Here is a 72,089-nt window from a genome sequence, read left to right on the forward strand (position 1 = left end):
CTGACTTCTTTCACTGTCTTTGGTTCAGGCCAATCTATGACTTCTTGGACTTGTGGAATCTAGAGAAATCCCATCTTTGGATACCAGAAAGCCCAAGTATTCAACATGGTCGACATAGAAAGTGCATTTGCTCTTTTTAGCAAACAAAGAGTTGGTGCTTCCTTAGAATCTCAAGAACTTTTTGGACGTGAGCTTCATGGTCAGCTGCATTCTTTGAGTAAATCAGAATATCATCAAAGAAAATAAGATCAAAATCATCCAAGTATTCTTTGAGAATGTCCTACATTAGGTGATTGAATGTAGCTGGGGCATTTGTCAAACCAAACGGCATGACTGAAAATTCATAGTGTCCATAACGAGTATTGATGGCTGTCTTTGGGATATCTTGCTCATTAAATTAATCCTGATGATCTAATAATACCCTGATTTGAGATCTATCTGTGTGAAGATCTCGGCTCCACTTAGCCTGTCCAGAAGCTCATCAATTCTGGGGATAGGATACTTATTCTTAACTGTCAGCTGATTGAGACCTCTATAATCCACACAGAGTCTTAGCATTCCATCTTTCTTTTTCTGAAAGAGAACTGGCACTCCCCAAGGTGAAACACTAGGTCTTACATACCCTTATTCTAACAGCTACCTAAGCTGTTCCTTGAGTTTAATGGCTTCAGGGGGACAGGCATCCTGTACGTGCGCTGGGCTACTCTGGCTGAGCTCTGGGAGTCAATTCTATCACATGATCTACTTCTCCAATTGGAGGCATATCTGTAAACTCTGCTGGGAATAAATCATCATATTCACTTAACCATTTTGGTTCTTTAGCTTTTAACTTTGTGTCTACTATTGGATTCATTTTGACAACGTAAATGAGTTGCTTCTTTCTAAGTCCTTTTAGTAACTTAGAAGCTTTTACTAATTGCAGACTTGGGGATCCTGAAATTTCGGTTCCTTGAACTTTGTTTCCGTGAAGGTCACGGAAGGAAATGGTTCCATTATGACAGTGAATGTCATCTTGATTTTTGTGGAGCCAATCCATTCCAAGGATCCGGTAAAAAACTCCCAAAGGTAGGACTCTGAACTGACAGTCACTTATATTCCCATCTAGATTGAACTGAATACGATCTGTCTCAAGGTGAGTGAAAAGGATCTTCCCACTGGCCAATTGAACTTGCATAGGTTTCCCTGATTTCTGATCTAAGACTAGCTTACGCAAGCATCCAGGTTATATATGGACTTTCTGTGTGCCAACGAAACTCTTTGAATGCATGGTTGATTGTCTAAGCATGAAGAGAAATATATGGTATCACTCTTGCACACACTTGGTGTACAAAATAGTTTACGCCATGAACTGGTACAAAACAATTCACGCCGTGAACTGATACAAAACAGTTCACGTCGCGAAACATTCTAAGTAGTTTATGGCATGAACTGGACTAAAAGATTCATGCTGTGAATTGGTCCGAAAGGGTTCACATCCTGAAATGGTTACTTTTTCTCGACCAATCATGGAAAGACATGTGGCATTCTTCATTAATCCTCTGACACCTGCACCATAAAATCAGAATTCTTTCCTTTTTTATCATTTTGCATTCATCATTCATCATGTGCACAATGCAACCATCGATCTATGCTCTCATCGATTTCCTTCTTCCTTCATCGAACTCGTACAAAATCGACATTTACGGGTTTGAGGTGGGAGCTTGTGCCTTGCTTTTGCATTTTCTTTCTTTTCATGTTTTCAAATATTTTCTTCGTAAGCATAAAATCACGTGATTAGAAATCATCGATTGCCCCCTTGTCTTCAATTTCATTCATTATCATCACCTCACAAACCCCACGCTCAACGAGTATATCACATCTACATTCCTGAAAACAAGTTACTTTAACACAATCAAATTTCACTATTTAAAAACAAGTTACTTTAACACAATCAAATTTCACTATTCAAAAACAAGGTAAAAAAACTTGCAAGTTCATGGTTCAAGCCAAAACCTGCAATTTTAGGGCCTTAGGTCATTTCACAGAATTCCCTTTCACGGCCTTAAACCATTTCATGGAACTAATTTTTACAGGTTTATCCCATTTTACGGAATTCCCTTTCATAGCTTGCACTTTCATGGCCTTAGACCATTTCATGAAAGACCCTTTCAACGGAACTAACTTTCACGGGTTTACCCCATTTCACGTAACTAACTTTCATAGGTTTACCCCATTTCACGGAATTTCCTTTTCATGGCCTTAGACCATTTCACGGAATTCCCTTTTCATGGCCTTAGAACATTTCATGGAAATTTCATAGGTTTACCCCATTTCACAGAATTCCCTCTCACGGCGGCTTACACTTTCATGGCCTTAGACCATTTCATGGAATTCCCTCACGGAACTAACTTTCACGGGTTTACCCCATTTCACGGAAATTCCTTTCACGACCTACACTTTCACAGTGTTTCACCAACTCATGACTTTTTAACCCTATCATGTCACAGTTGTGGTACCCCCTCAATCGCTCTCACCACTAACACTTCCCATCACAATTAACCTTGACACTTCTCCACCAAAAAAAACAAAAGGTGTGGCACATGCCCTCACTAGTCTATGGACTAACCTTCTTCTCAATATACAGATGTCAAGCTCAGCAACACCACCTGACACAGAAGCCGCATAGACCCCGACGGTGACACAAGCCAGTGCAACGGGATCTCTAGTGATGAGCAAAAAGAGAAGACCCAGATGGGGTCCGAAGCTGAGCTACCTGGGTCAGTATGCGCAGGGATTCTATGGCATGATCATCAGCAGGGATTTCCACACTATGCATGGAAATGTAGCTCTACAGTACCATAGTCCTATGTGCCTGTAAATTTTGAAAGATGCCAAAGTCAAAGAAAAGTCGGAGAAAGTGTGGGCCTAGGGTAGATGGCACATAGTCTCCCTCAAAACATTGATACAGAGCAAAACATGGATAGTAACTAAAGCAAATGGCACCACAGAGCAAGTTTTGATCACAGAGGGCTTGATACGTGAGGCTCTTCAACTACCACCACCAGTGAAAATACATACACATAATTATGAAAAGATGCCCCTAGATGCAATGCTGAAGAAGAGTTCGTATAACTCTAATGGAGAAAAATATGACAATATCAAGGATGAAGTAACAGAAAAGGCATGTAGGGCAATGTCACTAATTATGCAAGTGAAGCCAGTGGACAGGTACAACAAGGTGCCACTAAACACGATAGCCAAGGTACATGAGGAAAAGGAGGATGACTCGGCCTACTACATCCACAGAGAGATGGAAAATTATCTAAAGGCCCATCAGTCAAAGATCTGCAACCCTTACCTAATAACACAGGTGCTAAATCATGCAGCTCAAAGGCCTCTTCTAGATCCGGAACCATAAGAAAGAATGCAATTAGCACTCTTAATAGAACAACTAACACCACTAACTACTAAAGAAATGCAAGAAGGACAATGTGAGATCCCTGTTCCCACCGAGCAATAGATTCGGGGTACTAACAACGGAAGTAGCACTTCTCGCGCGGGACAGGGGTCCCACACTCGAGGCCTTGCCCACGGATATCCGGACAAGAGACCAAACCGTCGATTTATCCAAAACCGAACCCGAAACGCCTTCCTTTACCCGAAAAGCACGGGTGATTCCACCAGGATAATTTTTACTCTAACGTAGTCAAACCATTTCTGATTCAGATCAAGGAAGAAACTTGCACTTGGATCATTGGGATCAACGCTTTTTTCCCCATTCAAGAGGCACAGCCGTTGATTCCTATCCATAGAACAATTACTGTCCGGGATTTACTTTATCTACCGTAATAACAAAAATTGAGTCTCGATTTACGGATCCATCAGTCCAGCCTAACCCCATCCAATCCCATGGGTTAGCCAACCGCCCAACCACTGTAGTGATGGGATCCAATTAAGAATTTGGTTAGGTTTTGTCCCGGGTACCAAGGAAAAGAGTTCCAAGGCCCCCTAGCCGGATGTTCATGCAAAAATAAAACTAGTCATACCACTTACACACCCAATATGAAATTGCCTTTTTACAGATTCAACCAAAAACAATCCTTTAATAAAACCATAGTATCACTGATCACAATCTTCCAATTTATCCGATTGATTCAATTTCCCATCATTCCTTCATCAGAGTATCTATGGCATCATTGGCAACTAGAACGCTCACTGCCTGTCCACTCAGGGGCCTTTTCAATAGTTCCTAGCCCATAATACTCGGCAATATAATCACTTATCAAGATGGACTCTCGTGAAGATCAGCAAGATCAACCAACAGATCCATATAAAGAGCCATGAACTCATCCGTTGACCAGCAAGATCAGTCAACCAGATCCATGCCCGGTTTCAGAAAACAACTCTTACTCCTTGTTCCAATATCTTCCTCGACGCACGCGTGGGTATCCTAGGCGACCCAGAGCCCGAGCACCGTATGGTCAACACCCTCTAGGATCCTTGCAGGTGACCTAGCGCTTCACTCATAGGCCGCTTCCTTGGTCCCTCATCCACCGTACCGGAAGCTCACCATTTTAATCGAACCGAGGCTGGTCAAGACCTCGGCCAACCTTGCTACGCGAGACGTCCACCATCGACTCTCCATCAGCAGTTGCAACTTTATCAGTTAGGTCTCCACCACGACCTTAATCACAAGACGGTTAAAATGCTTCCCCAGCATTCTTGACATAAAACAGCCATTTACAAACAGTTTACAAATACAGTTTCTATATAAACTCTCATTTTTCCATATTATCCCTCATCAATCCACATTACTTATTCCACATTCCATTTATATGTGTACTCATCCCATCACATCATTTTCCATCTCATCACTTTAGATTCCTTCACATCACATATCATATATTCACATCCATACATATATCCACATCCACATCCATACATCCACATCCATACATCCACATCCACATCCACATCCATATATCCACATCCACATCCACATTCACATCCATACATCCACATCTACATCCATGCATCTATTTTCACATCTACATCTACATGCACATTCATGCATCCTCACCCATACATCCACATCTACATGCTCATTCACATCTATACATCTACATCTACATGCATACATCCACATCTACATCCATGCATCTACATCCACATCCATGCATCTACATCCACATCCTCATTTACATCCATACATCCACATTCACATTCACATCTACATGCATACATCCATACATACACATCCACATTTACATCCATGCAGCTACATCCACATCCTCATTCACATTCATGCATCCACATCTACATGCATACATCTATACATACCCATCCACATTCACATCCATATTCTCACCCTATCACAACCCATATACATCTTATCCCATCACATACATATATATCTTATCCCATCACATTCACATCCATATACATCTTATCCCATCACATACAGTTCTTACCTCATCCCATACACATCCTATCACTTCTTAACTCATCTTATCACATCCTAACTCATCTCATATGTGTCTTATCACATCTTATCACTTCCCATATCTTTTATGCATACCTCTATGCATGAAATTCAATTATGCTAAAAGTAACACTTTTATAATAAAATAATCATCTTTTATGCATACCTCTATGCATGAAATTCAATTATGCTAAAAGTAACTCTTTTATAATAAAATATTCATCTCTTATGCATACCTCTATGCATGAAATTTAATTATGCTAAAAGTAACACTTTTATAGTAAAATATTAATCTCTTATGCATACCTCTATGCATGAAATTCAATTATGCTAAAAGTAACACTTTTATAATAAAATATTCATCTCTTATGCATACCTCTATGCATGAATTTCAATTATGCTAAAAGTAACTCTTTTATAATAAAATATTCATCTCTTATGCATACCTCTATGCATTAAATTCAATTATGCTAAAAGTAACTCTTTTATAATAAAATATTCATCTCTTATGCATACCTCTATGCATGAAATTCAATTATGCTAAAAGTAACTCTTTTATAATAAAATATTCATCTCTTATGCATACCTCTATGCATGAAATTCAATTATGCTAAAAGTAACACTTTTATAATAAAATATTCATCTCTTATGCATACCTCTATGCATGAAATTCAATTATGCTAATATAAAAATCAATTTCTCTAGGATTACAATGAATATCTTTCAATTATTCTAGGATGATAATTCCTAGAATATGGTAGGAAGTCCTCTTTTCATGCTTTGAATGAAATTATTTTATGCGTAATTTTTATAAAAATTTTGCCATAGCTCCGCTGCTATGACTGATAAATCTCAATTTTTCTAAGGGATAAAGCTTATCATTAAGGAAATAATTAGAATGATCCCTAATTGGATCATTAAACCATAATGGATTGAATCATCAATATTCATGAAATACATAAACTAAAAGCATAGGGAAAGCCATTAATTTGGTCTTAAGCATAGATTAATCTTAGATTAAGAAAAAGCTTTATGAAAAGCTTCATTTGGATTGAGAATAGGTCATGAGTATAACCATTTCTTGAGTGATAGAGGGATATAACATAAAAACCATTAGAATTAAGCATAAATAAAAATTTATGTAATTCTTTACTATCATTCATTAATTACTTCAATAGCATTAAAAAAAAACCATTTCAATTAAGCTTCTCAAACTTGAGAGGGGTTGAGAAGAGAGAAACATTGAGAAATTATAGAAAAGATCAAAATTCACCACACTTACCTTACAAATTGCTTGATTCTTTGTTCACGGTAGAGGCCCCCAACCAATCAATTGCTTTAGTATGTTGATGGAGCCACCAATGGAGATTGAAGAAAGAGGGAAGCTCCAATTTCTTACAAATTGGAGAGAATTTTAGAGAATAGTAAATATTAGCATTATTTCAACATAGTTCTAGAATAGTAAAATTCTCCTCCTTTTTTTCAAAGGACTCATGTTCTATTTATAGGAGAGGGAAGCTCTAACCAAAGCTAACTGAATTCTAGAATTTTCCAAATTCAGTTTGGTTGAATTTGGACTAGATCTGGACCTAGTTTGGTTACTTTTTGATTCGGTTTGGTTCCATTTTGATTCGGTTTGGTTCCATTTTGATTTGGTTTGGTTCAAGAGAGAGGAGAGATAAAAATATCACATTATTTTTGAGTTTAAAACTCATTCAAGAATGTGAAATATGCACCTCCTTTAAAGAACTCCCCTTCCTTACATATGTGTCAAAATGGAATGATTATACCCAAAATATCTCATATTTTTAATATTGCTCATAGTTTTTTACTAATAAAACTTGTACATTTTCAACTCTTCATATTATGTGAGCATTTACTCATTTTTGGATACTCAATTTATCTCATTTTTTTGGATATTACTCATAGTTTTTTACTAATAAACCTTATACATATTCAACTCTTCATCTTACGTGAGCATTTACTCATTTTTGGATACTCAATTTATCTAATTTTTTTGATATTACTCATAGTTTTTTACTAATAAACCTTGTACATATTCAACTCTTCATCTTATGGAGCATTTACTCATTTTTGGGTATCTTCTCTTACAAATAGGATTTATCTCCTCCCTACACATGGATTGATACTATTGGCCCATAGGAACCTTAATTGGACCATAATCCAAAGATTTCTGAAAATCTAGACCCTTAGACTAAGGTTCTTTATACCTATTTCCAATTAATTTCAATTGACAGTTCTTTTTGAATTTCTGTTTCAGGGGAACTTATTTTAATAAGATGAGATAATTTTCTATCCAAAAATATTAAAAATCTGAATATTCTCTCTCTAGAATATTTTCTCTCTCTATGTCAAAACAGGCAGAGACGAGATCTCTTATAATTCTGAAGAGGGAATTGATTATAGGAAAAGATGCTGGATATCTTGAGAGGCTGGGGATGAATCTTACATTCTACCCCACTTAAAAAATGCGAGATGTCCTCATCTCGCAAACTTAGGATAATTTCGCAAGATGCACGAATATGAGACTTAGAGAAAAATTTAATTAAGATTAACTACAAAAATCTCAAAGAGAGTAAGATTCAAGACAAGAACAAGATTTAAACTTTATTCATTCTTTGGAACATATACAGTAAGATAGAAGAACTCTTTACACTTCCATAAGCCCGTCCATCATATGATCACAAAAGCAGCACTCACAAGCTACGCATGTATAAGGTAACTCATTTATGGGAATAATTCTGTTGGTTATTGCCGCACCTATCTCAGTGGTATGAGGTGATCTAACAAAAGGACCTCTGAGAGACAAGCCAAAAATGGGATAAAGGCATATCTTCTGATGAGGAAGAAAACACGCCAGTAAGAAGACCCGCTCAGAAAACCCAAGATGTCTTGATCTCATGATGCAGTAGTATCGGGGACCCAAGGCTTCAATAACCATGGCCAAGCGGACATTGTTACAAAAGTGCTGCTGACCCCAGGGTGTTACCCTAGTTATGTCTTGATAGGTCTGCCATTTAGTTTGAGCTACAGAAGTTCCCAATTGAGGAAAAAGTGAGCGCTCATACTGTTCTATAAAATCTTTCTTCACAGACTCGCTTGCGTCTTGAAGGTGAGAAATCATCATGGATAAAACTAATTCCTGTTGCCAAGCCATGAAGGAGATTAAGAAGAAGGGAGATCGATGGAAGTTAGATTACTGAGCGCGACAGGTAAAAGTTACGACTTATATAAAGGAAGGAGCTAGCGTAACTTAGAAGCCAACGGTATCTTGCCACTGAAGTTTTACCGTCTTTCCTTGATTTGGGTTTGGCACATATTTCTATGAAATACATTAAGAACTTTGAGATGAGGAGGTAAAAGAAGCTTGTAGGCTAAGTCACCTACTTTTATTGAATTCAGATATAAGGCCCACAATATTTGGGGGATAACTTCGTATACTCCCCAAGAGATAAAGAACTTCTTTTGGGCCGTACTCGAATGAAAACCAAAACCTTGGTATCCAAAACACCGATTTTCACTTCTGAACTCATTGTTCTGAATCCTTAAAATAGGCGTGACTCCTGATGAGAAGTATTCTAGGAAGAGGGTCTTCCTTTTTTAAATAGAATCTTTCTTTTATTTTAGAGAGGGAATAATTATAAGATCAAAAAGGGAGATTCTTACTCCTGTATACCTCGAAGGCTGGAGGAGAATCTTACATTCTACTCCACTTAAAAATGCGAGATGTCCTCATCTCGCAAAGTAGAGGACAACTCTTTTTCTTAAGATCCAATTTATTATGGGGTTCCTTATATTCTGTCAACCCAACAGAATACTGGGATAAATATCCCTTATATAAAACTCATCATTAAATATAATTCATTCAGATCATAACATTCATATTTTTAACGCGATAATGGTCCATTAGACCAAAAATTTCTTTCTGAACATTCCTCCACGGAAATTTCAGTCAAGTAAGTTCTCAATTTGTCATCCCTTAACTTGATCTACCGGTCAAGTGTTAATAGTAGCAATCTGACGGCACAATCCACTAATCTCATAGCGATTTGCCGAATTCATTATCATCATTCCAGTTATGAATATCATCACACAGGGACTCGTCCCATTCATCCTCATTGTGGTTTTGTTCAGGTTATTATATTTCAACTAAATTTCAGAAATCATCATTTTTCAATCAGCATCCAAATCAATTCATCAATTCTCAAACAGAATTAAAAATCATATCAACCACATTCGAAATCATCATCTGGATAGCATTAACGCTTATAATTTCAAGTCTTAGATTTACTCGTATATACTGTCAGTAAAGAGCTACAGTTATACTCTCGGTATATACGGGTAGTCACGGCCCTTGGAATTACCATCATGTCTAGGCCTCAAGCAAGTCAGGGATTCTATATAATTGCGGTACTTCCATCTGAAGACCCAATTATCAAATTACGAATTTCAGTTTGAATATCAAATTGTATGACTTATATCACACAATTACAACCTTTTTGTGCTTCTTGATAAATTTTTGACATAATTGGTTGATCTTTATTAGCCAAAGGCTCTGATACCAACTGTGAGATCCCTGTTTCCACCGAGCAACAGATTCGGGGTACTAGTAGCGAAAGTAGCACTTCTCGCGTGGGACAGGGGTCCCACACTCGAGGCCTCGCCCATGGATATCCGGACAAGAGACTAATCCGTCGATTTATCCAAAACCGAACCCGAAAAAACTTCCTTTACCCGGAAAGCACGGGTGATTCCACCAGGATAATTTTTACTCTAACGTAGTCAAACCATTTCTGATTCAGATCAAGGAAGAAACTTGCAATTAGATCATTGGGATCAACGCTTTTTTTCCCATTCAAGAGGCACGGCCGTTGATTCCTATCCATAGAACAATTACTGTCCGAGATTTACTTTATCTACCATAATAACAAAAATTGAGTCTCGATTTATGGATCCACCAGTCCAGCCTAACCCCATCCAATCCCATGGGTTAGCCAACCGCCCAACCACTGTAGTGATGGGATCCAATTAAGAATTTGGTTAGGTTTTGTCCTGGGTACCAAGGAAAAGAGTTCCAAGGCCCCCTAGCCGGATGTTCATGCAAAAATAAAACTAGTCATACCACTTACACACCCAATATGAAATTGCCTTTTTACAGATTCAACCAAAAACAATCCGTTAATAAAACCATAGTATCACTGATCACAAAATTCCAATTTATCCGATTGATTTAATTTCCCATCATTCCTTCATCAGAGTATCTATGGCATCATTGGCAACTAGAACCCTCACCACTTGTCCACTTAGGGGCCTTTTCAATAGTTCCTAGCCCATAATACTCGGCAATATAATCACTTATCAAGATGGACTCTCGTTGAAGATCAGCAAGATCAACCAACAGATCCATATAAAGAGCCATGGACTCATCCGTTGTTGAGGACCCGCAAGGTCAGTCAACCAGATCCATGCCCGATTTCAGAAAACAACTCTTACTCCTTGTTCCAATATCTTCCTCGATGTATGCGTGGGTATCCTAGGCGACCCAGAGCCCGAGCACCGTATGGTCAGCACCCTCTAGGATCCTTCGTAGGTGACACTCATAGGCCGCTTCCTTGGTCTCTCATCCACCGTACCAGAAGCTCACCATTTTAATCAAACCGAGGCTGGTCAAGACCTCGGTCGAGACCTTGCTACGCGAGACGTCCACCATTGACTCTCCGTCAGCAATTGCAACTTTATCAGTTAGGTCTCCACGACCTTAATCACAAGACGGTCAAAATGCTTCCCCAGCATTCTTGACATAAAACAGCCATTTACAAACAGTATTTATAAACAGTTTACAAATACAGTTTCTATATAAACTCTTATTTTTCCACATTATCCCTCATCAATCCACATTACTTATTCCACATTCCATTTATATGTGTACTCATCCCATCACATCATTTTCCATCTCATCACTTCAGATTCCTTCACATCACATATCATATATTCACATCCATACATATATCCACATCCACATCCACATTCACATCCATACATCTACATCTACATTCATGCATCTATTTTCACATCTACATCTACATGCACATTCATGCATCCTCATCCATAAATCCACATCTACATGCTCATTCACATCTATACATCTACATCTACGTGCATACATCCACATCTACATCCATGCATCTACATCCACATCCTCATTTACATCCATACATCCACATTCACATTCACATCTACATGCATACATCCATACATACACATCTACATTTACATCCATGCATCTACATCCACATCCTCATTCACATCCATACATCCACATTCATGCATCCACATCTACATGCATACATCCATACATACCTATCCACATTCACATCCATATTCTCACCCTATCACAACCCATATATATCTTATCCCATCACATACACTTCTTACCTTATCCCATACACATCCTATCACTTCTTAACTCATCTTATCACATCCTAACTCATCTCATATGCGTCTTATCACGTCTTATCACTTCCCATATCTTTTATGCATACCTCTATGCATGAAATTCAATTATGCTAAAAGTAACATTTTTATAATAAAATAATCATCTTTTATGCATACCTCTATGCATGAAATTTAATTATGCTAAAAGTAACTCTTTTATAATAAAATATTCATCTCTTATGCATACCTCTATGCATGAAATTCAATTATGCTAAAAGTAACACTTTTATAATAAAATATTCGTCTCTTATGCATATCTTGAGTGAGAGAGGGATATTACATAAAAACCATTCGAATTAAGCATAAATGAAAATTTATATAATTCTTTACTATCATTCATTAATTACTTCAATAGCATTAAAAAAACCATTTCAATTAAGCTTCTCAAGCTTGAGAGGGGTTGAGAAGAGAGATGAGAAATTATAGAAAAGATCAAAATTCACCACACTTACCTTACAAATTGCTTGATTCTTTGTTCACGGTAGAGGCCCCCAACCAATCAATTGGTTTAGTATGTTGATGGAGCCACCAATGGAGATTGAAGAAAGAGGGAAGCTCCAATTTCTTACAAATTGGAGAGAATTTTAGAGAATAGTAAATATTAGTATTATTTCAACATAGTTCTAGAATAGTAAAATTCTCCTCCTTTTTTTCAAAGGACTCATGTTCTATTCATGGGAGAGGGAAGCTCTAACCAAAGCTAACTGAATTCTAGAATTTTTCAAATTCAGTTTGGTTGAATTTGGACTAGATTTGGACCTAGTTTGGTTACTTTTTGATTCGGTTTGGTTCCATTTTGATTTGGTTTGGTTCAAGAGAGAGGAGAGATAAAAATATCACATTATTTTTGAGTGTAAAACTCATTCAAGCATGTGAAATATGCACCTCCTTTAAAGAACTCCCCTTCCTTACATATGTGTCAAAATGGAATGATTATACCCAAAATATCTCATATTTTTAATATTGCTCATAGTTTTTTACTAATAAACCTTGTACATTTTCAACTCTTCATCTTATGTGAGAATTTACTCATTTTTGGATACTCAATTTATCTCATTTTTTGATATTACTCATAGTTTTTTTACTAATAAACCTTGTATATATTCTACTCTTCATCTTATGTGAGCATTTACTCATTTTTTATCTCATTTTTTTGATATTACTCATAGTTTTTTACTAATAAACCTTGTACATATTCAACTCTTCATCTTATGTGAGCATTTACTCATTTTTGGGTATCTTCTTTTACAAATAGGATTTATCTCCTCCCTACACATGGATTGATGCTATTGGCCCATAGGAACCTTAATTGGACCATAATCCAAAGATTTCTGAAAATCTAGACCCTTAGACTAAGGTTCTTTATACCTATTTCCAATTAATTTCAATTGCACATTGGAAAGTTCTTTTTGAATTTCTGTTTCAGGGGAACTTATTTTAATAAGATGAGATAATTTTCTATCCAAAAATATTAAAAATCTGAATATTCTCTCTCTAGAATATTTTCTCTCTCTATGTCAAAACAGGCAGAGACGAGATCTCTTATAATTCTGAAGAGGGAATTGAATTATAGGGAAAGATGCTGGATATCTTGAGAGACTGGGGATGAATCTTACAGACAAGCCCGTGCTCATGGAGACTAAAGAGATCATGAAGGAGATCAAGAGAGGGAGAAAAAAGAAGACTGAGAAAAAGATGAGGAACATTACACCGGATGTCACTCTGAAGAGACACAAAGGATCGCGGCCGAGCTAGCTCAAGAAATAAAGTCATACCAAGAAGTACTGGGGCAACATGAAGTGAGTATCAGCTTAACAACACCTCAAGAGAGAACGGACGTACAACATAGTAACTCCTCCTCAAAGTCTGACACAATTAATATTCAAGAATCTTTCTCTCCTAAAGAATTCCACAATGTCAGACACACCTACTAGGTTGCGAAAAGAGCCTAAACTAGAAGAAGAGCCCCAAGGACATTAAGAAGCTACATCACTCCCAATACAGCTCACAGAAGAGCCACTAGATACAGGAAAATGACCACGGACTGAAGATACACCAAGTCCTAGTAAAAGGTGACATCTGGAGGATGAGGAGGTGATACCAGAAACATCCTTCCTCCATAATTTTGATTATGAAAGTTTCTTTCAAGAGACTATGGAGGGACTTGACGAACTCTTGAATTTGCCACATGCTAGACTGGAAGGGGTCACAGCAACAAGTACTTCCCTTTGGGAATAAGAGCAACGTGTATGGTGGTGCCATTTCCTCACAACCCACATGCTCCATGACCGCAATGCAACATTATGGAAGTAGGTTCAAGAGACTACCAACCAAGTACAGACATTTCAAGAGCACCTCACAGCAGTAGAAGCAACCCATAAGGATTTTATTCTAAAGAGCTTAAAGGCAGGACTGAGGAGCTCAGGAAGCGAGATACCAAGCACTAGAAGACAACAATCTAGTTTTGAGCCAAACCATTGTGCAAAAGATCAAAGAGAATACAAATTTGAAAGTGCAGCTGAAGCAAGCCAAAGAGCAACTTCAAAAGGAAGTCACACATAACCAGGAGCAAGCAGCTATCCATGCTCAACCGCTACTACATGAGCTAAAGCACACCTCCCTAGCCAAGGAAGAAGAGCTACAAGGACAACTCCATACACTATCCTTAACTCTGAGGGAAGCTAAAAAAAAGAGTGCTCCAACTACAATAAGAAAGAGAATAGAACAACAAAACAAATGCTGAGAAGATTAGAGCACTCAATGAGACCATCAGCACACCAATAAGTCCGAAATGCAGATAATGATGGCTACACACCAAGATGCTATGGTGCAAGTCACACAACAACACCAAGAAAGTCAAAATTTGGTTGCAGAAAGACTTCAAAGGATTGCATAGGCTCAGGGAAGGGAGGCTACCCCCCAGACGAGCATAAGAAGAAGCAACAAGACGTTTTGAAGAGTTGAATGTTGCTAGGATGGTAAGAGAAACAGCTATTTCAAACCTTCTCACCACCAAGGACTCGTGCATCCAAGAGTTGGAATGTTAGCTGGCCATCCAAGAACACAATCGGGCCCCTCCTCAAACTTTGACTCTCTATGATCTAGTTAACCCTCCGATCCTAAAAATGCATTTTTAGGCATTTTTGGTTCTCGAAGGATGACTTCCTTCCTATGTTTCCCTTCAAGAGATATCTTACTCAATTCCTCACCCCAATCCTTAGAAAACGCGTCGTGTACCTTAGTAGCTTCGAGGTATCTCTACCACTGGGCATCTATGGGTTTTCTTTGTAGTAGTAGTAGGGAATTTCGTCGAGCGATATATCTTTTCTACTTTCACCATCTTCTAAGGCGTTGGGTGCTGGTATAGCCTTATGATCCAATCCCTTCTATGCTAGAGACCTCCTCTTCTGATTCATTATCAATGGTTTGCCAATTGACCATACAGACAGAGATAGTGGGAATAGTTCAAGATTCCACATATTGGGTTCCTCGGGGTTGCATCACATATATGGCAGCTAGCACATGCATCCAGTTTTCGATAAATTTTGCGATTTCCAGCTCGCTCAAAAAGCGCTCGCTCAAAAATGCTCGCCAAATCCTCCCCCATGTCTGTGGTTGCTATATGACCTTGCACTATAATCAATGCTGGCTGGATGAGGTATTCCTCTTCATGATTTCACTATGGCTTCCTTTGCAAACGGTCCAATGGACTACTTTGTATGGTGTATTTCTCTTATATGTTTCGCTACATGATTGCTCCTTCATCGTGCTGCTCCAAAAACAAATCGGTGCAATCCTTTGTTCGACTTAAACAACATATCCACAAGGACTACTACAACATAGGTCTCTTGCATGCCACTCCTTGCACTCCTTATTGAGTGCTCTTTATGCATAAACAATAAAAACACAGATCTGCATTTTTGAGCCTTGCATGCAGTTGAAACGATCGTAAACAAATTATTGCATGCTGCATTAGGAACGTTCTTCTGGTTGTGATGGTTTTCTTATATTTGCATTTCTGAATCAACATAGCTGTTATGGGGTACTGTTTCTGCCATAGCGAATTATCCATGGCCGGATGAGGTATTGCTCTTCACGATTTCACTATGCTCTCCTTTGCAAAATTTGTAATGGCCTTTTAATGGTGTATTTTTCCTATGCATTTCATTGCATGATTACTCCTCCTTTGTGCTGCTGCTCCAAAAAAAGTCGATGTAATCCTTTATTTGACTTAAACAACCCATGCATAGGGACTACTACAATGTAGGTCTCTTGCATGCCATTCCTCACACTCCTTTCTAAGTAATTACTCTTGGTGGGCGAACCAATCTTGTAACCACTAATTGTCTTCTGCTCTTTATGCATGTACAATAAAAATGCAAATCTGCACTTTTGGGCCTTGCATGCAATTGAAACGATCTCAAACATATTATTGCATGTCGCACCAGGAACGTTCCGCTGGTTGGGATGGTTTTCTTATATTTGCATTTCTAAATCAACATGGTTGATTGCTATGGCTTATTGTTTTTGCCACAACTAATTATCCATGGTAAATTTTCCTAAAAGCATGCCCATGCATAAAATAGATACATTCTAATTTTCTATTTTGGTTCTTCCCTAAATGTTGATGGTTCCATCCTTATTGTAACAGATTAATTTCAAAGCCATGTCATTTCTCAATCCTTTCTTGTTCTTCAATTCACCAGCCTGTAGATTGAATCCTAGGCCCCCTCAAGTACAAGAGGTGACCGGTGGCCACTAATATATATCGATGAATAAAAACCATTTTGTGTTCACTTATTCCTATTATATTTTCAAGTTTTACTATCGTACTATGTTTGTATTTTAATTAAAAACTTGGGAAAGACTAGGGAGTTCTATAATGACCTCCCAGTTTGCCCCGGCTTTTTAAATGGAGTGGCTGCACTTGAAGGTTCAGCTCCTCCCTTTGGCCTCTTTTCTTCATCAAGACAAGATTGAATGACTCCTTCAAGGGTGGGATTAGGTATGTTCTTCAGGGTGGTGACTAAGGTGGGGTACACCTTCTTGACTGCTTTTAACAAAACAACCCACTGCATCATCTTCATCCATTCTCGCATTCACTGATGCAAGTTGAGCCTTAAGGCCCTTCAAATGAGAGATCTTTGCTCCAATGCCATCTCCCTCTTTGAGCTCCAAGCCGAAAAATTTAATTTTAAGTGAGATCTTGGATTTATTACCACGAGCTCCATAGAGCTTGTCAAGCTCATCCCATTTCTCCTTTGCAGTCAGAAGCTGGTCCACATGATGAATAAGAGCCTCATCAAGATGGAGCATGATGATGGCTTGTGCTCTCTCATCATCTTCAATATCTTCAGCCTTAGTTTGATCAATAACCTTAGTGCTGGAAATGAATGGCCAAAAACATTTGGACATCATCTTATACTGGACAAGAACTTGCCAAGTGTGAAAGAACTCTCCTGAGAACTTTTTTTCTTTTCTCACTCATATTTTGTAGATAAAAAACCAGGTTTATTTGGCAAGCTAAGCCCTACCAACACATAGTAGGCATGTGGAAGAGCTTGAAGATGAACTGAGTATATGGGAAAATAGCCTCTGTTTTGATGCACGTGAGGGGCAAGAGTTTCAGGATCGAGGTGAAGGTAATGACAAGATTTCAAGTCAACAAGGAGATGGAGATCAACATGAAGTAAATGTCACAAGAGGGGCAAAAAATGAAGACATTATAACAATTTTAGATTAGATGACATGCTTGTAAGTTTGTATAGCAGGCTGAAATCTTAATATTTTTGCAGGCTGTATTTTTTTTGTCTAGCGGTCTAGTGTGAAAAGGCGAAACTTGAAATTTTTTTGTCTAGCGGTCTAGTGTGAAAAGGCCAAACTTTAAATTTTAACTATAAATAGCCAAAGGTGCCTTCTTTCTCATTTTCACGCGATAGAAACCAAGCACGAGCTCACACTATCTCTTTGCATTCACACGACTACCCACTTTGGCAACTTCTGTGAGTTCCTCTCCACCACTCCGTGGGCGGGCAAGAGCGAGCTCTTTGTCATGTTCTCTCGTGAAGTCGAATTTGAAAAGTCGCTCGCCCTTGTGTCCCAACATTATGAGATGCAGATTGCATACATGGAGGAGCAATACTTGGCTCCCCACTCCATCTCCTTTCCTCATTGCCCCAATGATCAATGGGTGCCTGTTGAGCTGCTTAAGTACATTCAACAATATGCCCGCCCCCCTACATCCAATGCCTTGAATGCTTCATCGACATCTACATCCCCACAGGAGCTTACTGTACCTTCAATAAGCAGGAGGTGAAGAGGTTGGGGAAGGGCAATTTAGGAACTAGGTTCCTCTCTGGCTCACCACTTTTGTGTTCCTCATCATCAACGAGATGAGGGTTCGGATGAGGAGGTAGAGATGCCTGCATTGCAGTTGGCAGCAGGGTATTTGAGGGATGACAAGGAAGTGAAGGCAGTAGGAATGAGTGTTGGTGTGGAAGATCAGCTTGCATCAGAGCATGCATAATCTGCAGTTGAACATCCCACTGTAGTAGAAGATGCGGGGCCATCTTCCCCACATGAGGAGAGCAAGGTGCTGCCAGAGCTTGAGATCAATCTCTTGAGCACCATTGTGGTGGAAGGTGAAGAATACTTATTTCTTCATGACCTTGAAAAGGCGTATGAACGCGATGTGAGGTGGACCTTGATACGTCCAACCTCGGTCCTCACCTAGATAGTGCTATATTACCCCTTGGAGAATCTATCGCAGAGATAGTTGCTTTGGTCAAGGAAACTCTGGTTTGAGACCGCGGAGCAAGCCCTAGTTCCAAAGGAGGAATTCACAACCTTATAAGACAAGCTAGAGGCTGAAAAGGATGCCCTTGCTGCTGGAGTGATGGAGGAGACCAAAGTACCAAAAAAGGATGAGGCTAAGTCCTCGATTGACCTCTCTGCCCCCACGAGCACTTTGGCAAAAGAAGACATTGAGCAAGAGATAATAATCAACCTTTTACAACCTAGAAACATTTGTAATTATGTATAGGAAAATATTTCGATTTTTCCTTTGATTGCAGAGGGTGGTTGAAATTGACGCATTTGCTTCTGGGGGAGAGGCGACGGGGCAGCAGAGATCAGGCCAAGGTCCATGGACATGATGCTGCGTTAGCACACTATCTTGGTTGACTTCTTGTGGATGGCATCGCCATTATCCACAGGGACTACACCCCTCAATCTGCCTTCAGTCTCTTCTTTTTGAAAGCCCTCTCTAAGGTGCTCTGTGTAACCTCTACGGCACAAAGCACCAAATGTATAGTTCTGATTAAAAAATCCCTTGCCTTCGATGTTTTTGGTTCTGGATTTAGGGGTAAGCTTCTTGCTCGTATAGGTATAGCCAAAAGCATAGGCATAGAGGATCCTCAAGAAATAGCCCAATCACTCCTTGAGCAGCACACTCTTCCCAATAACAAGAGAAGGAAGCTCAATATTATAAGAAAGATTTTGTAAAGATGATGTATCACTTCTTATTATGAATACAATACAATTTTTACAAATTTATTTTCATCAAGTATATCATTGTTTTTCTAGTTTGTACCATCAATGTTTTGGTGAATGCATCAGAAATGATCCTGGGAGCCTGGGGGAGCCCAGAACAATGCAAATTTTGAGCCTGCAGCGCTGCTGTAGAGCCCAAATTTGCACTATTTCGGCATAGCTTCCCCAGCCCTTCAGGAGCAATTCTAATGCATTGGATGACAAATAATATATTTTTACACATGATTAAAGGTATCTTTATCTCATAAATTACTATTTCTCATAATCAATGTACTCAACTTGATTATAAATGCATCACAAATGATTCTGAGTGGCTGGGGGAGCAGTGCCAGAACAGTGCGAATTTTGAGCCTGCACCGTTGCTATAGAGCCCAAATTTGCACTGTTCTAGCATAGCTTCCCCAGCCCTCCAGGAGCAATTCTGATGCATTGGATGACAAATAATGTATTTTTACACATGATTAAAGGTATTTTTATTTTGTAAATTACTATTTTTATAATTAATGTACTCAACTTCATTATAAATGCATCAGAAATGATCCTGAGTGGCTGGGGGAGCAGTGCTAGAACAATGCGAATTTTGAGCCTGCACCGCCCCTGCAGAGCCTAAATTCGCACTGTTCTGGCATAGCTTCCCCAGTCCTTCAGGAGTAATTCTGATGCATTGGATGACAAACAATGTAATTTTACACATGATTAAAGCTGTTTTTACCTTATAAGCTATTGTTTCTCTCAATTACTGTACTCAACTTCATTATAAATGCATGAGAAATGATCCTGAGTGGCTAGGAGAGCAATGTCAGAACAGTGCAAATTTTGAGCTTAAATTCACACTGTTCTGGCATAACTTTCCCAGTCCTCCATTCTGATGCATTGGCTGATAAACACTATATTTTTACACATGATTAAAGGTGCTTTTATCTTATAAACTACTGTTTCTCACAATTAGTCTGCTCAACTTCATTATAAATGCATCAGAAATGATCTTGAGTGGCTAGGGGAGAAGTGCCAGAACAATGCGAATTTTGAGCCTACATCGCCACCATTGCAGAGGCCAAATTCGCACTGTTCTGGCACAGCTTCCTCAGTCCTCCAGGAGCATTTCTGATGCCTTGGGTGACAAACTGGCATATGATAGACATTCCATGTTAAACAAACATGATGACACTGAGACATTGTAAGAGAAACTTAAAATTTTAATTATCAGAAGGTTACATATGAAATCCAGATAGGCTTGTTACAAAGGGGGGTTTGAAACAAAAGAGTTGCTTCAAAAAAAAGGTTAACATCTAAGGTCTCTAGACCGTGTCTCGCTCGCCTCGAATGCGCCGAGCTAGTTGCATGTCCTTGGCAGATATGGTTATCCTCTTTGCGTCTATTGCAAGGAGGTTGGTTTCTTCAAAAAGCCCAACAAGGTAAGCCTCAGAGGCTTCTTGCAATGCTTCAAGGGCAATCCCCTACACACAGAACTCTATTCTATATCGTTGGAGAATCTCCTTCACTCTGCAAGCAAAAGGGGCTCTTCTCAGCAACTTAGTGTTCCTTTGATAAAACTTGATTTCTTGTAGAGCCCTATGCCCTTGGCACATCCTTCTCCTTGGAGCTCTCTGTGTTGTGTTAGTGCATTGGCGAGGTTGGGACTTCCTTGGCTTGAAGAGATTGACCTTTCTATGCTTGCGTGCACTTGCAGGAACCTCCTCTTGGTCTCTCTCATAGTATGAATCCTCCTCCTCCTATTGCTATGGTACCTATGTATCAAGTTCCTCCCCCGAGTAGGTAGGGGACCCTGTCGTCCTGGTAGTAGGGTCTTGCCACCTATGGTGCTGTGCAATGTAGGAATGTTTTCACCAACCCAGTTGAACTGCTCATCATCGGCCTCTCTGTCTTGGTCTCTCTCATAGTATGAATCCTCCTCCTCCTATTGCTATGGTACCTATGTATCAAGTTCCTCCCCCGAGTAGGTAGGGGACCCTGTCGTCCTGGTAGTAGGGTCTTGCCACCTATGGTGCTGCGCAATGTAGGAATGTTTTCACCAACCCAGTTGAACTGCTCATCATCCGCCTCTCTGTCTTGATCTCTGGTGTAAGATTCCTCCCCAGCCTTCGAGATATACAGGAGTAAGAATCTCCCTTTTTGATCTTATAATTATTCCCTCTCTAAAATAAAAGAAAGTTTCTGTTTAAAAAAGAAAGACCCTTTCCCTAGAATACTTCTTAGGAGTCCCACCTGTTTTAAGGATTTAGAACAATGAGTTCAGAAGTGAAAATCGGTGTTTTGGATACCAAGGTTTTGGTTTTCATCCCGAGTCCGGCGGCCCAAAAGGAGTTCTTTATCTCTTGGGGAGTATAAGAAGTTATCCCCCAGTTATTGTGACCCTTATATCTGAATTCAATGAAAGTAGGTGACTTAGCCTACAAGCTTCTTTTATCTCCTCATCTCAAAATTCTTAATGCCTTCTATAGAAAAATGTGTCAAACCCAAATCATGGAAAGACGGTAAAACTTCAGTGGCAAGTTACCGTTGGCTTCTAGGTTACGCTAGCTCCTTCCTTTATATAAGTCGTAACTTTTACTTGTCACTCACAGTAATCTTACTCCCATCAATCTCCTTTCTTTCTTAATCTCCTTCATGGCTTGGCAACAGGAATTAGTTTTATCCCTGATCATTTCTCACCTTCAAGACGCAAGAGAGTCTGTGAAGAAAGACTTTATAGAACAGTATGAGCGCTCACTTTTTCCTCACCTAGGAACTTCTGTAGCTCAGACCAAATGGCGGACCTATCAAAACATAACTAGGGTAACACCCTGGGGTCAGCAGTACTTTCGTAACAATGTCCGCTTGGCCATGGTTATTGAATCTTTGGGTTTGGGTCCCCGATACTACTGCGTCATGAGATCAAGGTATCTTGGGTTTTCTGAGCGGGTCTTCTTACTGGCATGTTTTCTTCCTCATGAGAAGATATGCCTTTACCCCGTTTTTGGCTTGCCTCTCAGAGGTCCTTTTGTTAGATCACCTCATACCACTGAGATAGGTGCGGCAATAACCAGCAGAATTATTCCCATAGATGAGTTACCTTATACTTGTGCAGCTTGTGAGTGCTGCTTTTGTGATCATATGATGGACGGGCTTATGGAAGTGTAAAGAGTTCTTCTATCTTACTGTATAAGTTCTGAGAATGAATAAAGTTTAAATCTTGTTCTTATTTTGAATCTTACTCTCTTTAAGACTTTTCTTGGTGGTTAATCTTGATTAAAATTTTTCTCTAAGTCTCATATTCGTACATCTTGCGAAATTATCCCAGTTTGCGAGATGAGGACATCTCGTATTTTTTAAGTGGGGTAGAATGTAAGATTCCTCCCCCAACCCCCTTTTTGATGTCTAGCATATTCCCCTGTAATCAATTCCTTTTCTGAAATATAAGAGATCTTGTTTGTGGCTGTTTTAACCTAGAGAGAGAAAATATTCTAGAGAGAGAATATTCAGATTTTGAATATTTTTGGATAGAAAATATTAAAATAAGTTCCCCTGAAACAGAAATTCAAAAAGAATTTTCCAATGTGCAATTGGAATTAATTGGAAATGGGTATAAAAGACCTTAGTCTAAGGGTCTAGATTTTCAAAAATTTTTGGATTATAGTCCAATTAAGGTTCCTATGGGCCAATAGCATCAATCCATGTGTAGGGAGGAGATAAATCCAATTTGTAAAAGAAGATACCCAAAAACGAGTAAATGCTCACATAAGATGAAGAGTTGAAAATGTACAAGGTTTATTAGTAAAAAACTATGAGCAATAAAATTATGACACATATGTAAGGAAGGGGAGTTCTTTAAAGAAGGTGCAAATTTCACATAAGATGAAGAGTTGAAAATGTACAAGGTTTATTAGTAAAAAACTATGAGCAATAAAATTTTGACACATATGTAAGGAAGGGGAGTTCTTTAAAGAAGGTGCATATTTCACATAAGATGAAGAGTTGAAAATGTACAAGGTTTATTAGTAAAAAACTATGAGCAATAAAATTTTGACACATATGTAAGGAAGGGGAGTTCTTTAAAGAAGGTGCATATTTCACATAAGATGAAGAGTTGAAAATGTACAAGGTTTATTAGTAAAAAACTATGAGCAATAAAATTTTGACACATATGTAAGGAAGGGAAATTCTTTAAAGGAGGTGCATATTTCACATGCTTGAATGAGTTTTAAACTCAAAAATAATGTGATATTTTTATCTCTCATCTCTCTTGAACCAAACCAAATCAAAATGGAACCAAACCGAATCAAAAAGTAACCAAACTAGGTCCAAATCTAGTCCAAATTCAACCAAACTGACTTGGAAAATTCTAGAATCAATTTGTTTGGTTAGGAGCTCAATTTTTCCTATAAATAGAAGCCTCCCCTTGTTAAAAAAAATATAGTATCTTATGCATTGTTACTCTACTCTACCTAAGCCAAGAACTGTGAATTCTTTAATAATTCACTAGTTTTTGATACTTCTCTCTTTCTTCAATCCCCATTGGTGGCTCCATCAACATACTTAACCAATTGATTGGTTGGGGGCCTCTACCGTGATCAAAGAATCAAGCAAATTATAAGATAAGTATAGTGAATTTTGATCTTTTCTATAATTTCTCAATGATTCTCTCTTCTCAACCCCTCTCAAGCTTGAGAAGCTTAATTGATATGGTTTTTGAAATGCTATTGAAGTTAATTAATGATAGTAAAGAATTACATAAAGTTCTACTTATATTTAATTCTAATGGTCTTTCTCTCTCTCTCACTTAAGAAATGGTCATACTCATGACCCTTTTCAATCCAAATGAAGCTTTTCATAAGGCTTTTCCTTAATCCAAGATTAAGCTATGCTTGAGGCCAAATTAATGGCTTTTTTCTATGCTTTTAGTTTATGTATATTGATGATTCAATCCATTATGGATTGATGATCCAATTAGAGACCATTCTAATTATTTCCTTAATGATAAGCCTTATCCCTTAGAAAAAAATTGAGATTTATCAGTCATAGTAGCGGAGCTATGGCAAAATTTTTATAGAAATTACGCATAAAATAATTTCATTCAAAGCATAAAAAGAGGACTTCCTACCATATTCTAGGAACTATCATCCTAGATTAATTAAAAGAATTTTATTATGCATGGAGATGTGGATGTTTGCATGTAGATGTAGATGTATGGATGTGAGTGTGAATGTGGAGGTGGATGTATGCATGGAGATGTGGATGTATGCATGTAGAAGTAGATGTATAGATGAGGATGTAAATGGAGATGTGGATGGATACATGTAGATGTAGATGTATAGATGTAGATGTGAATGGAGATGTGGATGTATGCATGTAGATGTAGATGTATAGATGTGGATGTGGATGTGGAGGTGGATGTATGCATGTAGATGTAGATGTGGATGTGGATGTGGATGTGGAGGTGGATGTATGCATGTAGATGTAGATGTATAGATGTGGATGTGAATGTGGAGGTGAATGTATGCATGTAGATGTAGATGTATGGAGGTGAATGTGAATGTGGATGTGGATGTATGCATAGAGATGTGGATGTATGCATGTAGATGTGAATGTACGCATATAGATGTGGATGTATGGATGTGAATGTGCATGTAGATGTGGATGTATGGATGTGGATGCATGAATGTGCATGTAGATGTGGATGTGAAAATAGATGTATGGATGTAGATGTGGATGTATGGATGTGAATGTGGATGTGGATGTGGATATATGTATGGATGTGGATGTGGATATATGTATGGATGTGAATATACGATATGTGATGTGAAGGAATCTGAAGTGAGGAGATGGAAAATGATGTGATGGGATGAGTATACATATAAATGGAATATGGAATAAGTAATGTGGATTGATGAGGGATAATGTGGAAAAATGAAAGTTAAAATAGAAACTGTATTGTAAACTGTTTGTAAATGCTGTTTGTAAATGACTGTTTTATGTCAAGAATGCTGGGGGAGCATTTTGACCATCTTGTGATTAAGGTCGTGGAGACCTAACTGATAAAGTTGCAACTGCTGACGGAGAGTCAATGAAGGACGTCTCGCGTAGCAAGGTCGACCGAGGTCTTGACCAGCCTCGGTGCGATTAAAATGGTGAGCTTCCGGTACGGTGGATGAGGGGCCAAGGAAGCGGCCTATGAGTGAAGCGCTAGGTCACCTGCGAAGGATCCTAGAGGGTGCTGACCATACGGTGCTCGGGCTCTGGGTCACCTAGGATACCCACGCATGCGTCGAGGAAGATATTGGAACAAGAGTAGGAGTTGTTTTCTGAAATCGGGCATGGATCTGGTTGATTGACCTTGCTGGTCTTCAATGGATGAGTCCATGGCTCTTTATATGGATCTGTTGGTTGATCTTGCTGATCTTCAACGAGATTCCATCTTGATAAGTGATTATATTATCGAGTATTATGGGCTATGGATTAGGAAACGGCCCCTCTCAGTGGACAGGTGGTGAGCGTCCTAGTTACCAATGATGCCATAGATACTCTGATGAAGGAATGATGAGAAAATTAAGAATACACTGGATAAATTGGAAGATGGTGATCAGTGATACTATGGTTTTATTAAAGGATTGTTTTAAACTGGTTGAATCTGTGAAAAGGCAATTTCATATTGGGTGTGTGAGTGGTGTGACTAGTTTTATTCTGCATGAACATCCGGCTAGGGGGCCTTGGAACTCTTTTCCTTGGTACCCGGGACAAAACCTAACAAAATTCTTAATTGGATCCCATCACTACAGTGGTTGGGCGGTTGGCTAACCCATGGGACTAGATGGGGTTAGGCTGGACTGATGGATCCGTAAATCGAGACTTAAACTTTGTTTTTACGATAGATAAAATAAATCCCGGACAGTAACTATTCTATGGATAGGAATCAACGGCTGTGCCTCTTGAATGGGGAAAAAAGCGTTGATCCCAATGATCCAAGTGCAAGTTTCTTCCTTGATCTGACCAAGTATCTTATAGATGCAATTGGATCAGCTCGATCAGAAATGATCTTGACTACGTTAGAGTAAAAAGTTATCCTGGTGGAATCGCCCGTGCTTTCCGGTAAAGGAAGTTTTTTCGGGTTCGGTTTTGGAACAACCGACGGATTAGTCTCTTATCCGGATATCCGTTGGTGGGTGAGGCCTGAGTGTGGGACCCCTGTCCCGCGCTGTCGTGACGTGTGCGGTATAGCTAGGAAAGTACGAGACTTCTAGCTGTGAGAGTAGGTACCAAATCTAACAAGGAAACTCACACACAAAATTTCCCAAGGAGTATTGGACATCTCCATTTTCAATGACATATACATGTGTCGAATCACCTCAATACATCCTTGAATTCATCCTGATGATTGCACAAAATTGCGTATCAAGTGCTTGTCCCTTTATTCACTGACTCCTTTCTCCAAATCCTTTGAACCAATCACATGTAGGCATAACATAACCATCAATTTCTTCCAACATACATGTGACCATTTACATTCTTTACATCCAGCGCCATCAAAACCATCATATCAAGATGCTCTTTATCACCTCAAAACCTGCCTTAATATTCTAACATTTCACAAGCAAAAGATAGCATACGGCATAGCTATTTCATGCTCATAATTTCCAAAACTCAATCAAGCAGAAACAAGACCATCTTCCCGTGATTTAAATGTGCTTTTGATACCTTTTTCCCCACAAAACACCAAGTTCCCCAAAACATTAACTTGTTCACCAAGCTTTACACATATTCCAAATCCTTTAAGGATTTATGTGTCATACGCTTTTTCTAAAATAAACGAAGTAGTTTTAAAAAAAAACTTATCTGAACGTTGCCACGAATTTACACTTTGATTTTATTTTTGTTAACCCCAAAAGGTCGCTTCAGTGGTGCTGATTACGCGATGGAGAAACGCGGGATGCAACAGTCGCTTCAGCGCAGACTGTGAACATGGAATTTCCAAAAAGCATATCTTCGTGTAGTGCTCGATTCACTCTTCATTTCTAGCACCTACAAGCTATGAACAGAAGATATAGCTTCGAAATGAAAATCTCTGGTTGACAACACTCTGGTTCGCCTTCTGCAGATGTTCTCCCCTAACTCTGTTATGCGCCGCCTGCCATTCTCTGATTTTTCTCCTCTTTCCCGCGAGGAAGCCGGCCCCCACACCACCTTTTGCAGCTAAAATCGCGCTTTTTCCATTTTTAATTTTCTCACTGCGCCTACCATTCCACGCATATATTTTTCAAGTAATAACCATATTAAAAAAAAATCAACCTTCTCACACCATATCCTTGCTAAGGTTTCCCACACCACATCAAGGTAGGCTTCATTCGGTATCCTTATTACATATACGACCTTGCCATCTAAAGCATACGATCAAGACCACAACCATTATGTACCATAAAGTCCTCTGTCTCAGTGTTAATATCAACTCAACCATGATAGGCACAGCTTATGAGCATTTCACCATCTCATGGAATCAATAAAGCAGTCAAACCCACAAGCATAATCCAGTCCTATCAAAGCACAAGGTGTCTGCTAGCTCCAAAATTCTCCATAAGCATTAAAAAAAAATCCTCCACAATTCACACCACACTGTCAGAGGCTTCGAGACCTGGCTCAGCCTCAGCTCATCTTATTGAACCTTATTTACAATATGAACATATATACTCAGGCATCATATAATGACTCATCATGGCACTTAACCCCATGCATCTGGATGTGTATTTGATGGCCTCACATGCATGGTTTCACACCATAGACGTGCCATGGCACGACATCCACCCCCTCTAAACCTGCACATCCTCTGGTATGTGCCAAATCATCATCAAGATCCACATATAACTAGGTGTCGTCTTCATCTTCTGCATTACCAGGAAGATCATCCTCTTCCTCTTCAATTATATCCATACTACCACTGTCAAGCCTCTCATCCTGAGTCTCTTGTGAGTCAAAAGGATCACTGTCATGCCTTCTTTTAAATATCTTGATTCTTTTGCCTGCCACACAAGATTCTTTATTTCTGTTCCATCAAGCTTACACAGAGTATACGTGGCATTTCCATGCACATGCTTGACAATGTAAGGGCCAAACCATCTTTTTGTAAATTTTCTTTGAACAGTGAATTGGTTGTCAAGGCTACTATCATACATTAGAACCCAATCACCTTCTTCAATAGGTTTTGGCCGGAGTCTGTGTCTACTATCAAATTTTTCTTTATTTTTCAACCTTGCATCTTTCAAGCGAGCTTTAGCAAGCTCTACATCTCCAGGCCTCCTCTCCAACTGTCTTATTCGCAATGCAAGGAGGTCATCTCTGCTCAATCCTTCCACCTAGGGCAATACATTCCAAGTTAGAACTACTTCTTCAACTGGCATCACTGGCTTCTGACCATACATTAATTCTGCAGGCATGTATCCTGTCACTGAGCTATGAGTTGTACGGTCAGCCCACAAGGCATATGGTAGCAGCTTTGGCCACTCTCTCATTCTTTCTCTGCATGCCTTAGCCAAAGCTTTAATGATTGGAGGATGTCCTCGCTCACCTTTTCCATTGCCCTCAGGATTGTAAGCACATGTTAGGGACAGTTTGATACCAATTCTAGAGAAGAATTCCCTTGCTTCTTCAACATCTAGCTCACCCCTATCAGCTGTTATTTTCCCAATACAACCATATCGGCAGATCACATCTTCCAAGAGAAATTTGCATACTGTTTCCGTACTCTTTGTTCTAAGAGCATGTCCTTCTACCTGATTTGTTAAATCTTCTCTTGCAAGTGCTATATACCGCATCTGCCAGATTCCCAAAGGCATTGTAACTAGATCCACTACCCATTTATAGTGTATGGCAGGTGGGTAGGTTGGTTGCAGGCCATCACGATGCCGCACATTTGAGTACATTTGGCATACCATGCATGTTTCCACATATTGGGAAATATCCTTGTACATTCCTCTCCACCAATATTTTTCCTTTATTTTGGTAAAGGTGGCCCACACACTTCTATGTCCAGCCCAGAGACTCTCATGAAATTCTTTCACAAGCTTTCCTTGAGTCTCTTTATCACATATGACTCTCTGTGGCATAGCATTCCTCTGCTTAGGATGCTTCCAGAGGTACCCATCCTTTAGGAAATAACCATATGCTTTTCTGCGGATCCTCTTAAATTCTGAGTCAGACCAATTTCCTTGCCTTGTCAGAGTACTCAAATATTGACCAATAAGCAACCAATCTCCTTCATATATTTCCTCAATAAAAGACTCAAGTGCATTTGATAGGCAAATATGGTCCCCCTTTGCATATGCTGTAGTATTAAATCCAATTTGTAAAAGAAGATACCCAAAAATGAGTAAATGCTCACATAAGATGAAGATACCCAAAAATGAGTAAATGCTCACATAAGATGAAGAGTTGAAAATGTACAAGGTTTATTAGTAAAAAACTATGAGCAATAAAATTATGACACATATGTAAGGAAGGGGAGTTCTTTAAAGAAGGTGCAAATTTCACATAAGATGAAGAGTTGAAAATGTACAAGGTTTATTAGTAAAAAACTATGAGCAATTAAATTTTGACACATATGTAAAGAAGGGGAGTTCTTTAAAGAAGGTGCATATTTCACATAAGATGAAGAGTTGAAAATGTACAAGGTTTATTAGTAAAAAACTATGAGCAATAAAATTTTGACACATATGTAAGGAAGGGGAGTTCTTTAAAGAAGGTGCATATTTCACATAAGATGAAGAGTTGAAAATGTACAAGGTTTATTAGTAAAAAACTATGAGCAATAAAATTTTGACACATATGTAAGGAAGGGAAATTCTTTAAAGGAGGTGCATATTTCACATGCTTGAATGAGTTTTAAACTCAAAAAAATGTGATATTTTTATCTCTCATCTCTCTTGAACCAAACCAAATCAAAATGGAATCAAACCGAATCAAAAAGTAACCAAACTAGGTCCAAATCTAGTCCAAATTCAACCAAACTGACTTGGAAAATTCTAGAATCAATTTGTTTGGTTAGGAGCTCAAATTTTCCTATAAATAGAAGCCTCCCCTTGTTGAAAAAAATATAGTGTCTTATGCATTGTTACTCTACTCTACCTAAGCCAAGAACTGTGAATTCTTTAATAATTCACTAGTTTTTGATACTTCTCTCTTTCTTCAATCCCCATTGGTGGCTCCATCAACATACTTAACCAATTGATTGGTTGGGGGCCTCTACCGTGATCAAAGAATCAAGCAAATTATAAGATAAGTATAGTGAATTTTGATCTTTTCTATAATTTCTCAATGATTCTCTCTTCTCAACCCCTCTCAAGCTTGAGAAGCTTAATTGATATGGTTTTTGAAATGCTATTGAAGTTAATTAATGATAGTAAAGAATTACATAAAGTTCTACTTATATTTAATTCTAATGGTCTTTCTCTCTCTCTCACTTAAGAAATGGTCATACTCATGACCCTTTTCAATCCAAATGAAGCTTTTCATAAGGCTTTTCCTTAATCCAAGATTAAGCTATGCTTGAGGCCAAATTAATGGCTTTTTTCTATGCTTTTAGTTTATGTATATTGATGATTCAATCCATTATGGATTGATGATCCAATTAGAGACCATTCTAATTATTTCCTTAATGATAAGCCTTATCCCTTAGAAAAAAATTGAGATTTATCAGTCATAGTAGCGGAGCTATGGCAAAATTTTTATAGAAATTACGCATAAAATAATTTCATTCAAAGCATAAAAAGAGGACTTCTTACCATATTCTAGGAACTATCATCCTAGATTAATTAAAAGAATTTTATTATGCATGGAGATGTGGATGTTTGCATGTAGATGTAGATGTATGGATGTGAGTGTGAATGTGGAGGTGGATGTATGCATGGAGATGTGGATGTATGCATGTAGAAGTAGATGTATAGATGAGGATGTAAATGGAGATGTGGATGGATACATGTAGATGTAGATGTATAGATGTAGATGTGAATGGAGATGTGGATGTATGCATGTAGATGTAGATGTATAGATGTGGATGTGGATGTGGAGGTGGATGTATGCATGTAGATGTAGATGTGGATGTGGATGTGGATGTGGAGGTGGATGTATGCATGTAGATGTAGATGTATAGATGTGGATGTGAATGTGGAGGTGAATGTATGCATGTAGATGTAGATGTATGGAGGTGAATGTGAATGTGGATGTGGATGTATGCATAGAGATGTGGATGTATGCATGTAGATATGAATGTACGCATATAGATGTGGATGTATGGATGTGAATGTGCATGTAGATGTGGATGTATGGATGTGGATGCATGAATGTGCATGTAGATGTGGATGTGAAAATAGATGTATGGATGTAGATGTGGATGTATGGATGTGAATGTGGATGTGGATGTGGATATATGTATGGATGTGGATGTGGATATATGTATGGATGTGAATATACGATATGTGATGTAAAGGAATCTGAAGTGAGGAGATGGAAAATGATGTGATGGGATGAGTATACATATAAATGGAATATGGAATAAGTAATGTGGATTGATGATGAGGGATATGGTGGAAAAATGAAAGTTAAAATAGAAACTGTATTGTAAACTGTTTGTAAATGCTGTTTGTAAATGACTGTTTTATGTCAAGAATGCTGGGGGAGCATTTTGACCATCTTGTGATTAAGGTCGTGGAGACCTAACTGATAAAGTTGCAACTGCTGAGACGGAGAGTCAATGAAGGATGTCTCGCGTAGCAAGGTCGGCCGAGGTCTTGACCAGCCTCGGTGCGATTAAAATGGTGAGCTTCCAGTACGGTGGATGAGGGGCCAAGGAAGTGGCCTATGAGTGAAGCGCTAGGTCACCTGTGAAGGATCCTAGAGGGTGCTGACCATACGGTGCTCGGGCTCTGGGTCACCTAGGATACCCACGCATGCGTCGAGGAAGATATTGGAACAAGAGTAGGAGTTGTTTTCTGAAATCGGGCATGGATCTGGTTGATTGACCTTGCTGGTCTTCAATGGATGAGTCCATGGCTCTTTATATGGATCTGTTGGTTGATCTTGCTGATCTTCAACGAGAGTCCATCTTGATAAGTGATTATATTGCCGAGTATTATGGGCTAGGGATTAGGAAACGGCCCCTGAGTGGACAGGTGGTGAGCGTCCTAGTTACCAATGATGCCATAGATACTCTGATGAAGGAATGATGGGAAAATTAAGAATCAACTGGATAAATTGGAAGATGGTGATCAGTGATACTATGGTTTTATTAAAGGATTGTTTTAAACTGGTTGAATCTGTGAAAAGGCAATTTCATATTGGGTGTGTGAGTGGTGTGACTAGTTTTATTTTGCATGAACATCCGGCTAGGGGGCCTTGGAACTCTTTTCCTTGGTACCCGGGACAAAACCTAACAAAATTCTTAATTGGATCCCATCACTACAGTGGTTGGGCGGTTGGCTAACCCATGGGACTAGATGGGGTTAGGCTGGACTGATGGATCCGTAAATCGAGACTCAAACTTTGTTTTTACGATAGATAAAATAAATCCCGGACAGTAACTGTTCTATGGATAGGAATCAACGGCTGTGCCTCTTGAATGGGAAAAAAAGCGTTGATCCCAATGATCCAAGTGCAAGTTTCTTCCTTGATCTGACCAAGTATCTTATAGATGCAATTGGATCAGCTCGATCAGAAATGATCTTGACTACGTTAGAGTAAAAAGTTATCCTGGTGGAATTGCCTGTGCTTTCCGGTAAAGGAAGTTTTTCTGGGTTCGGTTTTGGAACAACCGACAGATTAGTCTCTTATCCGGATATCCATGGGTGAGGCCGAGTGTGGGACCCCTGTCCCGCGCGAGAAGTGCTACTTCCGCTGCTAGTATCCCGAATCTGTTGCTCGGTGGGAACATGGATCTTACATCTGGGGTGGCTGCATTGTGGGGTCTTCTTCACATGCTTGCTCTGACTAGAAGGTCTTGCATGTGTGTGCATTGGTGTTGCTATGGGAGGAGGGTTGGACTCTGGTGATCCCATTGGCGTGTCCTAGAATCTGTGGGGTCACTCTCTTCCGTGGTGTCGCCACAGTATGTGATCGTTGGGTGCCTTGCGCACTGTGTTTTGTGAAGGCATGGTAACACGTGCGGTGTTCTTAGTGCGTGCCATATCAATTTACGACTATGCTAACGTGGTGATATGCTGGTGTCCTTACATGGGTGTCTACATAGATCTTGAGCTCAAGCTCTCTAAAAAAGTGAAATGAAAATGAAGTGAGAGAAGGAACTATTAATAGTTTTTTTAAAGGGTAAAAAAAAACCTAACTAAACTTATTTTTTCTTAGCCTTATTACATCTAGATTTATGCTGGTGCGTGCACAACCCAACGCCTCCTTGTCTCCTCATTCGTGCACGCCAAGCACCATTGGTCTGCAACCATTCAAGCCGAGCATGACTTTGCAACCATTCAAGCTGAGCATGACTTTTTGCAGCCTTGCGTGCCTCTTGTGCAAGCTTAGATTGTTGGGCCCCTGTTAATAACATATGTTAATAACACAAAAAATCTTGTGATCACATGTTATATTCACAAAGCTTTCACAAGACCCTAAAAAAATTATCTTTGTCGGGCATAAAAAATCTTCTTAGGTGGCCATTGACCTGCTATTATGTGAAGATGGTAACATGAGAACATGTCAATAGCTTATTCCCATGTGTAGCCAAGCTTTTAAGGGGTTCCCAAATGGCAAGTGACCTGTTATTTTGTGAACGGTAACATGAGAACATGTGAATAATTTGTTCACATGTATTATTATCACAAAAAATCTTGTGATCACGTGAATATTAAATCCCTGACTCTTCCAAAGGTTATGCAATAAAACCAATTGAACATCTCTTGTAGATAGTGTGTACATGTTCCTCCTACACAAGCTCCACCTCCATGTCTTGTATTTTTGAAATAAACCCCTCTTGCTTTATAATGTGATTTCTCCATCCCTTGGATACTCCACATGTCGAGCGATCCATACTTGTTCACATGAAATATGCACCATTCGCATAAACTATGTGCTGTACACATGACAATAGAATTTAATTAGAAAAAGTTAAGGTTAAAACACCAGTTTTTTTTTTTACTGTACAAATTACCATATAGTGTGTTACTTTACTCTCTCCCTAAGCACCTAGCACACTTTTGGTGAATTCTATGATATGTTGTTGGAATGATGCTCGTTCTTGCGCAGTTGTGCTACTTTGATTCATAATGCGAACCATGTTATTGAAATTTATCCAAAGCTATTTGTGTATATTTACAAGAGCTGGCATTGGACAATCTGCATTTGTGGTGATTGCACACAGGTCTCTCCAGAGTCCCCAAGTCTTCTTTGAATTCTCTATGTTTGCTAGCTTCTCCAAAAATCTCCTTGCCTTTGATCCAGTCATGGGGAGACCTTTTGAGCAACCTCGTATGACATACCAGAGGCCTGCTTATTCACTAATGATGTTTTAAGTCCTTCTTGACTTTGTAAAAGGCTGAATTGTGATGCTTGCAATTGAGATTGGAGAATATGGGTTTGCCAGGCTCCACTTGTAGTCAATCTTCTGCAGTATCCTAACAAACCAAGCTCTTCTTCACCAACAAATTGCATAAAAGATGATAAATTGCAGAAAGGAGGGTTTACTCTTAGTAGAGGGTCCATTGGATAGAGATGCCCATCAACCCAAAGATCTAAATTTTTCTCCTTAGCTATCCTATGAGCTTGGATAGATTTTGCATCAGTAGGATGGGTTTTTTTAGAGCTGCCATACTCTTCAGGAATACGAATGTGTAAATCAACCTTTCGTTTTAGCTTCACAAGGGGCTACACACACAGCTTGCAAAGGCTCCATAGCTAAGCAGACGAAGAAGCTAAAGTAGAGAGATCCTGAGAGAGAGAGAGAGAGAGAGAGAGAGAGAGAGAGAGAGAGAGAGACTGTTAAAACTTTGCTGTTGTAGGTTTAACACAAATTCGTTTTTCTAAGTAGAAAATGATATTTTTGATATACAAATATACTAACATGGAGTTTTTCATCAATAAATTACATTTACAAGAAAAATTAAAAAATAATAATTTATGGGATCCCCACAATTTCAGGATCTCATGGATGTAGTGGTTCCTGATAGTTAGTTATGTTTATGGGGTTGTGGGGACCTGACAATTAGTTATGGATGTACTGGCTCATGATAGGCTTTTGACATGACCCTTGAATTACAAGCTTTTTGGAGGGAAAAAATTATTTTCATCATACATATTTTTTCCACCTCAAAATGTTAAAAAAAATTCACTTTTTGGGACCCACCTAAATACGAGAATGTTTTGCTGATGTGGAAGGGAGTTATGGTGGGAGTTGATGAGAAAGGAGATTTCAAACTGACAAGAAAGATTCAATTTGTAGAGAGTAAAGATAAAAATTTCAAAAAGTAAGAGAAAGTAAGAGAAAGTATGAGAAAAGTCAAAAAGTAAGAGAGAGAGTATGAGAATATTCCCTTTAAAAATTGAAACTAGGGGGATATGGCTGATGTGGCAAGGTAAAAAATAGGGGTCATCATAGCCTTTGTCTCCCTTAAGCCCAGCTTGTTAAGCTCTAATCCCTTAAAATTAGGAATCTTATTAGGAGGCCCTTTTTGGGTCTAAAAGATTCCTAAATGACAGAGGCGCATGAGGATGCACAGCATTATCTGTGTGCATGTCAAGGGGTGCCACCAATAAGGCTAAAACCACCCAATCGATGATGCCAAACCTTGCGCAGTCTTCTGAGAAGTGCTTGAAGGGTACCAAAGAGCCGCCTAGCCTAACCGGATGCCCAAGACAGATCATTAGCTTGCAGATGCATTCACCTCAACAGTTGTTTTGCGAAGAGTTAATCTGTGTCTAGTTTGGGCTTGTGATGGAGGATGACCAGCTTTGCTCACAAGAATAGAACCCCCCTCTCACGATTTGCAGCTACAAGATCTGATGTGACTTAGAGCATCAACACACCTTGCCTTCTCCCTTTTAGCAAACGTGTAGAAGCTTTTCTTCCTCATGCTAAGAGCTCCGATACCAAGTTGAAATTAGTGGTTGTTCCACGGGAACACTCATGGGAACATGGATTATGGAAGGAGGCTAGAAGCAATTAATGCGAGAGAGTGGGATTGTAGCCATGGGGACATAAAGACGCACATAATTTTTTCATATTTTTGTGCCGAAGTGCAATGTAAATCGTTTTAGGCCAATGTGGGTTCTAAATGAGAGTTCTAAGTGTATTAAGCAAGGCTCACTTATGGGGTTGTCCGCCCATGTGCGAAAGAGGCCTAGGGCTAGGGTTAGTGACATCCCTACAAAAGAGATGTTAGCTAAAGAAAGTGTACATTTTTGGCCATTCTCATAAGCTATTGAGTGAAGCTCTTGAGCTCTCAAGCTATGGCAACTCTCTAACTCTCTCTATTGTACTCTAATGAGCATCAAGCTCCAATGAGTATAGCTTCACTTCTTTCTCTTAATCTGTTTTAGCATCATTGAAGTAGATTAATCTATGATTAGTTGAATGCTTCTTTCTTTCTCTTGTGTATGCTGCATGCTTGTAGTGTGTGTGTGTGTGTAGTCTCCATTAATGCAAGCTCTTGCCCACTTCATTGGCAATGAGTTATTCATGGATAGACTCTCTCTATGAGCTTGTGGGTTTGTGAATGTTACATTCTATGCTTGCTTAAGCTTGTGGGTTAGTAGATGCATGCTTATGGGTTTGCTGGCATTAGGAAAAGCTAAGATTTAATCAATGTTTGAATGGGATTAAGAGATTTCCATGCATTGCTTGTTCTCTTGATTAGTGTAATGGATTTAAGGGATTGAGAGATTGATTGAGGTGTTGAATGGTTGAATCGTCAAGTGGTGGTTCGTGTATGTGAGCTCTCCCTCAGGGATAAGCCTTCATGCACTAATCGGGTCGAGTCCTCGGATTGACATTGTGTTTCTTGACACATTTGTTGATCGGTAGTACTCTATGAGCACTATATTGCACGGTAGAGAGAACCACTCTACAATGGCGCCGCTGCTGGGGAGCGAGTGCCTACATTAGTTGAGCACCATACACACACTACCACTCCTTGTTAAGCTCCAATCGGTTGCAAAAATATTGGATGGGAGAGCAGGCTTTGGGACTAATTTTATTATTTATTTAAGACTAATCTGTTGTTAAATTCTCTTTATTTGTCTTGCAATTTAAGTGCGATTGGCTAGCTACGCTTCTCACTTGAGGTCAGGACAAGGATTCAACACACGGGAAGGATTGGAGGTAGGCTCTAAACCTGCAAATTTCAATTTGTGTGCGAAAGAGAGAGGTCTATTTTTGCATTTTTGTCATTCTGTTTGTTGAGGATAATTTTTGCTGTCTAAGGTTAATTTTTACAGTTTTCATTTTCTGCATGTTCGTTTTATTTTTTGTTTTTCTTAGCTTAGTTTAGTTTTCTGCATCTTTAATTTTGTGCATTTTAGTTCTCTGTTAAACCTGTATTTTAGTTCTCTGTTAAACCTACACCTGTAGAGAAACTGAAATTTGTACACACACATGAAGATTGAACATTTCGAATTTACTGCAAATCTCACAGCTGCACATGCATTGAGTTCCCTGCACATGTATTGAATTTGCTATAAATCTCACAGCTGCACACGCATTGAGTTCACTACACACGCACTTCAAAAAAGAAAAAAATAATAATAATAAAAGAAGGCAGTTGTGCATGAATAGTGCACCGTGCAGAGAGACCCAAACACCACACCATAAAGACCGCCACCACACCAGATAAGGGGGTGTAAAAAAAAAGTCTCGAAAATTTTCATTTTCTGTCGCAAAAAATTGGGAGGTTATCTAACTTTTTGAGAGGAGTTAGAAAACACCCATCGTCGAAATTTCGGTTCCGGAACCATTTTCCCATAGTGAGTCAGTATGGGAAATTGGTAAATTTTAGGCGATTTTTGATCTTGAAAAATACGCTATTTTTTTGGCCTAATGTGTTTGAGGGGGTTCAAAATGGGTTCTGGCAAAGTTTGAGCCAACTTGCTTTTTTTTGAAATTTTTTGAAAAAAAAAACCTTAAAATTTGACCTTATGCACTTGCAGTCGGGACGTCATATAGACACTGCCATAGGGTCTAGGGCACCTTCTAGAGTACCTACGCAGGAAAGTGGGACCCAATCGGTAGGAAATTTGGCAGATATTGCTGAAACCTTTTTCGAATCCCAATCTGATACCCTTTCCAGGACAACTAGCTCATTGTCTATGGACAACAATCTAGGGCCGTCAAATAGTCATCCCTTAGTTCCAAATAGGACACCCACAAGATCTTTTAATCCATTTGAAGCCGATACCATGGGGTTACCACTCAATGTGAGACTTCAATATGTCTACACGAATGCTCAAGGAGCTGAGATCTTTAGGGATCCACAACAACGGTATCTCGTTAAGATTGCGGACTTTTTCTCAGAGCTTGATAGAGCACCTCTAGTCAATGACCAAGGTAACATGTACATGGGTGGAGATGGTGTTCGCTACGAAGTCACCTATCATCCAGAGAATGTAGACAAATTAGGAGAGCTCTCTAAGAGTGAGTTCCTAGATTTTTCAAAGCCTTCTGGAGCAAGGGAGTCTAGAGATGATTGGCTCATTGAGCCGGACATGCCTGGACCCCAGTCCTCAAAGCCATCCATAGATGATTTACTTTTTGTAGATCTAAATTTGGAAAGGGATAGGAAAGGCAAGAGCAAAATGGATCAGGGGGCTGAGAACCAATGGGAGTTTGTACGACAAATTCCAGTGACAAAGGTCTTTCAGGATGACCCACTTCAAGAGGTCTATAAGGACTCTTTAGAAGGATATTATGCCACAACTAGATTGCCAGAGCTAGATCTTCCTCTAGCACTTGTGGTGGTAGTCGAGAAGCTTGCAGGATACAAGAATCGAATCATTGATAAATGGGCCAATGAATACCGAACCTTAGATTGGAAGGAGATTCGTGAGCTCACGTGGGGAGGACAACCATTATTCATGGAAGTGTTCTCTACTAATACAGCTAAACCAGGAGAGACAGCCTTTCTTGGAGAAATTGTTGCTCCTCCCCTACGAGAGTTCACTAGAGAGGGACCATCAACATCAAAGTGGACCACTGCAAGTAGCCCAACTCTAGCACTAAGATATTATCCTACACCAAAAGTGCGACCACAGATCACACCACAACAACGTTTCTCTCACTATGACAATTGAAGGGTAGGGGAGCCAACTCGGCCTCCCATAAATGCACCTCCTGAAATGCGGGTAACAAGATCTTTGGAGGGGGTTGGTGAGGCAGGTAACAGGGCACCCACACCAATTTGGGATGCATATGGACCACCTTACCAAAGAGAGGAACCACTGAGAGAGAGGCCGTAGGCCGCCCTATGATGAGTATTCAAGACAAGTAAGGCCATCAACTCTTCAGAAACTGGTAAAGAAGTACAAAGGGTCGGGAGATCCATATGACCATGTAGTAGCATTTAGGCAAGCAGTTCGAGCTGAGCAAGTGACTGACAAGCATACGCAAATTGAAGGATTTGGGCTCACTCTTGAGGGAAAGGCCCTTGCTTAGTTTCAGGCACTAGACGCTTCAGACAAATCTTCTTTACGAGTTTTGGAAGAGAGATTCATTGCTACTTTTTCCTTGATGGGGATTCAGCATGACACAGTAGCAAACATCTACTCTTTCAAGCAAGGCGAGACTGAGAGTGTTAGAGACTGTGTAAATAGAATGAAGCAGTACATTTATCGTTGCGCAGAAGATGAGAAGCCCACCCAGAGTCGATTCATTTCTCTCTTCTTAAAAGGACTTAAAAATTCAACACTGCACACACATCTCTATGCAAAGAAGCATACAAATTTCAATGAGTGTTGCCATGATGCTATGGATTTCACAGATAACTTCAAATTCCAAGATGGTACTGGCCCTAAGTTGCAACCTAGAGATCAGTGGGGTGATGACCAAAGTTCAGGGTCTAGCGCACTAGTAAATCCAGACCACCACATAGCTAACCTAGTACTAAGGAGATTGGGACAAACCTATCACCCACCCATGCAGCCACAACAACAGCAGCAGAGCGAATGAGGAGTGTACTACCTACAGGTCCTCATCTTTGTGGAGCATGTGGTGGCGGTAACCATAAAACCGAAGAATGTAATACCTTTTCTCCTCTAGTCACAAACCAACCCACAAAGAAGTGGTGCCAGGCCTGTGCTTGGATTATACCCACACCACACAGGAATGTACTCGCATTGCAAGAATGAGACAGGAGCGTGAGCAGCAAAGGGGTGCAGTGGCTCCACAACTGCATCAATAGTATACTGATTTTGAACCTAAGCCACCGATGGCACAAGAGCAAGCACGACCTGTACTTGGAGCTCAACCTCCTGCTCCTGTGAGGTTTGTTGACTACGACAATTCAAATATGTGTAGAGACTTGGTAAACCCAAGCTATGTGGAGGAGGAATATGCATCATATTCATCCAAGGAAAATCTCTTTGAAAGTCTCGCATATCCAAGCCAAGCACTGGGCCGGGGAAACAAAATTCTTTGATGTTGCTAGGCGGCTGCCAACCTAGAACTCCAGGCCCCTCAGGTCAATGGCAGCAAAGGAAAGTAGAAGCCAAACTAATGGTCCCCTGTTATGAGTGCAGAGAATCCCATTGGCACTACTACATATTAGCCTAATACCGGGGCTTGTACCGGCGCTAATTAACGGGGTCTAAAAAAGCCTCGTCATCGGTATAAGCGCCGGTATAAGCGTCGGTATAACTGTCGGGTGTTAATACCGGCGCATATAACGGCGCCGATACCGACGCTAACCGGGGGTAATACCGATGCTTAAACCGGCGTCTATACCGGTTTATATACCGACGAATAAACCGGCCTCTATACCGCATTATATACCGAGGTGTAAACCGACGTGTATACCAATGTATATACCGACGCTGATACCGGGGCATATACCGACGCTGTAGCAGAAATTTTTTTTGGGCAGAATAGTGCTGCCTGGCTGTTGCCTAGCTGCCTGCAATGAGCAGGATCAACAACAGCAAACAGACAGCACCATTCTGTCTATAATAGAGCACAAAAACAACCGTGCTCGTTTGCATATTTTCCTGATCGACAAACAAGAAATTAAATTAAACATTAATACTCAAGAATGTTTTGATCATATTTCATTAGTTTGAAGGTCATCTTACATCATGGTAATGCCTCCCAATTGACGGTCTCTCCTTCTTCTTCAAGCATCTCAAACAAGGCCACAAGGCCATGTTTGTGAGCGTACTTCTCCTCTCGCCTGCTTGGTGGGCGATTCATGGCCAACTCCTGCACACACGATTAACAATTATAACTTTTAAAAAATCAACATTTAGCCCACATACATACATTTAAATAAATAAAATTGCTACAAACACTTACGAATTCATGGTGCATGGTTTCGTAACCACCACTCCCGAGATGAGAAGCCCCTACTGTTTGGAGTCTTGCCCTTGCCGCCTCTCTTTGTTGTTGAAACCTGTCTAGTGTCTCGGTGAGCTCCTGAGCAATGGCTGCCCACTCCCTGTCATCTAGCCAAACAGGTTTCTCCTTCCCCTCTCTGAATGCGTCCCTCGCCTCTGACCTACGATGCCCCATCAAAATGCGAGCTGTATACTGTATCCACTCATTAGAGACGACATTCATAGGGTCAGATGGCTGGAACTCTTGCTTTATCTTTGTGTTTATATAATTTTTCTTCCCCTTGTCTTGCTGATCCCATTTAGTCATGACAGAGTCATGAAACTGTATAGTGCACAGTTGTCGAATGCGTGTCTTCATTGCCTTCCCTGCACTATCCATTATTGGTGCCCCATCCCTAATTGTGTAAATCTTGCTGTTGTCATGGTCATGTGCACCCCAGGGAGTGGAAGGTGACCCTATGGGTGTGCTATCAACAGATGAGAGCGAAGGACGACGCTCACGTGGTGGTGGTGTCACAGCATCTGTGGCACTACCACCACAACAACCTCCCCGTGAAGACCTACTACGTGAGCGCCGTCTATGTGAAGAGGTGGTAGATCGAGCTGTAAGAGGAGTGGAAGGCTGTGTGGTATGAGGTGTGGGAGCTGCTGTCGTACCCACGGGTGTGGGAACTGGCGTCGGGAAGCCAGATGGTGAGGCAGATGTCCCTGCTCCTAAACCCCAATAACTCTGAGCCATGGCTCTCTGCTCTGGAGTCATGGACGAAAGAAAACCATATAACTGCTGGGGACTCATGCCCTGCGGTGTAGGATTAAATGAGAAATCTGGACTGTAGTCGTAGGGCGGTGAGTCACCCATGGCCTGTTGGACAAAAAACCATATGACAAACTTGTACGGAATGAAAATTACACGGTAAACAATGAATGAAAGAACCATAAGATAAACATTAACAATGATAAACAACATTGGTAAAACTATATCAACTTGCTCCTACAGTAGTGATTATGATGGTAAACATTAACTATGGTAAACAATGAATGGACCTTCAATGTCATAAAACCATTACAAATATGTCATAACTATTTGCATAATCATGGAGATACATCATTTTAAAAATCATTATCTATTCTATCATCCTCATTAAGATCAGTAGCCCCAAAGCTTCATATGTCTCAATCCACTTCTCCATTACATGAGAGTTCAAGATGCAAAATTTGTTGATTTTTTCTCTCAAAGTGTTATCCATCTTTCTCTTAATGCCTTGGCCTTGAGGTTCCTCACCAATGACTCGCCTGTTGGACTCTTGAGACCATAGTCGAGGTATCTCTGGATCTGAGGAACTTAAATATTCAGTGATGTAAACAAGGGACTCTTGTATCAGCCACCCTTCTGACATACTACCCTCTGGGCGAGCCATTTGGCGAACAAATCCCTTTAATGTCTTCATAAACCTCTCCAAAAAGAACATCCATCTTGAATGGACTGTTCCAGCAACTGCAACCTCATCTACAACATGAACTAGCAGATGCATCTGGATTGTTAATAAACTTGTAGGAAAAAACTTCTCTACCATGCAGACTGCCTCTATGGAGTTTAAACGCGCTGTCTCCAAAGTGTCTCTCTTTATCTCTTTTGAAGAAATCCAACGCACCAATGTGCCAATCTTATAGATAGTAGCTCTAATGTCTTCAGTGAGGCAATCTTTTATTGCTATGGGTAGCACAAATTGTAGAAACTTGTGCCAATCATGACTGTTGAGGCCACTAAGATCATCATCCTTTGTAAATGCACTTTTCAAGCAATGCATACAACCTGTAGGAGTCCGAAACTCTGAAATTGTCCTCTTGACTTGTTGTTCCTCCATCTTACTAAAAACCCATGGGGCTCTTGGAAGTAGAACCTTTCCATTGGGTCTAGTGCGAGCCCACAACTCTTGCATGCAACCAATCTCTTCCAAGTCATCCCTTTGGCCTTTAGTCTCCTTTTTTCCTGTCATGGTCTTCCACAGAATGTCAGCTACATTCTTGAAAATATGCATCGGGTCAAGCAAATGGTTTATAAGGAGATCACCCCAATAGGGGAGTTGGTGAAAGATAGAGAGCCTCTTCATCCCAGGACATGCCAAGTTGCCACTTTCCTCCCATTTGATCTTCCAATCGCTTGCCTTCAATGCACTTGGAGGAGGTCTTCCTAGATTACCATCCCGCAATTCATGATTTTCTGGAAGATACCTAACATGTCCTTGGTAGACATTCTTTCGTAATGCTTTTGAGTATCTTGAATCAAGTCGAGGACCACATACAGGACATGCATTGTAACCCGATAAAGACAAACCTGAGCATTCTCCATAGCCAGGCCAATCATGCATTGTCCACATGAGAATACCTTGCACAGTTGTAAGTCTTTGGCCATTCTGCTGCTTTGACATGTCCTTCACTTCAATTCCGTTCCACAAGGTGTGTAACTCATCAATAAGTGGTGCCAAATATACATCCATGTTCTTCACCTTGTACTTTCCTGGAACTATTAATGAGAGCAACAGATGACCTTTCTTTATTGCTAACCATGGTGGAAGATTATAATTCACAAGGCAAACAGGCCATGTGCTCCATGAAGAGATCCTTAAACCAAAAGGGTTTACACCATCCATTGCTAGGCCAAGACGGAGGTTTCTAGGTTCTTCCTTAAAAGCCGGCCATTTCTCTTCAATGTGTCTCCATGCGGGTGAGTCAGCAGGCACACGCATCACTTCATCTGTGGATCGAGTTGTGGCATGCCATGTCATCAAGCTTGCTATTGATTTGCACCTGAACATGCTTTTTATCCTTGGAATGATTGGAAAGTGCCTGAGAACCTTTACCGGGACAGCTTCCCCCTGAACATCTTCTCTATATCTGTTAGAGCCACAATGGGGACATTCTTGCAAGTTCTCATATTCATGGCGGAAGAGGCAACAATCATTGCGACAAGCATGAATATTATTGTAATCCATGCCTATGGATTTCAATAACTTCTTCGCATCTGCACGAGATGGAGGCATCTCGTTGCCAGGGGGCAATATTTGATCTTTCAAAAGCCTGCAAGTATGGCAATATCTGATCGTTACTATTATGATTTTCTCAAGTACAAGTTGATAATTTAACATTTCAACAGTAGGTGTAATCTCCAAAAAAAGACCTTACTTGAATAGTTCAGTGACACTTGTATTAGACCATCCAAAAACTGACTGCAAATTTAGCATCGTAAGAGATGCACGCAATACAGATATGTTGGCACCATTGTATAATGGAAGGCGTGCAAGTTTACGCATGGCCTCTTCCTCTGGTTCATAATTTGACCGTTGAGAATGTCGTGGTTGATGATCTTCATGTTCATGCTCCTCGAAGAGAGCTTCTTGTTGCTCGATGAAGGCATCCAACATTTCTTCCATTGGATCTTCTTCCATTTCCTGACCTTCTTCCATTCCCTCGGGTGCTGTTAATTGAGCTCCATTTGTCACTCCCTCCTGCGATATCCTCATCCTTTGTTGGGGACGAGAATTCACAGGCGCAATGTTATCAAGATGCGGCTGCACACTTGCTTGGTTGTACGATTGAAACCGTAAATTTTGCAAGCGCTCCATTGGAAATATTCCAGCGTCATGAACATGCTCGTTGCAAATCCTTCGTTTTCGAAAGATTTGGTACTTACATCGCATGCATGGACACGCTATTCTCTCTTCAAGATTGAGAGGCTCCATCTAGCAGGATAACATGTATATGCAGCTCGTTAAACACAAATCAGCTTATCTCCTCTCCATACAAAATTAAATAGAATTTGAACAAGGATGGAGAGAGAAGCTATCTCTATTCATAAATAGCTGTTTATAAAGGCCTTATGCAATAATCTAAATGCATATTATAAGTATAAGCTTGCATAATAAGGCTGCAAGACTTATGCATAAGCTCTATGCATAAGCCTTATGCATAAGTCTTATGCATAAGCTCTATGCATAAGCCATATGCATAAGTCTTATGCTCACGCTCTATGCATAAGTCTTATGCATAAGCCATATGCACACGCTCTATGCACAAGTCTTATGCATAAGCCATAAGCTCGGACCTAATCCCAAAAACCCTAGGACTGAATTACGGTTTTGTAAATTCCGCCAGAGTCTCCTTTGTAATTGGAACCAAATCTCAAATGAAAATGCAACTTCTTAAAACTTGTACGCAATACTCTTTGCATCCCACAATGTCATGAAAGATCATATGCATTTGCAATATCCACACAATATGACGGAAAAGGGGCCCCATTGCCCAAATGCATCCACAAAGTCGATGGTGAGGATTGTTGAGGACGCGCGTTGAAGCTTGCCGATCTCCCGGCAAAGCTCTTCTCACCCCTTCACCGAGTTTTCCTCCAAGGTGAAGGTTGAGGCCATTTCTTCACACCGGTGTACCTAATCCCCCTTCGTACCGCTTTACCAAGCAATCACGGCACAAAGAGTTCAAGCCATTCTCCCCTTGGCCTCTCCAACCAATGCCAAGGTACCCTCACACATTGCTAGATTCTATAGAAACTTGAAGTGGTTGCAATGGTGAGTGTAGGTACAAAATGATGTGGATAATATCAAATGATAGAACAAGTTTGTTGGCTTACAAGTATTGAGCATGACTCATGCCCTTTTACAATTTAGAACTCAGCAATAAAGCATGGACTCATGCCTCAATCCATCATCCAAAAGCTCCAACACAAACCAACAATTCACAATGCCCTCACCATGGCATTTGCATAAGCATTTGTTAACCACAATCAAGGCATTTGCAATTGCATTTCAACAATCCCTTTCACATAATCCTTATGCACATGCTCTATGCAATTACGCTCTATGCATAAGCCTTATGCACACGCTCTATGCATAAGCCTTATGCATAAGCCTTATGCATAAGCTCTATGCATAAGCCATATGCATAAGCCATATGCATAAGTCTTATGCGTATGCTCTATGCATAAGTCATATGCATAAGTCTTATGCATACGCTCTATGCAAGACTTATGCATAAGCTCTATGCATAAGCTCTATGCTATATGCCTTAGGCACTATGCTAACCCTTAATCCCTTTCACATAAGCCTTATGCACACGCTCTATGCAATTACGCTCTATGCAATTACGCTCTATGCATAAGCCTTATGCACACGCTCTATGCATAAGCCATATGCATAAGCCTACCTGCGTACGCTCTATGCATAAGCCATATGCATAAGTCATATGCATAAGTCTTATGCATACGCTCTATGCATAAGTCTTATGCATACGCTCTATGCAAGACTTATGCATAAGCTCTATGCATAAGCTCTATGCTATATGCCTTATGCACTATTATGCTAACCCTTAATCCCTTTCACATAAGCCTTATGCACACGCTCTATGCAATTACGCTCTATGCATAAGCCTTATGCACACGCTCTATGCATGAGCCTTATGCATAAGCTCTATGCATAAGCCATATGCATAAGTCTTATGCGTACGCTCTATGCATAAGCCATATGCATAAACTCTATGCATAAGTCATATGCATAAGTCTTATGCATACGCTCTATGCATAAATCTCTTGCATACGCTCTATGCAAGACTTATGCATAAGCTCTATGCATAAGCTCTATGCTATATGCCTTATGCACTATGCTAACCCTTAATCCCATCACCCAATGGTGTAATAAACATGATCTTGTTTTACGTACATGGATAATAGAGATTGCAAGCTTATTATAGGTTTTATGCATAGATATTGAATTAATCCTATGTGTAAGCTTACAAGAACCCAAAACTAACCCTAAACCATAAAACAAGGATGCAAAAATTCATAGAAAATAGCATAAACAAGAAAAATCGAAAGAGGATCTACCTCTTTTTTGCAAAGCTGAAGGAGAGGATTGGTGAAAGATTGGTGAGGTGAAAGAGCTGCAAAACAAAATATTAAACAAACTAATTAGTAAATTAAACACAAGAAAAAGAACTAATACAAAACCCTAAAATCTCTATGCATGCATTAGGAGATCTATGCATACATAGAGAGCTCTAGATCTCAACATGCATAGAGAGCCAAAAAAACACAAAACCCTAAACGTCCTAATTCTTAAATTAAAAACTAAAAGCAATTGCAATAACATGTTAGGAGAAGGAGAAGAGGAGAAAAGAAGAAAGAAGGAGAAGAGAGGAGAGAGGAAAAAAGAGGAGAGAGAGGGAAAGAGAAGAGGGAGAGAAAGCACCTTCTTCGCGTGCTTGCGCTTCTTCAATTCTGTGAAAAAACCAGAAAATAGGCTCTCGGCTGTGAAAAACTTACGAGCGCCGGTATATGCTACGGAATATGCGTCGGAATATACGTCGGTATATGCTACGGAATATGCGTCGGTATCGGCGTCAGAATATGCGTCGGTATCGGCGTCGGAATATGCGTCGGTATAGGCGTCGGTATACGCGACGGGAAATGAAAATTTAAAAAAACCCCGCCATGCTTGTCTCCTCCAACGCGACGACGGACATACCGACGTTCGACATTTCCGTCGGTATTTTGGCGTCGGTATGTCCTCAACCTCTTGTAGTGTGGGCTTGTGATTGTCCACATCGCCCAAGGCAAGCAGCTCAATCCAATACAACAGTACCACATTTTCCACCAATTGAAAGATATTGTCTAGGGTGTTGTGTAGAACACTTTCCAAAGGATTGTTTGCTGAAACCACATGAGGAAACTACCTCTCAACCAAAGTTCTCACTCAACTTTGTAGAGGCAGTTCCATCACCACCTTCATCAGAGAATGAGGATGTCGTGCCACTTAGAGTCATGACTAGATCATAGACACGAAATGCCGAAATGCAGACTGATGAGACACCTCGAACTAGGGATGCAAAGGCAAATCTAGTGGACAAGACCCTACATTCCAATAGAAAAAGGACCACTAGGAGGAAAAAAAACCGCAACAAGAAAACTAAGAGTACCAGTAGTTCTCAAGAAGTCTCTAAACAAAACATGAAGGATCAAGCTTTTACATCCCAAGAAGTGCATGAGGAGTATCAACCTCAACCTAGGCCTAGTGCTAAACAAAATGAGGCTAGTACAACCGAGGATAGTTCTGGGGGTTCTGTTTTTGTGAATAAGGTGAACGAGACTCTAGATGCCATCATTGATGCTCATAGAAGTCGCATTTCAGCTTTATCTGAGCTACCCAAGAAGCTTCAAGAATACCCAAACCCTCGTGAGTAGGAGAAGATCAATCTAGCTGTACATCAGCAACTCATTAGGGAAGCTCAATCAATACTTGAAGGCCCACCTCCACCTATCCCTCGGGGCCCAACCTAGAAGTGTCATCAAGTTGGGAAATGAAAAGTGAGCTGATCTCACAAGCTCATAGCGAGAAGTCTGCACCAACAATTGACACCCCATTGGAAGAAGGCATTCTGCCACCACCTAGTCTTGCCTTCCCATGCAATGATGAAGTTATTGATGCTAACGAGGACATGGCAAATGAGATGTGGGCAGCAGTTCATGAGAAAGTTAATGAGAATATGTCCTCTATTATTTCACCTCCATTCTCTGAAGTGGATTTTACCAGGGGCACAGAAAACAACTTTAGACGCCCAAGCATCCAGGAGGAAGTTCAAACAATTGTTTCTCCTAGAAGTAAGCATACAATGAAAACTTTACCATCTTATTTGGGAGAATATGAGAACTGTTCTCAAACCTTGAGGATACCCTCCATGCATAGAAGGTTGACAAAGGAGATGGATATGGGTATCGTGCAAGCTATTTTGTAAGCACCAGTGGCTTGTACCTTACCTTTGCTTGATTTGATAAAGCTTCGACCAGAATAGGAATGATATTGCCACATGTTTGTCAGAGAAGGCATTGCTACAAAAGAGTCACCATCATTGTACTATACACCACCCTGAGACAAAGCATGTTATGCCAGTTCCTATAAACAAAATAGGAAAATTTTGTGAGGACGATCAGGGAAATGATACCCTCCCATTAGAAGTGCAAAAAGTAGCTTCAACTGTAATACTTGATAGTCACGGTGCAGGAGTGGGCATTGTGACAAGGTCCATTTGGGAAAAGTGGGACAAACCAGCTATTAGGAGTACCAGGATGCGCTTGCCGCTAGCAGATGGAAGCTTAGAACATCCCATTGGGCTGCTACAGGACATATTGGTCACCACATGTGGGATTGAATATGAGCACACATTTGCAGTAGTGGATTTTGGAAAACATCCAAACTATGAAGTGATATTGGGTAGATCATTCATGCGACAATTTCAAATGATTCAAGATTGGGGATACAACTATTTGTACCTCTGACATGATTCTGTCATCACAAGGGTCAACCTAAAGAATCACTCATATCGTGATGTAACGCGGTCTCCAATAGATGAGTTTGATTCTGCTTCATTTGAGGGCTCAAGAGTTACATTGTCAGATGGGCGAGAAGATCTGTGGATGTGTGGAGCCTCATGTAAGGATTTCAACACTGAGAGACTTAAGGGTAATCGAAGTGTATCAGATGAGGCATACATTCCACAACCCTTCCCTGAGCACTTAATTGATCCCCTAGAATGGAGTCATGTCCTTGCAACATTATCGACATGTGCTTTACCTAAGCCAATTCAATTTTGTGACTCAGATGGATATGACATTATTCCTATACGAATGGTACAACCACGTGACCTTCTAGATGATTTGTACTATGGGGATGCATCCACAATAGCACTGCATGTAGAGGAAGTCTCAGTGGAGGATTTAACACTTGAATCTGCTAATGATGCTGATAAGGAAGATGGATGGGACTCTGATTTGGATGATGATGTGATTATCCCCGAGAAAGAGTTAGGAAAGGCACGCCTACTCTTGAGATGAAGGGAGGTTCAAGTAGAGATCCCTTCTTGAAGCCGACCTAAACGTAAATGCTGTAAGAGCCATAAGAGAATCCGTAAACAAGATGAGAGGGAACGATGTGAGAGAATACAAAAAGAAGACGAGGAGTTTAAGAATGAACACTCTCGACCACCACCTCACTTCTCAGGAAAGAATGGATATCTATACTATGTCCAAGCACAAGATAGTATCAAAGACCAAGTAAAACGATCAGATGGATTCCAACCAGGAGAAAAGCTAAAAACTGTTAGCAAAAATCGCAAAAAATGAAGAAACCAAAACCAAAACTCAAGTCTCAAACCGACTCAAAAGAGAGTGTCGGAAGTGCAAAGATAACGGTTGAACAAAAAACTCTGATGCAAGATTACAAAAGAGAGCTCAAAACCGCATGGTCTTCAATTAGTGATGACTCAAGTGGACAAGAACAAGGTCTCAATGTTCCCCCCAACTTCACACAGTACACTCTTTAAGATCGGAAGATTGTACTTCAACAGCCCATGCGACAAAAGCCAAGCATGCCAGGGGTTTCATATGATGGTCCAGAAGATGCAAAAAAATTTGATATCGCTAAGCCAGGAGAAGAGCCTCGCTATGTGTGGATTGCCACAGACTTGTCCTTAGATGAGGAGAAGTTATTAATTCAAACAATAAAGGAGTATCGCGATGTTTTTGCTTGGAGTTATAAAGACCTCAAAGGAGTTGATCCAAGCATATGTCAGTATACAATTCCATTGCGAGAGGATGCAAAGCCTTCCAAGAAACGTCCTTATACTTACAATGAGAATTTTGCACGAAAGATAAAAGAAGAAAGATAAAAGAAGAAATAGACAAGCTCTTAGAGGCAAAATTTATCTATGAGATTGAACACACTGAATGGGTCTCCCCTATTGTAGTGGTGCCCAAGAAAAATGGAAAACTTCGAGTATGTGTAAACCTCAAGAAGGTAAATGCAGCTACTGTACGTGATCATCACCCACTTCCAATCATGGATCATGTTTTGGAACGAGTTGCAGGAAAAAAGACATATAGTTTCTTGGATGGATTCTCCGGTTACAATCAAGTGTCAATTGATCCAAATGATCAACACAAGACAGCCTTTGCAACTGAAGATGGCATCTTTGCCTATCGTGTTATGCCATTTGGTCTAACAAATGCACCTGCAACCTTTCAACAGTTTTAGAGTCATGTATTCAAGGAGTACCTTAGGCTATTTCTTGAGATTTTCATGGATGATTTATGTGTTCACTCACAAGAGCGTGATGATCATATAGAACACCTCAGACTTGTGTTTCAAAAGTATGAAGTTTATTGTATATGCTTGAATCCTGACAAGTGCAAATTCATGGTAAGACAAGGAAAGATTTTGGGCCATATTGTTTCTCGCAATGGTATTTCAACAGATATGGATAAAATTGATGTCATTGTCTCATTACCTCGGCCTATCAACCCTAAAGGGGTACATATATTCATGGGACATTGTGGCTATTATCGTCGATTTATCTACATGTACACTGTCCTAGCCAGACCATTATATGCTCTTTTTGTAAAGTTTAATTGGACTGACGAGTGTGAGGAATCCTTTGAAAAGTTGAAGCAAGCATTAGTGTCTGCACCCACCATCTTACGGGCACCAGATTGGAACCAAATCTTTCATGTCCATATTTATGCTTCAAACTTTGCAATTGGATGTATTTTGGCTCAATCAGGAGAACATAATAAGGATTTCCCAATCTCATATGCTAGTCGACAGTTGAACAATGCTGAGAAGAATTATACCACAATAGAAAGAGAAGGTTTGTCCATGAAATATGCAGTGAAAAAGTTTCGCCATTACCTTTTGGCAAACAAATTTATATTTTTTGTGGACCATCAAGCACTGCTATATTTGGTGAATAAGCCTTGTGCAACTGGAAGGATTGTGAGGTGGTTTGTCATCCTTCTTGAGTTTGATTTTGAAGTGGCAGTCCGAAAACGAACAACTTATCTAAGGACAGATCATTTGTCTCGAATCACCTCTGGAGAAGCTCCTGTGGGTGTGGATGATGATATGTTAGATTCAACACTTTTCCTTGTAGAGACAGCTCCTAAATGGTCTGAGCCCATCTTAGAAATTTTGACAAGTCACGGGCAGATACAACTAGCAGGTCTTAATGTGGACCTATGGCGACCATTCAAGTTAATCTCAAGGAGATTATATCGTCAAGGTAATGATGGAGTGTTGCGGCTTATACCTAACCCTGACCAATATGAGGAGATCTTGGAATGGGCACATGAGGGTATTGGTGGAATCCATGCATCAGCTACTACTTGTGTGCGACGTATAACTCAGGATAGGCAATGGTGGCCTACCATGCATGCGGATGCTGAAAAATTTGTTCGTAACCGTGTTTCATGTCATATTCAACAACCAATTCATAATGTCACATTATTCCAAATTTCAACTACACCAAGTTGGAGTAAGTATATTGTGGACTATCTTTAGCATGGTCATTCTGATCGAACAATTCCTAAATATTGAAAGCGTGCTATTGAAGTTGAAGCGACCAACTATATGCTGATAGAGGGCCAACTCTACAAGAGGGGCCAGGATGGCAACTTGCGCATGTGTGTATGTGAAGCTGACTACTTGAAAATCTTGACTCATGCACATGCAGGTGTTGGGGGTGGACACTTTTCGGGCAATACCACAGCTAAGTTGATTAGGTGGTCTGGGCTTTGGTGGCCAACCTTACAAATGGATGCCAAAGAATATGTAAAATGTTGTGACGATTGTCAAAGGGCCAAACTTCCCATCACAAAGGACAATATGCCATTGCGGCTTATATTAAGCACACGTATTTTTGCCAAATGGGGTATTGATTTTGTCGGTCCCATTAAACCTCGAGCTCGTCACACGCATGCCAGATATATTATAGTCGTAACTGACTATTTGACCAAATGGGTTGAAGCAAAGGCTACAGTCAAAAATGATGCCAGAACCACAGCCAAGTTCTTGTATGAGTATGTGTTTACACGCTATGGCTTACCTATTGAAATCGTTAGTGATCAAGGTGTGCACTTTGTGAATGAGGTCATAGAGTTTTTACTTCAAGAATTTTTGGTAATTCACAAGCGTTCTGCACCATATCATCCCCAGACCAATGGTCAACCTGAGAGTACTAACAAGATTCTCTGCATAGCACTCACAAAGATTGTTGAGGGACATAGGACTGATTGGGAGCAAAAGTTGCACTCAGTTCTTTGGGCATATAGTGATGACCCCTCGATCGAAGCCATTTTTAGCAATTTTTAGGGTTTAAATAGGGTCAATTGTGGTTATTTTAGGTGCATTTCCATGGTATTTGAAAGCATATGTGTGTGGAATGTCATGGTATTTGCATGCATCATGATTGTCGATGTTGTCCATTGGTGTAAGCACATTGCATGGGTATGGTGACGATTAACATTGTATTGTACATAAAGAGGAGGTTGTATGTAAGAGTGAAGAGAGAAGAGAGAGATCGAGGGGGAGAGAACGAGGGTTAGTATGATGAGTTTCGAGCTCAAGCTTTGAGGATGGTTAGGTGGGAACGCAAGTTTGGAGACCTTAATGTGGTTACAAATGAAAAGTTTCAAATAAAAAAATGGAAGGGTGGGTAGTTTTAGCACCCGTTGGTACCCGCCAACTTCTTGAGAGCATATAAAAGAGAGAGAGAGAGAGAGAGCGCTTCTCTCTCTGGCAAACGTGAAGAACACGAGGAGGAGGAGGAGAAAGAGAAAGAAAGAAGAAGAAGAAGAGAGTTCACGAGAATAATGAGTAGAGAGAGAGAAGAAAGAAAGAAAGAGTTTTGAAGTGTGAAAGAGAGAGAGTGAAGAGTGGAGTGAAGTGAAGATTAGCCAAATGTTGAATGCAGTGATGCTGTTGCAGATTGACTGAAACGTGGAAGTGTTGGAAATATCTGTTCTTTTTCATTAAATTCTTGAAAACAATTTACACAAAACCATTTTGACATTAAATTTCTTTATTCAGTTTAGAATGGTGTTGTGTCTCTGTTGGGTCGTAGTAGTTTGTTCTTTTCCATTTGTGTGTCTGTGTGGGTGTGTGTAAATAAAACATTGTAAATTATTTCATACAAAAAGATATCTTTTCGGTGTGTGTTTCTAGGATTTAGGCTGTGTGTGGTTGTTATTTAGGACGCATTCACTGTTTTAGTGGGTATTTAGTGCGTTGGACTAGAGAGTAGGAAGGTCAGTCATTTTTTGGTGCGTTCGCCGGGAGATCACTAGCTAGTTAGTAGCTATGGGATATCTCGGCACATATATTTTGCGTGTGAGAACCAGGGTTTAGGAGTTCCAAAAAAAAAAAAACGGCACGACTCCTAGGTTCAGAAGGACTTAGGAGTGGCCGCGAGGAGTCAAATGAGAGAGGGGCATTGGTAAACACATGTGATTTTTTGAAGAGTCTTGCGAACTGGGTTCCGTAAATAACGAAGAAGAACGACAAGAGTGGGAGGACATATTCATTCCACTTTTATAATAAAATAATCAACTTTTATGCATACCTCTATGCATGAAATCCAATTATGATAAAAGTAACACTTTTACAATAAAATAATCATCTTTTATGCATACATCTATGCATGAAACCCAAATATGATAAAATTAACACTTTTATAATAAAATAATCAACTTTTATGCATACTTTTATGCATGAAATTCAAATATGATAAAAGCCACACTTTTATAATAAAATAATCAACTTTTATGCATACCTCTATACATGAAATCCAAATATGATAAAAGTAACACTTTTATAATCAACTTTTATGCATACCTCTATGCATGAAATCCAATTATCATAAAAGTAACACTTTTATATTGCATACCTCTATGCATGAAATCTAATTATGATAAAAGTAACACTTTTATGTTAAAATAATAATCTATTATGCATACCTCTATGCATGAAAATCAAATATGCATAATATAAAAATCAATTTCTCTATGAATATCTTCAATTAATCTAGGATGATAATTCCTAGAATATGGTAGGAAGTCCTCTTTTCATGCTTTGAATGAAATGATTTTATGCGTAATTTTTTAAAAAAATTTGCCATAGCTCCGCTGCTATGACTGATAAATCTCAATTTTTTCTAAGGGATAAAGCTTATCATTAAGAATTAATTAGAATGATCCCTAATTGGATCAATAATCCATAATGGATTGAATCATTAATATTCATGAAATACATAAACTAAAAGCATAGAAAAAATCCATTAATTTGACCTCAAGTATAGATTAATCTTGGATTAAGGAAAAGCTTTATGAAAAGCTTCATTCGGATTGAGAATGGGTCATGAGTATGACCATTTCTTGAGTGAGAGAGAGAAATTTCATAAAAACCATTTGAATTAAGCATAAATAGAAATTTATGTAATTCTTAACTATCATTAATCAATTAACTTCAATAGCATTCATCAAATTATGTAACTCTTCACTACCATTCATCAATCAACTTCAATAACATTCAAAAACCATTCTAATTAAGCTTCTCAAGCTTGAGAGGGGTTGAGAAGAGAGAAACATTGAGAAATTATAAAAAATGATCAAAATTCACTAATTACCTTACAATTTGCTTGATTCTTTGTTCACGGTAGAGGCCCCCAACCAATCAATTGGTTAAGTATGTTGATGGAGCCACCAATGGGGATTGAAGAAAGAGGAAAGCTCCAAAAACTAGTGAATTATTGATGAATTCACAGTTCTTGGCTTAGGTGGAGTAGAGTAACGATGCATAAACACTATCTATTTTTCAACAAGGGGTAGGCTTCTATTTATAGGAAAAATTGAGCTCCTAACCAAACAAACTGATTCTAGAATTTTCCAAATCAGTTTGGTCAATTTTTGACCATTTTTAGGTCAGTTAAGCTAACTTTTTGGAACTAGACTTGAATGAGGAGAGAGGAGAGATGAAATATCTCAATTTTTATGAGTTTAAAACTCCTTCAAGCATGTGAAATATGCACCTCCTTTAAAGAACTCCCCTTCCTTACATATGTGTCAAAATGGAATCATTATACCCAAATATCTCATATTTTTAATATTGCTCATAGTTTTTTACTAATAAACCTTGTACATTTTCAACTCTTCATCTTATGTGAAATATGCACCTCCTTTAAAGAACTCCTCTTCCTTACATATGTGTCATAGTTTTTTTTACTAATAAACCTTGTACATTTTCAACTCTTCATCTTATGTGAAATATGCACCTCCTTTAAAGAACTCCCCTTTCTTACATATGTGTCAAAATGGAATCATTATACCCAAAATATCTCATATTTTTAATATTGCTCATAGTTTTTTACTAATAAACCTTGTACATAGTCAACTCTTCATCTTATGTGAGCATTTACTCATTTTTGGGTATCTTCTTTTACAAATTGGATTTATCTCCTCCTTACACATGGATTGATGCTATTGGCCCATAGGAACCTGAATTGGACCATAATCCAAAAATTTCTGAAAATCTAGACCCTTAGGTTAAGGTCCTTTAAACACATTTCCAATTAATTCCAATTGCACATTGGAAAATTCTTTTTAAATTTCTGTTTCAGGGGAATTCATCTTAATTATAAGAGATATTTTTCTATCCAAAAATATTCAAAATCTAAATATTCTCTCTCTAGAATATTTTCTCTCTCTAGGTTAAAATAGTTAGAAACAAGGTCTTTATATTTCTGAAGAGGGATTGATTACAGGGGAAGATACTAGACATCAAAAAGGGGGTGGGGGAGGAATCTTACATTCTACCCCACTTAAAAAACGCGAGATGTCCTCATCTCGCAAACTGGGGTAATTTCGCAAGATGCACGAATATGAGACTTAGAGAAAAAATTTAATCAAGATTAACCACCAAGAAAAGTCTCAAAGAGAGCAAGATAAGAACAAGATTTAAACTTTATTCATTCTTGGAACTTATACAATAAAGATAGAAGAACGCTTTACACTTCCATAAGCCCGTCCATCATATGGTCACAAAAGCAGCACTCACAAGCTGCACAAGTATGAGGTAACTCATCTATGGGAATAATTCTGTTGGTTATTACCGCACCTATCTCAGTGGTATGAGGTGATCTAACAAAAGGACCTCTGAGAGGCAAGCCAAAAACGGGGTAAAGACATATCTTCTCATGAGAAAGAAAACACGCCAGTAAGAAGACCCGCTCAGAAAACCCAAGATGCCTTGATCTCATGACGCAGTAGTATCGGGGACCCAAACCCAAAGCTTCAATAACCATGGCTAAGCGGACATTGTTACGAAAGTGCTGCTGACCCCAGGGTGTTACCCTAGTTATGTCTTGATAGGTCCGCCATTTGGTCTGAGCTACAGAAGTTCCCAAGTGAGGGAAAAGTGAGCGCTCATACTGTTCTATAAAATCCTTCTTCACAGACTCACTTGCGTCTTGAAGGTGAGGAATCATTATGGATAAAACTAATTCTTGTTGCCAAGCCATGAAGGAGATTAAGAAAGAAAGGAGATGGATGGGAGTAAGATTACTGTGAACGACAAGTAAAAGTTACGACTTATAAAGGAAGGAGCTAGCGTAACTTAGAAGCCAACGGTAACTTGCCACTGAAGTTTTACCGTCTTTCCAGGATTTGGGTTTGGCACATTTTTCTATAGAAGGTATTTAGAACTTTGAGATGAGGAGATAAAAGAAGTTCGTAAGCTAAATCACCTACTTTCTTTGGTCCACAATATCTGGGAGATAACTTCTTATACTTCCCAAGAGATAAAGAACTTCTTTTGGGCCGTACTCAAATGAAGACCAAAACCTTGATATCCAAAACATCGATTCTCACTTCTGAACTCATTGTTCTGAATCCTTAAAATAGGTGGGACTCTTGAGAGAAGTATTCAAGGAAAAGGTTCTTCCTTTTTCAAACAGAATCTTTCTTTTATTTTAGAGAGAGAATAATTATAAGATCAGAAGGGAGATTCTTACTCCTGTATACCTCGAAGGCTAGGGGAGAATCTTACATTCTACCCCACTTGAAAAGTGCGAGATGTCCTCATCTCGCAAAAGGTAGAGGACAACTCTTTTTCTTAAGATCGAATTTTTTCCTGGGTTTCTTATATTCTGGTCAACCCAACAGAATACTGGGATAATTATCCCCCCTTAAATGGAACTCATCATTAAATGACAATTCTTTCAAATCATATCATTCATATCTTTAACATGATAATGGTTCATTAGACCGAAAAATTCCCTTCTGAAGATTCCTCCACGGAAATTTCAGTTAAGCAAGTTCTCAATTTGTCATCCCTTAACTCCATCTATAAGATATTTGGTCAGATCAAGGAAGAAACTTGCACTTGGATCATTGGGATCAACGCTTTTTTCTCCATTCAAGAGGCACAGCCGTTGATTCCTATCCATAGAACAATTACTGTCCGGGATTTACTTTATCTATCGTAATAACAAAAGTTGAGTCTCGATTTATGGATCCATCAATCCAGTCTAACCCCATCCGATCCCATGGGTTAGCCAACCGCCCACCAACCATTGTAGTGATGGGATCCAATTTGGAATTTGGTTAGGTTTTGTCCCGGGTACCAAGGAAAAGAGTTCCAAGGCCCCCTAGCCGGAAGTTCATGCAAACATAAAACTAGCCACACCACTTACACACCCAATATGAAATTGTCTTTTTCTTTGCATCAGCTAACTTTAAAACAATCCTTTAATGAAACCATAGTACCACTGATCACAATCTTCCAATTTATCTGGTTGATTCATAATTTCCCATCATTCCTTTATCAGAGTATCTATGGCATCATTGGCAACTAGAACGCTCACCACCTGTCCACACAGGGGCCTTTTCAATAGTTCCAAGCCCATAATACTCGGCAATATAATCACTTATAAAAATCAAGATGGACTCTCGTTGAAGATCAGCAAGATCAACCAACAGATCCATAAAAAGAGCCATGGACTCATCCATTGAAGACCAGCAAGGTCAATCAACCAGATCCATGCCCGGTTTCAGAAAACAACTCTTACTCCTTGTTCCAATATCTTCCTCGATGCACGCGTGGGTATCCTAGGCGACCCAGAGCCCGAGTACCGTATGGTCAGCACCCTCTAGGATCCTTCGCAGAGGTGACCTAGCGCTTCACTCATAGGCCGCTTCCTTGGTCCCTCATCCACCGTACCGGAAGCTCACCATTTTAATCGAACCGAGGCTGGTCAAGACCTCGGTCGACCTTGCTACGCGAGACGTCCTCCATTGACTCTCCGTCAGCAGTTGCAACTTTATCAGTTAGGTCTCCACACGACCTTAATCACAAGACGGTCAAAATGCTTCCCCAGCATTCTTGACATAAAACAGCCATTTACAAACAGTTTACAAATACAATTTCTATATTAACTCTCATTTTTCCACATTATCCCTCATTAATCCACATCACTTATTCCACATTCCATTTATATGTGTACTCATCCAATCACATCATTTTCCATCTCTTCACTTTAGATTCCTTCACATCACATATCTATATTCACATCAATATCCACATCCATACATCCACATCCACATCCACATTCACATCCATACATCCACATCCACATCCACATTCACATCCATACATCCATATCCACATTCATACATCCACATCCACATCCACATTCACATCCATACATCCACATCCACATCCACATTCACATCCATACATCCACATCTACATGCTTACCTCCATTTTCACATCCTCATTTATACATCCACATCCTATATCCACATTCATACATACACATCCACATCCACATCCATACATCCACATCCACATCCACATGCATACATCCACTATCACGTCCTCATTCATACATCCACATCCACATACATACATACATCCCCATGCACATTCCCATTCACATCTATACATCCACATCTACATCCACATACATACATACATCCACATCCACATCCACATTCACATCTATACAGCCACATCTACATCCACATCCACATTCACATCTATACATCCACATCTACATCCACATTCACATACATCCACATCCACCTTCCCATTCACATCTATACATCCACATCTACATCCACATACATACATACATCCACATCCACATTCCACATTCACATCTATACAGCCATATACATACATCCATTTCCACATTCCCATTCATATAACCCCATATGCCTTCACATCTAATCTTTTACATCACATCCATTCTCGCCCTATCACAACCCATATACATCTTATCCTATCACATACACTTCTTACCTCATCCCATACACATCTTATCAAATCTTAATTCATCTTATCACCTCATAACTTATTTCATAAGCATCTTATCACCTCTTGTCACATCTTATACACCTCTTATCACATCCTATCACATCTCATATCTATTTATAGAATACAAGAGAATTCTTATATTTGATATAAGATTTCTTTACACATTCATTTATGCATAAATTCTATTTAAGGAGATTAATACTTTCGAAGTAAAAATCAATCTTTTATGCATAAATTCAATTTGGTAGGAATTACACTTTTAGAATAAAAGAATTTCTCTTATGCATCTAAGTTATGCATAAAATCCATTTATGATGAAAATCACACTTTTAGTATAAAAGAATATCTTTTATGCATACCTCTATGCATGAAATCCAAATATAATAAAAGTCACACTTTTAAAATAAAATAATCAACTTTTATGCATACCTTTATGCATGAAATTCAAATATAATAAAAGTCACACTTTTATAATAAAATAATCAACTTTTATGCATACCTCTATGCATGAAATCCAATTATGATAAAAGTAACACTTTTACAATAAAATAATCATCTTTTATGCATACATCTATGCATGAAATCCAAATATGATAAAAGTAACACTTTTATAATAAAATAATCAACTTTTATGCATACTTTTATGCATGAAATTCAAATATGATAAAAGCCACACTTTTATAATAAAATAATCAACTTTTATGCATACCTCTATACATGAAATCCAAATATGATAAAAGTAACACTTTTATAATCAACTTTTATGCATATCTCTATGCATGAAATCCAATTATCATAAAAGTAACACTTTTATAATAAAATAATCAACTCTTATGCATACTTCTATGCATGAAATTCAATTGTGCTAAAAGTAACACTTTTACATTAAAATAATAATCTTTTATGCATACCTCTATGCATGAAATCTAATTATGATAAAAGTAACACTTTTATGTTAAAATAATAATCTATTATGCATACCTCTATGTATGAAAATCAAATATGCATAATATAAAAATCAATTTCTCTATGAATATCTTCAATTAATCTAGGATGATAATTCCTAGAATATGGTAGGAAGTCCTCTTTTCATGCTTTGAATGAAATTATTTTATGCGTGATTTTTATAAAAATTTTACCATAGCTCCGCTCTGCTATGACTGATAAATCTCAATTCTTTCTAAGGGATAAAGCTTATCATTCAGAATTAATTAGAATGATCCCTAATTGGATCAATAATCCATAATGGATTGAATCATTAATATTCATGAAATACATAAATTAAAAGCATAGAAAAAAGTCATTAATTTGATCTCAAGTATAGATTAATCTTGGATTAAGAAAAAGATTTATGAAAAGCTTCATTTGGATTGAGAATGGGTCATGATTATGACCATTTCTTGAGTGAGAGAGAGAAATTTCATAAAAACCATTTGAATTAAGCATAAATAGAAATTTATATAATTCTTAACTATCATTAATCAATTAACTTCAATAGCATTCATCAAATTATGTAACTCTTCACTACCATTCATCAATTAACTTCAATAACATTCAAAAACCATTCTAATTAAGCTTCTCAAGCTTGAGAGGGGTTGAGAAGAGAGAAACATTGAGAAATTATAAAAAATGATCAAAATTCACTAATTACCTTACAATTTGCTTGATTCTTTGTTCACGGTAGAGGCCCCCAACCAATCAATTGGTTAAGTATGTTGATGGAGCCACCAATGGGGATTGAAGAAAGAGGGAAGCTCCAAAAACTAGTGAATTATTGATGAATTCACAGTTCTTGGCTTAGGTGGAGTAGGGTAACGATGCATAAACACTATCTATTTTTCAACAAGGGGTAGGCTTCTATTTATAGGAAAAATTGAGCTCCTAGCCAAACAAACTGATTCTAGAATTTTCCAAATCAGTTTGGTCAATTTTTGACCATTTTCAAGTCAGTTAAGCTAAATTTTTGGAACTAGACTTGAATGAGGAGAGAGGAGAGATGAAATATCTCAATTTTTATGAGTTTAAAACTCCTTCAAGCATGTGAAATATGCACCTCCTTTAAAGAACTCCCGTTCCTTACATATGTGTCAAAATATAATCATTATACCCAAATATCTCATATTTTTAATATTGCTCATAGTTTTTTACTAATAAACCTTGTACATTTTCAACTCTTCATCTTATGTGAAATATGCACCTCCTTTAAAGAACTCCTCTTCCTTACATATGTGTCATAGTTTTTTTACTAATAAACCTTGTACATTTTCAACTCTTCATCTTATGTGAAATATGCACCTCCTTTAAAGAACTCCCCTTTCTTACATATGTGTCAAAATGGAATCATTATACCCAAAATATCTCATATTTTTAATATTGCTCATAGTTTTTTACTAATAAACCTTGTACATAGTCAACTCTTCATCTTATGTGAGCATTTACTCATTTTTGGGTATCTTCTTTTACAAATTGGATTTATCTCCTCCTTACACATGGATTGATGCTATTGGCCCATAGGAACCGTAATTGGACCATAATCCAAAATTTTTTGAAAATCTAGACCCTTAGGTCCAATTAATTCCAATTGCACATTGGAAAATTCTTTTTGAATTTTTGTTTCAGGGGAATTCATCTTAATTATAAGAGATATTTTTCTATCCAAAAATATTCAAAATCTAAATATTCTCTCTCTAGAATATTTTCTCTCTCTAGGTTAAAATAGTTAGAAACAAGGTCTTTATATTTCTGAAGAGGGATTGATTACAGGGGAAGATACTAGACATCAAAAAGGGGGTGGGGGAGGAATCTTACATTCTACCCCACTTAAAAAACATGAGATGTCCTCATCTCGTAAACTGGGGTAATTTTACAAGATGCACGAATATGAGACTTAGAGAAAAAATTTAATCAAGATTAACCACCAAGAAAAGTCTCAAAGAGAGCAAGATAAGAACAAGATTTAAACTTTATTCATTCTTGGAACTTATACAATAAAGATAGAAGAACGCTTTACACTTCCATAAGCCCGTCCATCATATGGTCACAAAAGCAGCACTCACAAGCTGCACAAGTATGAGGTAACTCATCTATGGGAATAATTCTGTTGGTTATTGCCGCACCTATCTCAGTGGTATGAGGTGATCTAACAAAAGGACCTCTGAGAGGCAAGCCAAAAAAATGGGGTAAAGACATATCTTCTCATGAGGAAGAAAACACGCCAGTAAGAAGACCCGCTCAGAAAACCCAAGATGCCTTGATCTCATGACGCAGTAGTATCGGGGACCTAAACCCAAAGCTTCAATAACCATGGCTAAGCGGACATTGTTACGAAAGTGCTGCTGACCCCAGGGTGTTATCCTAGTTATGTCTTGATAGGTCCGCCATTTGGTCTGAGCTACAGAAGTTCCCAAGTGAGGGAAAAGTGAGCGCTCATACTGTTCTATAAAATCCTTCTTCACAGACTCACTTGCGTCTTGAAGGTGAGGAATCATTATGGATAAAACTAATTCTTGTTGCCAAGCCATGAAGGAGATTAAGAAAGAAAGGAGATGGATGGGAGTAAGATTACTGTGAATGACAAGTAAAAGTTACGACTTATATAAAGGAAGGAGCTAGCGTAACTTAGAAGCCAATGGTAACTTGCCACTGAAGTTTTACCGTCTTTCCAGGATTTGGGTTTGGCACATTTTTCTATAGAAGGTATTTAGAACTTTGAGATGAGGAGATAAAAGAAGTTCGTAAGCTAAATCACCTACTTTAATTTCTTTGGTCCACAATATCTGGGAGATAACTTCTTATACTTCCCAAGAGATAAAGAACTTCTTTTGGGCCGTTCTCGAATGAAGACCAAAACCTTGATATCCAAAACATCGATTCTCACTTCTGAACTCATTGTTCTGAATCCTTAAAATAGGTGGGACTCTTGAGAAGTATTCAAGGAAAAGGTTCTTCCTTTTTCAAATAGAATCTTTCTTTTATTTTAGAGAGAGAATAATTATAAGATCAGAAAGGGAGATTCTTACTCCTGTATACCTCGAACCCAATTTTTTCCTGGGTTGCTTATATTCTGGTCAACCCAACATAATACTGGGATAATTATCCCCCCTTAAATGGAACTCATCATTAAATGACAATTCATTCAAATCATATCATTCATATCTTTAACATGATAATGGTCCATTAGACCGAAAAATTCCCTTCTGAAGATTCCTCCACGGAAATTTCAGTTAAGCAAGTTCTCAATTTGTCATCCCTTAACTTGATCTACGGGTCAAGTGTTAACAATAGCAATCTGACAGCACAATCCACTAATCTCATAGTGATTTGCTGAAATCATTATTATCATTCCAGTTATGAATATTATCACTGGGACTTGTCCCATTCATCCTCATTGTGGTTTCGCTCAGCTTATTACATTTTAACTAAATTTCAGAAATCATCATTTTTCAATCAGAATCCAAAATCATTTTCATCAGTTCCCAAACAGAATTAAAAATCACATCAATCACATTCGAATTCATCATCTGGATAGCATTAACGCTTACAATTTCAAGTCTTAGATTTACTCGTATATACTGTCAGTAAAGAGCTGCAGTATACTCTCGGTATATACGGGTAGTCATGGCCCTTGGAATTATAAGGTAAATACCATCATATATCTAGGCCTCAATCAAGTCAGGGATTCTATATAATTACGGTATTTCCATCTGAAGACCCAATTACCAAATTACGAATTGCAGTTTGAATATCAAATTGTATGAATTATATCACACAATTATGACCTTTTTGTGCTTCTTGATAAATTTTTGACATATTTGGTTTCTCAGTTGATCTTTATTAGCCAAATGCTTTGATACCAACAGTGGGATCCCTGTTCCCACCGAGCAATGGATTCGGGGTACTAGCAGCGGAAGTAGCACTTCTCGCGCGGGATAGGGGTCCCACACTCGGGGCCTCACCCATGGATATCCGGATAAGAGACTAATCCGTCGGTTGTCGAACCCGGAAAAACTTCCTTTACCGGAAAGCACGGGCGATTCCACCAGGATAACTTTTTACTCTAACGTAGTCAAGATCATTTCTGATCAAACTGATCCAATTGCATCTATAAGATATTTGGTCAGATCAAGGAAGAAACTTGCACTTGGATCATTGGGATCAACGCTTTTTTCCCCATTCAAGAGGCACAGCCGTTGATTCCTATCCATAGAACAATTACTGTCCGGGATTTACTTTATCTATCGTAATAACAAAAGTTGAGTCTCGATTTATGGATCCATCAATCCAGTCTAACCCCATCCGATCCCATGGGTTAGCCAACCGCCCACCAACCACTGTAGTGATGGGATCCAATTTGGAATTTGGTTAGGTTTTGTCCCGGGTACCAAGGAAAAGAGTTCCAAGGCCCCCTAGCCGGAAGTTCATGCAAACATAAAACTAGCCACACCACTTACACACCCAATATGAAATTGTCTTTTTCTTTGCATCAGCTAACTTTAAAACAATCCTTTAATGAAACCATAGTACCACTGATCACAATCTTCCAATTTATCCGGTTGATTCATAATTTCCCATCATTCCTTTATCAGAGTATCTATGGCATCATTGGCAACTAGAACGCTCACCACCTGTCCACACAGGGGCCTTTTCAATAGTTCCAAGCCCATAATACTCGGCAATATAATCACTTATAAAAATCAAGATGGACTCTCGTTGAAGATCAGCAAGATCAACCAACAGATCCATAAAAAGAGCCATGGACTCATCCATTGACGACCAGCAAGGTCAATCAACCAGATCCATGCCCGGTTTCAGAAAACAACTGTTACTCCTTGTTCCAATATCTTCCTCGACGCACGCGTGGGTATCCTAGGCGACCCAAAGCCCGAGCACGGTATGGTCAGCACCCTCTAGGATCCTTCGCAGAGGTGACCTAGCGCTTCACTCATAGGCCGCTTCCTTGGTCCCTCATCCACCGTACCGGAAGCTCACCATTTTAATCGAACCGAGGTTGGTCAAGACCTCGGTCGACCTTGCTACGCGAGACGTCCTCCATTGACTCTCCGTCAGTAGTTGCAACTTTATCAGTTAGGTCTCCACATGACCTTAATCACAAGACGGTCAAAATGCTTCCCCAGCGTTCTTGACATAAAACAGCCATTTACAAATACAATTTCTATATTAACTCTCATTTTTCCACATTATCCCTCATTAATCCACATTACTTATTCTACATTCCATTTATATGTGTACTCATCCAATCACATCATTTTCCATCTCTTCACTTCAGATTCCTTCACATCACATATCTATATTCACATCCATATCCACATGTATACATCCACATCCACATCCACATTCACATCCATACATCCACATCCACATCCACATTCACATCCATACATCCATATCCACACCCATACATCCACATCCACATCCACATTCACATCCATACATCCACATCCACATCCACATTCACATCCATACATCCACATCTACATGCTTACCTCCATTTTCACATCCTCATTTATACATCCACATCCCATATCCACATTCATACATACACATCCACATCCACATCCATACATCCACATCCACATGCATACATCCACTATCACGTCCTCATTCATACATCCACATCCACATACATACATACATCCCCATCCACATTCCTATTCACATCTATACATCCACATCTACATCCACATACATACATACATCCACATCCACATCCACATTCCACATTCACATCTATACAGCCACATCTACATCCACATCCACATTCACATCTATACATCCACATCTATACATTCACATCTATACATCCACATCTACATCCACATTCACATACATCTACATCCACCTTCCCATTCACATCTATACATCCACATCTACATCCACATACATACATACATCCACATCCACATTCCACATTCACATCTATACAGCCACATACATACATCCATTTCCACATTCCCATTCATATAACCCCATATGCCTTCACATCTAATCTTTTACATCACATCCATTCTCGCCCTATCACAACCCATATACATCTTATCCTATCACATACACTTCTTACCTCATCCCATACACATCTTATCAAATCTTAATTCATCTTATCACCTCATAACTTATTTCATAAGCATCTTATCACCTCTTGTCACATCTTATACACCTCTTATCACATCCTATCACATCTCATATCTATTTATAGAATACAAGAGAATTCTTATATTTGATATAAGATTTCTTTACACATTCATTTATGCATAAATTCTATTTAAGGAGATTAATACTTTCGAAGTAAAAATCAATCTTTTATGCATAAATTCAATTTGGTAGGAATTACACTTTTAGAATAAAAGAATTTCTCTTATGCATCTAAGTTATGCATAAAATCCATTTATGATGAAAATCACACTTTTAGTATAAAAGAATATCTTTTATGCATACCTCTATGCATGAAATCCAAATATAATAAAAGTCACACTTTTAAAATAAAATAATCAACTTTTATGCATACCTTTATGCATGAAATTCAAATATAATAAAAGTCACACTTTTATAATAAAATAATAAACTTTTATGCATACCTCTATGCATGAAATCCAATTATGATAAAAGTAACACTTTTACAATAAAATAATCATCTTTTATGCATACATCTATGCATGAAATCCAAATATGATAAAAGTAACACTTTTATAATAAAATAATCAACTTTTATGCATGAAATTCAAATATGATAAAAGTCACACTTTTATAATAAAATAATCAACTTTTATGCATACCTCTATACATGAAATCCAAATATGATAAAAGTAACACTTTTATAATCAACTTTTATGCATACCTCTATGCATGAAATCCAATTATCATAAAAGTAACACTTTTATAATAAAATAATCAACTCTTATGCATACCTCTATGCATGAAATTCAATTGTGCTAAAAGTAACACTTTTACATTAAAATAATAATCTTTTATGCATACCTCTATGCATGAAATCTAATTATGATAAAAGTAACACTTTTATGTTAAAATAATAATCTATTATGCATACCTCTATGCATGAAAATCAAATATGCATAATATAAAAATCAATTTCTCTATGAATATCTTCAATTAATCTAGGATGATAATTCCTAGAATATGGTAGGAAGTCCACTTTTCATGCTTTGAATGAAATTATTTTATGCGTAATTTTTATAAAAATTTTACCATAGTTCCGCTGCTATGACTGATAAATCTCAATTTTTTCTAAGGGATAAAGCTTATCATTAAGAATTAATTAGAATGATCCCTAATTGGATCAATAATCCATAATGGATTGAATCATTAATATTCATGAAATACATAAATTAAAAGCATAGAAAAAAGTCATTAATTTGACATCAAGTATAGATTAATCTTGGATTAAAGAAAAGATTTATGAAAAGCTTCATTTGGATTGAGAATGGTCATGAGTATGACCATTTCTTGAGTGAGAGAGAGAAATTTCATAAAAACCATTTGAATTAAGCATAAATAGAAATTTATGTAATTCTTAACTATCATTAATCAATTAACTTCAATAGCATTCATCAAATTATGTAACTCTTCACTACCATTCATCAATTAACTTCAATAACATTCAAAAACCATTCTAATTAAGCTTCTCAAGCTTGAGAGGGGTTGAGAAGAGAGAAACATTGAGAAATTATAAAAAATGATCAAAATTCACTAATTACCTTACAATTTGCTTGATTCTTTGTTCACGGTAGAGGCCCCCAACCAATCAATTGGTTAAGTATGTTGATGGAGCCACCAATGGGGATTGAAGAAAGAGGGAAGCTCCAAAAACTAGTGAATTATTAATGAATTCACAGTTCTTGGCTTAGGTGGAGTAGAGTAACGATGCATAAACACTATCTATTTTTCAACAAGGGGTAGGCTTCTATTTATAGGAAAAATTGAGCTCCTAGCCAAACAAACTGATTCTAGAATTTTCCAAATCAGTTTGGTCAATTTTTGACCATTTTCAAGTCAGTTAAGCTAAATTTTTGGAACTAGACTTGAATGAGGAGAGAGGAGAGATGAAATATCTCAATTTTTATGAGTTTAAAACTCCTTCAAGCATGTGAAATATGCACCTCCTTTAAAGAACTCCCGTTCCTTACATATGTGTCAAAATATAATCATTATACCCAAATATCTCATATTTTTAATATTGCTCATAGTTTTTTACTAATAAACCTTGTACATTTTCAACTCTTCATCTTATGTGAAATATGCACCTCCTTTAAAGAACTCCTCTTCCTTACATATGTGTCATAGTTTTTTTACTAATAAACCTTGTACATTTTCAACTCTTCATCTTATGTGAAATATGCACCTCCTTTAAAGAACTCCCCTTTCTTACATATGTGTCAAAATGGAATCATTATACCCAAAATATCTCATATTTTTAATATTGCTCATAGTTTTTTACTAATAAACCTTGTACATAGTCAACTCTTCATCTTATGTGAGCATTTACTCATTTTTGGGTATCTTCTTTTACAAATTGGATTTATCTCCTCCTTACACATGGATTGATGCTATTGGCCCATAGGAACCTTAATTGGACCATAATCCAAATTTTTTGAAAATCTAGACCCTTAGGCTAAGGTCCTTTATACACATTTCCAATTAATTCCAATTGCACATTGGAAAATTCTTTTTGAATTTCTGTTTCAAGGAAATTCATCTTAATTATAAGAGATATTTTTCTATCCAAAAATATTCAAAATCTGAATATTCTCTCTCTAGAATATTTTCTCTCTCTAGGTTAAAATAGTTAGAAACAAGGTCTTTATATTTCTGAAGAGGGATTGATTACAGGGGAAGATACTAGACATCAAAAAGGGGGTGGGGGAGGATTCTTACAATTCAAGAATATTACCCATGGTTTCCCAGTGATGTGATACGTAAGATCAAGGCCACATACTGCAAGGGTTATCTTAGATCCATAGAGCCCTTTGGTTTGTTCCATGCACCAATTTGGTGGAAGTGGTTTATCAAGGCAATTTTAAGGTCCATCAAGCTAGATAATCCAGAGAATCACGAAGAACCTCAGGAAGTAAGAAGTGCATGAGTGAGTCTACTCAGGGTCGAACAATTGACCCAAGACAAGCAAGGGAAGAAAGGAGGAAAAGGAGGGCTAAACGAGCTGAAATCCATCTCGCTGCGCAATTAGAATTAGTGAACCTATTGTTGAGAGAGCAAGAACCGAACGTGACACAAGGAAGTGTTGAGATATCGAGCTCGTCTAGTGAGGCGGTGGACACTGATGACCCGCCTGGGGGATAGGCCCCACACTTACACCACTGGCATGGTTGGTGAGATCTTGGGTGATATGCAGCCAGTGGGATGACAGGCTGTGTGACAGCCATTCTAGAGACTGGCATAGTTATAGCGCCAGCTCATTTAGTCGGGTTCACACTATAGAGAACCCGTGTATGTATTGTTTGAGTACCTTTCATATTATGAGTACTCTTATCTTGTATATGGTGTGTTGAGTGTTGAGTAGAGAAGAAGAAGATTTTCAGCCTCTCACCTTGTGTGTTCTCTATTAGGGTTTGTGAGTGTGTGTGTGTGCTTGCAAGAGCTCAAGCTCTCTTCCCCCCTTGCATCTTTTCATGGTATCAGAGCCTGGTTCGTGCTAAGGGCTGAGCTGCAAGCAAGAGAACCACAGGAAGCGGTACGAGGGTAAGAGCTTCAACTACTCTTCCCTATTTGTGTTGGTGACTACACCCTTGTCGGGAGCTCTACGGGAGGCACCGGCAACGATCTCTGATTGAGGAGCTTTCTTCGCGGGAGTA

The sequence above is a fragment of the Cibotium barometz genome, chromosome 17, assembly GCF_041138505.1.
Source record: "Cibotium barometz isolate CiBa-2024 chromosome 17, ASM4113850v1, whole genome shotgun sequence".
NCBI classification, from domain to species: domain Eukaryota; kingdom Viridiplantae; phylum Streptophyta; class Polypodiopsida; order Cyatheales; family Cibotiaceae; genus Cibotium; species Cibotium barometz.